This window comes from Acomys russatus, chromosome 9, assembly GCF_903995435.1.
Source record: "Acomys russatus chromosome 9, mAcoRus1.1, whole genome shotgun sequence".
Taxonomy (NCBI): Eukaryota; Metazoa; Chordata; class Mammalia; order Rodentia; family Muridae; genus Acomys; species Acomys russatus.
This window is the reverse complement of record NC_067145.1, coordinates 5376291-5448379: the sequence shown is the minus strand read 5'-3', so window position 1 is coordinate 5448379 and position 72089 is coordinate 5376291. Positions and strand designations below refer to the sequence as shown.

Below are 72089 nucleotides of genomic sequence, written 5' to 3'. Positions count from 1 at the left end.
GGTGTTTAATTTCTTGAGTTCTTTATATATTTTGGATATTAGACCTTTGTCAGATGTAGGGTTGGTGAAGATTTTTTCCCAGTCTGTAGGCTGTCGCTTTGTTCTCTTGACAGTGTCTCCTGCCTTACAGAAGCTTCTCAGCCTCATGAGGTCCCATTTATTAATGGTTGACATTAAGGCCTGGGCCATTGGTGTTCTGTTCAGGAAGTTGTCTCCTGTGCCAATATGTTCCAGGCTCTTTCCCACTTTTTCTTCTAAGTGGCTTAGTGTCTCTGGTTTTATGTTGAGGTCTTTAATCCACTTGGATTTGAGTTTTGTGCAAGGTGACAAATATGGGTCCAGTTTCATTTTTTTACACATAGACCTCCAGTTAGACCAGCACCATTTGTTGAAGATGCTATCCTTTTTCCATTGAATGGATTTGGCTTCTTTGTCAAAAATCAAGTGACCATATGTGTGTGGATTCATATCTGGGTTTTCGATTCGATTCCACTGATCAATCAGCCTGTTGCTGTGCCAGTACCATGCTGTTTTAATTACTATTGCTTTATAGTACAGTTTGAGATCAGGTATGGAGATTCCTCCGGAGCACCTTTTATTGTACAAGATTGTTTTAGCTATTCTGGGTTTTTTGTTTTTCCATATGAAGTTCAGAATTGAACTTTCAATGTCTTTAAAAAAATGTGTAGTTATTTTGATAGGGATTGCATTGAATCTGTAGATTGCTTTTGGTAGGATGACCATTTTTACTATGTTAATTCTCCGGATCCATGAGCAAGGAAGATCATGCCATCTTCTCAGGTTATCTTCAATCTCTTTCTTCAGAGTTTTGAAATTTTTTTTATACAAGTCCTTCACTTGCTTAGTTAGGGTAACTCCTAGATATTTTATATTGCTTGTGGCTAATGTGAAGGGTGTGGTTTTCCTAATTTCTTCCTCTGCAAGCTTGTCATTTGTGTATAGGAAGGCTACAGACTTTTTTGAGTTAATTTTGTATCCAGCCAATTTGCTGAAGGTGTTTATCAGCTTTAGGAGTTCTCTGGTGGAGTTTTGAGGGTCACTTATGTACACTATCATATCATCTGCAAAGAGGGATAATTTGACTTCCTCCTTTCCCATTTGGATACCCTTGATCTCCTTTTGTTGTCTTATTGCTCTGGCTAGAACTTCGAGTACTATATTGAAGAGATATGTAGAGAGTGGGCCACCTTGCCTTATTCTCGATTTTAGAGGAATTTCCTTGAGTATCTCACCATTTACTTTGATTTTGGCTATTGGCTTGCTGTATATAGCCTTTATTATGTTGAAGAAAGTGCCTTGTATCCCCGATATCTCTAAAACTTTAAACATGAATGGGTGTTGAATTTTATCAAATGCTTTCTCTGCATCCAAGGAGATGATCATGTGGTTTTTTATTTTCAGTTTGTTTATATGGTGGGTTACATTGATGGATTTCCATATATTAAACCATCCCTGCATGCCTGGAATGAAGCCTACTTGGTCATGATGAATGATATCTTTGATGTGCTCCTGTATTCGTTTTGCAAGTATTTTATTTAGTATTTTTGCATCGATTTTCATAAGAGAAATTGGTCTGAAATTCTCTTTCTTTGTTGAGTCTTTGTGAGGTTTAGGTATCAATGAGACTATGGCCTCATAGAATGAATTTGGTAATTTTCCATCCATTTCTATCTTTTGGAGTAGCTTGAAGAGTATCGGTATTAGCTCGCCCTTAAAGGTCTGGTAGAATTCTGCACTGAAACCATCTGGCCCTGGGCTTTTTTTGGTTGGGAGACCATCGATGATTGCTTCTATTTCTGTAGGGGAAATGGGACTATTTAGCTTGTTTATCTGTTCTTCATTCAACTTTGGCAAGTGAAATTGTTCAAGAAAATCGTCCATTTCCCTTAGATTTTCAAATTTTGTGGCGTATATGCCTTCAAAGTAGGATCTTATGATTCTTTGAATTTCTTCAGTGTCTGTGGTTATGTCTCCCTTTTCATTTCTGATTTTGTTGATTTCAATACTGTCTCTCTGCCTTTTAGTTAGTTTGGCTAATGGTCTGTCTATCTTGTTGATTTTCTCAAAGAACCAGCTTTTGGTTTTGTTGATTCTTTGGACTGTTTTCTTAGTTTCTAATTTGTTAATTTCAGCCCTGAGTTTGATTATTTCCAGGCGTCTACTCCTCTTGGGTGTTTCTGCTTCTTTTTTTTCTAGGGCTTCCAGTTGTGTTGTTAAGATGCTTATGTGCGATGTTTCCAATTTCTTTTTAAAGGCACTTAGTGCTATGAATTTTCCTCTTAGCACTGCTTTCAATGTATCCCACAAATTTGGGTATGTTGTTTCTTCATTTTCATTGAATTTCAGAAACTCCTTGATTTCTTTCTTTATTTCTTCCCTGACCCAGGTGTCATTTAGCAGAGAGTTGTTTAGTTTCCACGTACGTGTAGGCTTTTTGTTATTTCTGTTGTTGTTGAATTGCAGCCTAAGAGCATGGTGATCTGATAGGATACAAGGTATTATTTCAATCCTCTTGTATCTATTGAGGCTTGCTTTGTGACCTACGATGTGATCAATTTTAGAGAAGGTTCCATGGGGTGCAGAGAAGAAGGTGTATTCTTTTTTGTTTGGGTGAAAGGTTCTATAGATATCTATTAGATCCATTTGACCCATGGCATTGGTTAATGATGTTATTTCTCGGCTTAGTTTCTGTTTCAATGACTTATCCTTCAGTGAGAGTGGGGTATTGAAGTCTCCCACTATTATTGTGTGGGGATCGATGTGTGGTTTAAGCTTTTTTAGGAGATCTTTTACAAATGTGGGTGCCCTTGTATTGGGAGCATAGATGTTCAGAATTGTGATGTCATCTTGGTTGACTTTACCTTTGATGAGTATGAAGTGTCCTTCCTCATCCCTTTTGGTTAATTTTGGTTGAAAGTCTATTTTGTTCGATAATAAAATGGCTACGCCTGCTTGCTTCTTGTGACCATTTGCTTGGAATATTTTTTTCCAACCTTTTACCCTGAGGTAATGCCTTTCATTATGGGTGAGATGTGTTTCTTGGATGCAGAAGAATGTTGGATCTTGTTTATGTACCCATTCAGTTAGTCTGTGTCTTTTTATTGGAGAATTGAGGCCATTGATGTTGAGAGATATTAATGACCAGTGACTGTTAAGAGTCTTAATTTTGATGTTGTTTCCAGTCGAGCATTTGTGTAGTTGTGTTTTTGCCATGGGATAGTTATATATTTCCTGGGTAGTTTTGGTTGTAGCTTGACCCTTTGGGATGGAGTTTTCCTTCTAGTACCTTCTGTAAAGCTGGGTTTGTGGATAGGTACTTTTTGAATTTGTTTTTGTCATGGAATATTTTGTTTTCTCCATCAATGGTTATTGATAATTTGGCTGGGTAAAGCAGTCTGGCCTGGCATCTGTGTTCTCTTAGGGTTTGCAGGATCTCTGTCCAGGCCCTTCTGGCTTTTATGGTCTCTGCTGAGAAGTCGGGTGTAATTCTGATAGGTTTACCATTAAATGTTATTTGGCCCTTTGCCCTTGCAGCTTTTAATATTTTTTCTTTGTTCTGCATGTTTTGTGTTTTGATTATTATGTGGCGGGCAGTTTTTCTTTTCTGGTCAATTCTATTTGGTGTTCTGTAGGCCTCTTGTATGTTTATAGGTGTCTCTTTCTTTAGATTGGGGAAATTTTCTTGTATGATTTTGTTGAGAATAGTTTCTGGGCCCTGGAGTCTGATGTCTTCTCTTTCTTCAATGCCTATTATCCGCAGATTTCTTCTTTTCATGGTGTCCTTAATTTCTTGGATGTTTTGTGTCAGGAGTTTTCCAGATTTGGCATTTTCTTTAATGGTTGATTCAATATCTGTGATTGTATCTTCTAGCCCTGAGATTCGTTCTTCCATCTCTTGGATTCTGTTAGAAAAGCTCACCTCTGTGTTGCTCGCCTTCTTCTCTGAGGTCTCAAGTTCTCGTTTTTCTTCTGTCTGTGTGTTTATCATTGAATCCATTTTCATTTTCAGATCTTGAACTGATTTTTTGATTTCTTTCATCTGATTTTTTGTATATTCCTGAGTTTCTTCCATTGCCTCTTTATAGGTCTTCAGAGCTTGAACCGTTTTAGCTATTTCTTTCATCTGGTTGTTTGCATTTTCCTGCAATTTTTCCAGTTCCACTCTATGTGCTTCTTTTATGTCTCTCACCTGTTTGTCTGCGTCTTCCTGCATTTGATTACGAGTTTTATTTGTTTCCTCCATTATCATCCTCATTACTAAGGATTTGAGGTCATTTTCTTGTATTTCCGTTGTATTTGAGTTCTCTGGGTTGTTTTCTTTGGGATAGCTGGAAACTGGAGACGCCATGTTGTTTTGGGGTTTTTTGCGTATGCTTTTTTGCTGTCCTTTAGACATCTAGCCGTCTTTGTTTTTGTTTGGTAGCTCCCAGAGTTGAATGGAGGGTGTCTGACGATAGATTCACTTGTTTTCTCACGATTTCCCTAGGCTGCGAGCTCAAAGCTTCACTGGTGTGGATGTTAGGAGGTTAGCCCTGTTGTTCTGGTCTCTCACAGCCAGTAATCCTCAGCCCCCCTCTGCTGTGGATCCTGCAATTGTTCTGGGTCTCTGAATGAGCGTTGGGTCAGGCCAAGGTATCCACAGCCTTCTGTGTTCCCTGCCAAGTCCAGCCAGGAGCACTGGGACCGAACCACGGGCAGAACTCAGCTAGATTCTCAGGGCCTGAACCGTCTGCCAAGCTCAGCTAGGGATTTTGGGCCCAAAATGCACACAGGGTCCAACCAGAATTTTTGGGCTGGGACTACGCACCAAGCTCCGCTAGGGCCTTTTAGCCCAAAGTGTGTGCTGTGGTCAGTTATTGACTCAGGGCCTGAACTGACCACCAATCTCAGCCAGGAATTCTGGATTCAAACTGCACACTGTGTCCAACCAGAGTCTTAGAGCTGGTGGAACCGAGCGCTCTGTCCAGCCTGCGCCACAGCAGGAGAACTGCGGCTGCTCTGAGTTAGCGCCAGTGGTGGAACAAGTGCTCTGCCCAGACTGTGTCACCGCAGGGGAGCTGCCGCTGAGCTGAGGTGGTGCCTAGGATGGAACTGAGCAGGTCACCAAGCCTGCGCCACAGCAGGAGAACTGCAGCTGCTCTGAGTTAGCGCCTGTGGTGAAACCAAGTGCTCCGCCCAGACTGTGTCACCGCAGGGGAGCTGCCGCTGAGCTGAGGTGGTGCCTAGTGTGGAGCTGCGAGTTCAACTAAGCCTGCGCCACAGCAGGGGAGCTGTGGCCACGCTGAGTTAGTGCCTCAGGCAGAATTGCTTGCTGGGCCGGGCCAGTACCCGGGACTCTGGGGCCGAACTGTCTGCCGAGTCCAGTCTGGGTCCAAAGGCTCCACGCGACCCAAATCCTGCCCCGAGTCCCCTCTCCAGCAGCAATTCCCACCAGCCACCACACCAATCGCCTCCACCGGAAGGCTATGAGCTGCAAACCTCAGCCGCCGCTGCTGGTGCCGCTGGTGCTGCTGCCTCTGCCGCTGCCACTCCGATCAGAGAAAAACCACGCTCCTCCCGTGTGCAGGGGCACGCAGGTCCTCCGCACTCTGGTCCCTCCGAACCGTGGAGCACTCCCGCTGCCGTGATGTTCGGACCTCGGTGTTCCTGGCTCAGAAATCTGTGCAATTCCCTGAATTGTTCACTGGAGCCTCCAAACGCGGTCCACACTGCTCGCCGCCATCTTGGATGATCCCTAAAATAATTCTTATCATATTATTTATAGCTTGTTACATAGTTGATATATAGTTCCTCTTTTATGAAAACGCTTTTGTAGAATCAGATTTTCTTCCTTAAGTAGTTGCTGTAGCTTCTAGCAAAGTCTCCTGACCTAATGTTATCTTCATTGAAAACGTTTTAGCTATGAATTAATTTAGTAACTATTAGATCATTAAGCTTACCTTCTTCCACTTGAGTGATCTTTGGTGTCTTCCAAGGAATAGTTTAATTACATCTTAGTTTTTAGGATTTTTAAAAAACATTTTATACTGTTCCTTTGTATTTGTTTATTTTCAGGAGCATGTGCATGTGTGTCAAGAAAATAACTTGTGGTGTTATTTCTCAGGAGCTGCCTTCTTTGTTCATCTAGACAGTCTCTCACTGGCCTAGAGCTTGTCCAGAAGAATAGACTATACTGCTGCCTGGACATTGAACCCTAGATCTGCCCCTTACCAGTCTTCAGTGTTAGGATTAGCAGTGTGAAACACACACACACACACACACACACACACACACACACACACACACACGGGAAAGGAGGGTGGTAGGAAGGGAGAGGAGAGAGAGGGAGAGAAAGACGCAGAGAGAGAGAGAGAGAGAGAGAGAGAGAGAGAGAGAGAGAAGAGAGAGAAGGGGGCTTTGGGCATAGTATTCAGGTCCTCACGCTTGCAATCACTGAACCAACAAGGCTATAGTAACAGCTTCCGGACTGGTGATTATATTTTTATTTCTTATATTTATCACTTCTCTTTACTTTTTCTAGCTAAATATTTATCAATTCCACCCAATGTTTCATATAAACAACTCTTTATTGCTTAGATTTTTCTATTATTTACTTGTTTTGCACCTGAATTTTAACCACTGAGGTATGTAGCCTTGTTACATCAATAAATAAAAACTGTATCTGTTGGTACATTTTATACATTTATGCTATTAACCACTCCCTTGTTCTTGAAATTATTTTCTTTTATTTTATGACAGTGAACCCTACTTTTACTTCTGTCATTATTCTTTATCATTCTATTTCAGTTCATTTATTTTTCATTTTTGTTATACTTCAGACAAGTCTTTTTATTTACAATTTTGGTTACTATAACCACATATCTTTAACTCTCATCTTCATGTAAATGAAGCAAATAATTTTTCTTCATCTTTGGCTTTCATAACGTTCAGTAATTCATATTCACATGCCTGGAACTTGAAGATCCCAGCATTCCTTAGTTATATGGAACTTCAGTCCTGAAGTTGTGTTATTGCCGATCTCTTCCTAGATATGGGACATTTGGGCGTCAATTAGGCATTTTGCGAAATTATTCATGATATCCTGCTCTAAAGGATATGACTATGGTTAAGCAAAAAAAGATATGACAAGATATAACAAGAACCAAATTTTCAAATACTATAGGAAATTTAGCAAAGATGTAATGCTCTTTTTGTGAGTTAAGCATTAATGGCTCTCTTTTGTGGACCTCTAGTTGTGTGAGATATTCTCCATATATGTCTTGCTCACCATTATAATCCAGCTCATCACTGTAGACATTCAGAGAGATATCAGGTCCACATCAATTATAATTATTATTGCCACTATGGTGGAAGAGCTTTGAAGTAAATGACATTCAATAAGTGAAAAAGACCCAGTGTCTTCCTGAAAAATGAGTTTTATATAACAAAATGGAGATAGTCTTACCATACAACAATAGCCAATAGTAGATAACACTATTGAGGAGCCAGAAAGGTATTAAGAGCTCCTTCTCTTCACACCTTTATTCCCAACACTCAGAAAGACTCAGAAGGCAGAGGCAGACAGTTCTCTGATCTCTGAACTCAGATCCCTGAGTTCAAGGTCAGCCTGATCAACAGAGTGAGTTCCAAGAAGCCAGGACTACACAGAGAAACCCTGCCTTGAAAGCAAACAAACAAAAAGGGCTCCTTGTTTCATTTACTTTCACTGATTTGTGACACCTGTATTGGTAAGATTGTCAGTAATAAATGATGCAGATCCAACCAAGGACAGTACACGCAGTAAACATCCAACCCCTACTCAGATCTAACCAATGGACATGACATTCTCCACAGTTGAGTGGAGAGTGGGGACTGACACTGCCATAAACTCTGGTGCCCCATATTTGATGACTTCCCCTTGGTGGGGAGGCCTGGTGGCACTCAGAGAAAGGATAAGCAGGCTACCAAGATGAGACTTGATAGCCTATGACCGTATAGTGGGGGAGGAAGCCCGCCCTCGCAGTCACAGACATAGGGTAGGGGAATAGGGTGAAAGTGGGATGGAGGGAGAATCGGGAGGATACAAGGGATGGGATAATAATTTAGATGTAATCTGAATAAATTAACTAAATTTTAAAAAATGATGCAGATGAGGGCTGGGCAGGTTATGTAACCTGCTCAAAGTGACATAACTATAAATAATAGATGGAAACTAGAAGCCAGTTTCTAAACCCCAAAGCCACCCACTTGCCTCATTTTCTATGCTTGTGTACAAAACACCAACTGTACAAGCATATGGTAGAGGAAGTATGGCTTAAAAGAGCTTAAAACCAAAAGTTGTTTTTTAAACAAAACTAAGTTGAACCTAGCATGATGTGTCATGTGACCCTTAGGAAGCAAATATCCTCAGAATACTTGTGACAATGTTGACAGTTAAAATAATAATAAGCTAACAATAATAAGCTAATTTTTCTGTGATCTACTGTGGCAGGTCTCAACAGCAACTGTCTACATGGTTCCTGGCCACACAGTTGTATGTATTCATGTGCTATATATACAGATGCATGGAATATATATTACATATAATTATAGCTTATTAGTCATATGAATTACGTGTGTTACATGTATGCATTTTGTTTTAATGCTATATTATATTTCCATATTTTATGTCAGATAAAATATGATTTAATATACTTAAATATAGACACTATACTACGGCTATAAATGACTGTACTTATATGTTATTTATTCATAAATAACCACAGTATGTTTGCAAAGGAACCCAAAAGTCCTTAGCTTTGAGAAATGAAACTTCAGATTTAGAAAGGATGTAAACAATAATCAAACAGCAATAAGATTAGATGAGAGTAAGGGTAGAGGGTCATGTTGTGATTACCAAGTGCTAAAAGAAGTAAAGGTGTAAGCCACATGAAGCTACTCAGATGAAGTAGCATTTCTGCGTTCCCTAAGCATAGGCCAACTTCACTGATAGAGGTGACTGATAAAAGACAATGAAGTTCAACACGAGGCCCCCCTTGCCAGAAGTGTAGATGTATTCTAATTGGCCTGTGTGTAAGGACAGAGACCCAGTACTTAACCATTGCCTTGCTCCTTCTAAGATTTCATCTCTATAAGCCATTGCATCCACTCTCTCCTTAGATGCTCTCTACTCAATGGGCCATTTCTGACTTGGTCTTCACCAAGGGTGGACCTGTCCTGCCTCTGGGAATCCTTGCCAGTGTTTGGATAACACTTTCTTAAGAATGAAAATAGCAACCATTAGGCTGTTTCTCTGCCTAGACCTAATGTTCTATATGGGAATATTACAGGGAAAGTAAAGTGGGTGCAGGTGTTGAGCACTTGCCTGGACCACTGTGGCCCCAACCATCTCTAATATCCTCTTGACCTCCTGTTCTGTATTAATGGCAGTGTCCCAGATTCACCTGGTCTCCCATATTCAAAACTTCAATGCTAACTCTGCCTCCTTCACACCCAAATCTTACTCACTATTTCTGTTAGTGACCCTCACAAGGGTCACGCCTGCCTCAAAGGCTCACAGAATCTTTCTTCTAGACTCTGGTTGGTACCGTTGTTCTTGTGATCATCTTCTCACAAATCCCTTTTCTCCCTAAGTCTAGCCTCTGGGTTCATTTATACAGCATCATTTTCCTGAAGTTATCTTAAAGTGCTGTGTCACATTTTTGTTTAAAAGCCTTTGCCTTGCCCTCCAGTTTAATTTCCAAATCTCCTACAATGTTGTTCAGAATCTGACTTCAATTCTTAGTCATGTTTTTCTCACACTCGATACCTAAGCAGCTCCGCCCAATAATGTTTCTGTCTTCTACACTGAGTAAATGTGGAAAAACTTAGTGAGCCAAGGACATCACCCATCAACATGATTTCAGTACATGGAAACTAACTTACCAGACAGGAGACTTACCCCTTGCCTTATGCTCTGCCTCTACTAAATCTATACAGAGAACCAAACTAGAATATATATTACTAGAAAGCAAGGATTCATGAAAGCTGGTGAAAACAATCATCTGTTCCAATTAGCCCTTTTTAGGATCTTGAGCCTGGTGTTACCCTAAACAGGTCAGCTATGAAGCCACCATCAGAATCAGCCTCTCTAGCCACTCTCCTCCTTGTCTCCTTTCTAAACAAAGCTTCCATGACTCACCCTTGACACGCTCTGTAAGTTATTCCATCTCTTTGCACATTTCACTAGATTTGGCCCAATAAAACATCATGTTCCCTGCAGGCACAACTCCTTACTTTCCAATAGTTTTCATGGCAATTCCACAACAAAGCCTTAAGGCGTAAAGGCATCTCTTGGCACCATGTTGAGCCAGAGGCAAGCAAGACTACTCGCAGATCTGCCCTAAGATTCTAAGCATAAGTACAAAGTAAATTTTGTTTTTAAGCTTGCTTCAAAACAAATCTGGAAAGAGATACCGACCCAGACTTGTGGCTGCAGTTCAAAGGCCCAGAGGGGACCAGGGGGCTCAAAGATGTGCCTTGAGCACTTCAGCTCAAACATTTGCTGTATCTTTGCTAACTTAAGACTAACCACAGAGAGACAGCTACTCTGTTCACCATCTCTGAAACAGCCTCACCTTGCTGTGCCCCCACAAACCAGGCAGAAACCACAACATCCTTCTTGTGTACAGCAGACATCACCATGTACTCTGGAGGCGGAGAACTTCTTCTTCTCCCCTCCACTTTCACTGTCTGAGCCCATTTCGTAGCAAAGTCCCTGCAAATTGAAGCCTTTGCCACCGTGCTCCCTCCATGGACTTGTAGGCATCACTAGCTTCCCGATGCCACAGGAACCTCTTACATTTTTCCTTCTGAGTTTCTGCCTTTGAGAGTTTGATCTATTCTGCCAGGAGCAAGGCTTAGAAACTCTCTTCAAAACGCCAAGGCACGACTGTGAGTTATGCCACTGATATATCTAAACTGGCAACTTCCTCCAAGCTGATGACCATGGTTTTAATATATGGCATTGTCTTAAACAGGTAGAAGTAGCTATCACAGAATAATTGTTTTTTGGGTTTTGTTTTTGTTTTTGTTTTTTGTTGTTTTGTTTTGTTTTAGTCTTGATACAGATTCACTCGCTTATTCCTGGCCTACAGGTAGTTAAGAAATGGCTATTTCATTGTCCTCAGGATATAACAAAGGGAGGTGAGGCATGAGCAATTAGGAAGAATCTGAGATTGTTATCCCGGAAGAAACCCGGCCTCCACAGTCCTGCTGGACTCCAGCGCTTCCCTGCTCTGGCTCTCTGATCTTGAACTCATAACCATTGGAAGTATGAATCAAGTAAACGTCTTTTCTTTATAAATCACTTTGTGTATTTTCCGATAGAACCAGAAATCACACTATCCTAGAGTCTAAGGACATTTATCAGGGCATTCCTTTGCCCTGATAAACACTTTAGGTAATAAGCCTTGGAAAAGCTGAGTTCTGAGACTACACATCCCAAGCAAAGCCTCCACAATGCAGGAGTCATAATAAGTAAGGCTTTTTTTTTTTTTTAGCACATCTAAGTTTGATTTAATGGCCAAATGAAGGTGTACGCAGTGGGCAAAATTTCTACTCTCAGGTCTCTCCTATTGCATGATTATGAGACTATTTGGAGCATGGGCTGCAAGTACAAATAGGCCAGAAATTTTTAAAAACAATTTCCTACACCCATAAAGTCTCACCCACATGATCTCCCAAATGTGAGCTGAGCAAGTACTACACCAATGGATGTGTCAAAGTGGACAGGTAAAAGCTCACGAGGCCTCAACCCTGCAATGAAGGCAGGATGGGAGCAGGAGAGTTTATCTTCCCCAGGGATGAGCACACCAACTGATTGTCTGGTGCCAAACTGTCAGCCCTCAAGACATGGATACAAGTAGCATTACACCAGCTTAACAGCTTATGTATGTGTGTATGCACATACATATATTAGTGCAATAACAATTAGAGAAAAAAAGTCCATGAACTTGAAGAAGAGCAGGAGGGATATATAGGAGGAGTTTGGAGAGAAGAAAGAGAAGGGGAAAATATTGCAATTATACAATAATCCCCCAAAGATAATTTTTAAAGTAATTTCCTAGTCTTTTTTTTTTTTTAATGCTTCCATATTTTAAATGGCCACAGGATAAATTTCCCTTTTCCTTTAAATTCTTTTAAATGAAAATGGAGGACAAGCACTGTGATAAACAGCAATTAACCTCATCCTCGGGGCTAGCTAGGGAGGCCACAGGGCACAACAAGGGCTACGTCACACATCAATATGACATTATGTACTACCAAATGTTACCTGAAAATAAACTCAGACCATTTTACAAAGTCCCATGAGCTTTATATGTTGATAATTAATTAAAATGTCTTATAATACGTGGCCCCACTTTGTGGGTAATAAATAAATACTGTATATAACACTTTTATATGGCCTGTGAATTATCTCTTTCCCAGTGCCAGACTTTCCAAACGGCATCGTTTTAGGTAAGATGATAACTATTGGTCTCGATGCTGAGAATCTCAACAACCCATCACTGATAACCCCTCCTGTGCCCTGTGCCTCTTACAAGTCATCTTCTGCGAGGCTGAATTACGAAAGATGGTCTCTACCTTCTTCAGGGTACTGCAGCGCCATGGCAGAGGCGGAGCTCAGCAGATTGACAGGTACACCCTAGCCCCTGTTCTCCGCTCCACTGGCTGCGCATGCGCACTACTCAAAGTATCCCTGCGGGAATGTCAGACTCGATGGACACTCATACAGCATATATGAAGACAGAATAGAATTAGTTTCTGTCCTCTCTGGATGATGCCTGACAAGCCTGCAGCTGCCAGGCATTTGAAGCCAGGAGGCCTAGGGGCGTACAGCTAGAACAGTGAAAGAGCTAAAACCCTTGCTACAACCGGCTTCCCCATTGCCGGCACCCACTGCCCAAGCTAGACACAAAGTGGTAGAAGAGAGACACTGAACCTCTGCGTGGGGTGAGGTTGAGTCTTGAAGAAACCTGGAAGTGGTAAAGTAGGACAGGCCACGAGAATAAGGACATAAACAAGTGTCACAATCTCTTGATGCATCATGCAATTGCCTGCAAGTTTGGTAGCAAACAGAGGATGCTCAGCACTGCACTTTTACCTACCCATCAATTTTAACCGCAAGAGTAAATTGAAATGGAAAAGTCAGCTTGGCTTTTTTTTTTTTTTTTTCAGCTACCTCTCTCTCTCTATGATGAGAGATAGAGTAAGGTAATTGAGGAGGCAATGAATAACTATTTACATATTAATTCTGAGCAGACTGTTGATCTGGAAACCATAGCTAATAGATCTTTCCAAATAGGTCTATTTGGCCCCACATCATATAGAATTCTCTTTCTCTTACAGAAATCCTTAGAGGCCAGAAAGCAAGGTCAGAGAGTATGACCATCCCCCATACCCAACAATCACCTTGTTTTCAGACACTGTTAGATCCTCTCAATTTTTGCAAAATAAAATATGACTCGCAAAGTTAAAATGCATTTCCTGAAACCCTTCATTACCATGCTTAGTGGAACACAGGTGCGTAGACTACCCTTTGCTCTCCTTCTGTCTGCTTGTCCTCAACCTGTCTCCCAGCCCAGCCTCCAGCCTCCCGCACCAAACATTGTTACAGCTGACTTTCACAAGGACACTAACGACCCTGAAAAAGGAACAGCTCTTTTTCCTTGACCTACCTGTGACCTGATAACTGCTGCTGTTTCTTACACAGCACAGTTCTTCATTCTATTTTCAACTCCCAAGACAGGAGGAGGAAGTGGCCAAAGCAGAGCCAAGACTGGCTTTGTCCCTAGCTTTCTGGTCCTAGAATGTCCTTCAGAAATGACCAGATTGTTAGTCATGATGTTTAGTCACAGATGTTCCATGGTGCAGAGCAATCCAGACTACAAGCTATCGTTTCTCACCAACCTGGATTTGCCACCGTAGATGGAACACAGCTCAGCATAGCTTTAGAACTCAGCAGCTGACAGGCAGGAGTCAAGCATCCTATATAAACTGGATCCTGAGCCCAGAGTGAAGCAGGCAGAGGCCAGAAGTAAGGTTCCTCAGTAAAGTCACAGCCACTGTGTTGTTCTGCTCAGATTTGTCTCCTCTCACAAGCTTCTTGCACTCATGAACTCAGGAAAGAGAAATCCAACACAAAAAACTACAGACAACTAAGAAATGCACAGAAGGGGAGAGAGAGTCCTCCCATGGAAGAGAATAGCAGTTCTTGACCCAGAACCTATATAGATGAGAAACATTATACAGACTAAGGGGTATTGTACTTACATATATATGCATGTAACAAAAATCAATGAAAAAGAGGTCATGAATTTTAAAGAGAGCAAGAAGGGAAATATGGGAGGACTTAGAGAGAGGAAAGGGTAAGGAAAATTATGTAATTGTGTTATAATGCTAAAGCCTGTTTCCCTAACATCTGGTGCTTGCTGATTCTATAAAAGAACAGAAGATAAAGAAAAGAGACTGGGTCCTTTCCCTCCACCTCCATATTTAACCCCCAGCCATCTACACATTCTAGTCGAATCTACAGACAGACACCTGCTAAAGGAAAGTCGGGCAGATTTGACCAACAAGAATAAGGATACCCAGAGGAAGAACAAATCTGATTAAAGTAAGGGGTGGTCGATTCTCTCATGACAATAAAACTTGCTTGTGATAAAAGTAAGGACAATTCTCTTACTCCAAAATACTTGGGTAACACTTATAGGTGGCTGTTGCCTCTGAGCAAGGGAGTACATGCAACACCTCCAGAAATATGCAAGTCTGATTTTAAGATTAAAACCCATTCATAGTCTTAAAGTGGTGGTACTTGGAGCAACCAGGTTTAAAATACCTAAGAAGCTTAACCATAAGAGGCCACTTAGATTTCTGTCTATTTTCATCTGGGCCTCATAAAATGCTGACAAAGAAGAAATCATATATACAATGCATTCATGATGCAGAGACGAGACTTGTTAAGATTTATTTTTAAGTCTGTGTGTGTGTGTGTGTGTGAGAGAGAGAGAGAGAGACAGACAGACAGACAGACAGAGACAGAGACAGAGAGAGAGAGAGAGAGACAGAGAGAGACAGAGAGAGAGAGAGAGAGAGAGAGAGAGAGAGAGAGAGAGAGAGAGAGAGATCCATTGAAGCAGTAGGTGCAAGCAATTCTGAGACCCGAGATTGGCATTGGGCACTGACACTTATCTTCTGAGTCGTGCTTTCGGTCCCAGCAAGGGAGATTTCTAGGAACCAGCATTATGATGAGGAGATTCCATAGCCAATTCAAAGTGGCAGAGATGTTTATTTGTGTCTTCAAACCTCACCCCTCTCAACAAACTTAATTTTATGCTCTAGAGTCAAGATGTCTCAAATCTATTTGTTAGCTCTCTGCACCTCAGGAGATGTAGTAACTTTTACTTTTCTAGATGGCTCATTTCTACAAATTTAACAATAGGTTGGTGATTATGAATCAAACCATGGGACGGTGTAGCAAAAGTTTGAAACTTTCCTATGACACTGACTCACTCTCTGCTTCCCCAAGCATCCCTGGTCAAATAAAGCCCCACTGACATCACTACATTTTCATATCCTCAAAAACCAAGATCTATGGCTTGGAAATGTTCCCCTAGCACCACAACTCTTACACTGATGTACAACCGTGTGACACCACTGATAGCAGCACGCAGGAGTACCACGCTCCCCACGAGTCCTGAGGAGCCAAAAGCTTCTCTTGAAGCAGAAAAAATGTGTGCATGGCAGGATTCCATTTCACATAAATACATGGCCAGAAGGTAAGTGTTTGTCCTAGGGTTGTCTGCAAGCTCTCATACTTCCTACCAAAGAACTGACCCCTATTGCTGTGTTCTTCAACTAATCTTCTAGGCATGAATGGCAGAGGATAGCATCTCCAGTTTGACCTGAGTGACTGAAAACAGGAATTTCATCTGAATAGTGCATCTGAGTCACTGGGGGTCATATTAACAGCAAATTCCAGTTCCAGTTCCAGAGAAGAGTCTGTCTTCGGCCTGTTCGTCTGCTTCTCTAGCCCATAAACTACACTTAGAACAGTATTTGGAACATTGTATTCACTCTCAAATATGATGAAGCAAGAGAAAAGCAACGTAAGCTGGAGAAAAGTAGAAAATAACAAAATTAATTAAAACCAAATATTTGAAGCATACTTGGAAGTTTTCTTCAGTATTGCTCTGTAGGGGGAGATTTAAAAGCAAAGATACTGACACTGATAGTTTTGTATTTAAACCATGAACCACTTTCTTGTGTGTGTGTGTGTGTGTGTGTGTGTGTGTGTGTGTGTGTGTGTGTGTAGTGGCACACACCTTTAGCCAGAGCCCAGAAATTTTCAAATTTGAGGACATCCTATGCTACACAGAAAACCTTCTCCAAATAAATATATTTTTAAAAATTAAAGTAGTAGGAAATAAAAGCTCACTTAAAGAAAATAATTGAATCAGCTGCAAAGCATTTGTAGTGTAGGACATTGCCGGTGTTTTAATATAAGGGCTGTAGGGGTAATTAACTTACTAAGAAAAATGTCCACAGAATATTGTTGAGTGCACACTAAGGTCAGGCTTAGGGAATCATGAATTACTGAGCTTACTTTAGCAAGATGAAGAAATAACACTACCTGCATATTTGTGTTTATGTATATAGAATCTGTATCTTATTCTACGTTCATTTATACAAATATGGATGAGGGCTGTACGATCGCTCAGTAGCTAAGAATGTGCTTTTGCAGAGCACAGGACTGCGATTCTCAGCATGCACACCAGGCAACTCACAATCACCTGTAACTCCAGGGAATCTGACATCATCCTCTGCCCTCCTTGAGTACTCACACTCACATGTACATAAACACACACACACACATATTTAACTATGGAACATATACACTAAATAATTATAATAAATTTAAGGAGCAAATTGAGAGTGCTAGGGCAAAGACACACACAAAAAGGAAAAATTTATTGAAAATAGCATTTACTGTTATAGTGATATAAAATTACACATGTGCACAAAATCATGTTTACACATACTACACTGGAACAACACTTATTGACATCAAAAGTAAAATACGCACAAGAGCTTCACAACATCAACCCAGCCAAATCCAACACGGGTAGGAATGGGACCCTCAGCATCCCATCCCTCCTAGCGAAGGAATTATTGGCAATCAGTGGATGCCGGGGAACAGATGATCAGTTTTCTTTGGATGTGGCTCCAATAGGCTGTCCAGGTTGCAATATGTATCTCCACAGCCATCAACAAACAAACTGACAGTGCTGAGCAGACTCAGTACATTTAAAAAAGAGTACATTAAGTTGGGTGGGAAATGTGCTGAGAGGAAGGGGGCACAGTTAAGAAAGAATGGAAGGGTAGGTTTGATCAAAACATACTATATTCATGTATAAAATTATCAAATAATAAAATTTTAAGAAAACAAAATATCTATATACTTTATGTTTAAATAACAGTGCTTCAATACTGGCAAGGCATGGCCTTTCTTAAGTTATTAAAATAGCATTAGTATTATTTGTTTAAGAGTCTTGCTTAGCTGGTAAGCTCCTACAGAGCTTTCAGATTGATTGCTCTGACAAAAAATGCAATGATGGTGAAAAATGGCCCCTTAAAAATGACCAAGGATGATGTGACATGACCCCACCCCCTTAGAATTAGCCTCCTTGACATCTTACCTGATTCTATGTCAGGTAGTTCATAAACCTGCTGTCTCTTGGCGGAACCTTATTCAGAATTTAGTCTCCCCCACGCTCCCCCACCCATTTCTGAAGAAGCACACAGCAGCCCAGCACTACCTATCTGTCCCACATTGTGGTGCAGAATGTGGGGCAGAGGACCAAAGTGCAGGAGATGCACACACGGTTTGAAAGGCTTTTTTTATCCTCTGAGTTAAGAAGTATTATTTCTTCCTCCTCACTACTTACCCACATCTGAACACAATCAGACCCACACCTAAAATACACATATAGCAGATCAACAACAAAAAAAAATGGCTATGCTTGCATTTTGTCTTGAAGATTTTCTGATAATATCAAAGATTGTTTCCAAAACCACAGTCCTAGTTTCACAGTCCAGGGAAATTCTTTAACCATTTCAGGAATATAACTAAATGCAAGTTTCTCGAGCTTTCTGAGCACTACATTAGGCACAGATTTTTTTCTGGGTTTCAGTGCAGAAACTATTGCGTCTAAATACATATGGTATATAACTCAAAAGGCTCACTTCTTTGGCCAAGTCAGAGGGTACAATGACATCCAGACATTCAAAACATCTGCTTTGTGCTGCTTTCTTTTCGCTGTTTTTGGTTTTGTTTTGGTTGTTGCTATCATCATTATCATTTTTATTACTGTTATTATTATTATTGTTATGTAAAAGAATATTCTGACCATAAATTAGGACAAGATAGTCCTCTGTCTCATTGCCTTGTTACAATAGAATAGATAGACAACTACTGGTTATTTGTTAGAGGGGTCTTAATTCTTCAAAGAGTTTCAAGTGCCAAGTGAGTATAAATATTTAATCTCCTTAGGCAAATATAACTGTATGAACTGTGCATATGTGTGTGTGTGCGTGTGCATGTATGTGTGTGTCTGTGTTCTCATTGTCTATGGAAAGCATGTTTCATATACCAGGTAGACCAGACCTAAAGCCTAATTCCTTGGTTGAAGTGCTAAGGGCCATCACAAAGCACAAGCAGCCTCTAGTTTGTCACTTATTCTTCCAGACAAATACTAGCCCACAACTAGGCAGCAGGCCCACTCCTCCCTACAAGACATCAGCATGGCTGGAGACTCACCAAGTTGATACAGCCTGAAGCTGCTGTCTTTCTCCTTAGCATCTCCAGAATAGTAATGTCACCTGAAAAGTCTAGGCTCCAGACTTGCTGATTGCTGAAAATTCACCCAAATAATATTGAAAGAGGGAGAGTCATACACGGGGAGAGCATTTCATGAGGAGATGAGAGTGTGCCACACACATGTAATGTGCTGAGCAGCACAAGTGATCCCTGATGGCAAAGGAATGGTGTGATGTTAACGATTTAACACGGAACCTATTCTAAGTTAAAGAAAAATATAACATTCTATAATCCTATTATTTCTAAGCATCAAACATATGTTTGCAAAACTAGCATGACAAAGGGCTTCCTTCTCAAGACATTTTTCTATACTTTCTCTTAAAATTGTCACCAAATATCATTCTTGAAATTGGAATGAATGAAAAAATTGTAAAATATTTGGTGAATTTTCTTAAGAATGGTATCAAATTCACATGTCAGTGCTATCCATGCTACAGCAACTAAAAGGCTTTCAAAAAAAGCTTTTCTCTTAATCCTGCTTTATGAGATTGGTTGGTTGGTTTGACTCTTTGGTTTTTAAATTATTTCTTAGTCCAGGAAGTATTTCTTTTATTGCTATCCCATAACTCATCCTTTTTTATGGTTACTTTACTGAAATCTGGAGATATTTGATATCACAGTTACAGGCATTTTGTTCTAAAGACTGCTTTCATCATTGACACTGTTTTTATCCAAGCTGGGAGCTTGTCTGGCTGTCGTGTAGTCAGATCCAATTCTGTTTTGATGCATTGAGAAACACAGTTCAGCATTCTGGAGCTCAGAATGTACAGCTCTGATTTCTTTCTTGCACATTATCAAATGTAGCACAGCTCTTCCTTGCTAGAACTAGACTTCCTCTTGAACAAGTAAAACTGTTGTTAGCAGGACAGTGCCTTGGCCCACTTTGGTGGGAATGTTTTGCACAATTGCAAATCATTCATCATTCTGGCTGGGCTGACCTGTTTCTAGTTCTAAAAACTTCAGCCAAGTACTTGTTGAGATGGGACATAAATTAAAATCATTATGAAATTGCTTCTTCAATCAGACTGAAATATAGGGACAGAAAAATACTGTTATAAAGCATATTCTCTGCTCTTCAGACAAAGACATCTTTTTCCACAATCTTCTACATTTGTACTTGAGTGTCTCTAATGATGTAGTATTCTTAAAAACTACAATTTCCACCCTGAAGTAGGCAATGACAGGTCATGTAATAATCTCAGTATTCAGAACGCTGAGGGAAAAGGATTGCAGTGAACTTGAGACCATCCTGGTATACATAACAAGACCCTGTCTAAGAAAAGCAAAAGAAAAATAAAACAGGCAACAAAAAGCCTGCTTTCATTAACTCCTATCTCCTAATGAATGATTATTCACATTTCCATGAGCTGTTTAAATTCTCTGAATTCAAACCTTATTTGTAATGCTTGGCTAATTGGCACTGTGGCACTTGAAGTACCATGTAGCCCATTGCACATTTGTGATGCTGAACACCACTACACCCGAAGTGTCTTCTACTTAGTGCACATCTCAAAAGGAGACAAGAAGAAGCTTTAAGAGAATTGAGATGTTTAAAAGCTTGAAAATTATCCCCCTACCCAAATCCGTCGATTTTTTTTAATTACATAACTTGCCAAAGCACTGATTATATGTATTTTGAGCATTTCCTTATTGGGAAAGGGTTTTTTAACACCTAGAAACCACAAGTGGAGTGGTGTCAGAATAAACAAAGCTCTTTGTTCCCACATTTGTTCATGAACAGTTTGTATCTGTAAGCAAAAGTTGAAAGCAACACCGTTCTAAGACAAAGTGCTGACTTAGACTATGTGTCGACTCATAGCTCAAAGGGTGACAAGAGCTGTAGGAAGAAAGAGCCGAGCACAGACCAGACTTTAGAAACCTTTCAGGACATTTCAGCTAAAATTTTGCTGGAAGTTTTTCTGTATTTGTGGTGCATGAAGAGCAAGAGTCAACCCCACTCATTTGAAAACTCGGTTTTGCAATGTGCCACTACCTCAAAGTGGCTACGGCCAAAGAAACTTCTGGTGTGTGACAAGAAGAAAGCCTGTGCATCCCTCGAGACAGAAGTGTTGTCTACACTGTGTGAATAGGAAGAGTTCACCTCTGTGAGTTTCCAATCTGCTCATCTTGTCTTGGTGCTCAGCAAGCATGTTTGTACGTTACTGGGGAATGGTTAGAGGCCACCGGAACTGGTTAAAATCCTGACCCTTTGACATGATCACTCACTGGAAGAGAGCCAAAGAGTGGATGTTTGCAGGAAACCAGAAGTGAACGAGTTACCTGTAGTCTCCACTAAAGAGAGAGAAGAGGAGAAAATAAAGACAAAAATAAATTCCAGATTATTAGTTTCCCTTGGAACCAAAATAAGACTGTGGGGCAAGGGTAGTGAGCACAGTCTTCTTCAACTCAAAGCCCACTCCTCTCATTAACCCTCTCACTAACCTTGAAGTAACCTTTTTTTCAGATTACAAAATTTTAAATATGAAAATAGTTTGCTCCTGAACATATTCCTTTGATTTACTTGTTTCACTGAAATGGCATCAACACGTGCATTTGCTTTCCTGGAAGGTACAAGAGTTCAGTTTGGATTGTAGAAGATCAAGGACTCAAGGGAGTCAGTGCAGAAAACAAATTTGCTGCCATTGCAAATCCTGCTATGTGGTCTCAAGAGCTGTACACACTGTATAAAAGCTTGAGAGCCAATCAGAAAGGATGGTGACAGTTGAGGGATGAGGCAGTCATCAAAATTCATGTTGCCTCAGAAACAGAAAGAGTCAAATGGTACATACTCACTTATATCTGCATACTAGCCCAAGGGGCATGTCCCATGAAAGTCTTCACTTAACAGGAAACGGGGACAGAGGGGAGGACATCCTATTGGGACTCTAGATGAGAGAAGCATGGGAGAATGGCAAAATAGAAGGATCCAGAGGGTCCTAGAAACCTACAAGAACATTATGATAGGCAGATTTGGGCCCAGGGGTACCACTCAAACTATGGCACCAGCCAAGGACAATACAGGCTGTAAACTTCAAACCCCTACCCAGATTTAGCCAATGGACAGGACATTCTCCACAGTTGAGTGGAGAGTGGGGTATGACTTTCACATGTACTCTGGTGCCTCATATTTGACCACGTCCCCTGGATGAGGAGACCTGGTGGCACTCAGAGGAAGGGTAGCAGGCTACCAAGAAGAGACTTGATACTCTATGAGCATATACAGGGGGAGGAGGTCCCCCCCAGTCACAGTCATAGGGGAGAGGAGTAAGGGGAAAATGGGAGGGAGGATACAAGGGATGGGATAACCATTGAGATGTAATATGAATAAATTAATAAAAAAATTCATGCTGTGAGGGTGTTCTTGGAAGGGCTGGGACTGTGTTTATAATTTTACAGTGTTCTCAGTGAAAGTGGCACTCACTTGAGAAGCCATGAATGCGAAGAGAATTGGGGATGGGGACAGATGCCAGAAAGGACAGCTAGGAGACAAGAACTGCATGCGTGTTTCCTCACACATCCCTTTAGAAGTGACATCTTCAGGACCATGAGAACTTGCTCTCCTCACAGGGAAGTGCGTAACCTGACAGCGTTGCCTTTGACTTGGGCCTTTCTCATCAGGAGCTCCTCAGTTCTCTCTTCTGCCCAGGATTCTTTCACTCAACACTCAATGCTTCCAGATTTTTCCTTTGCAAGAAACCACCCACGACTGCAGCAAAGGTGATTCTGACTACTGCTGACACTCATAATTCATGGGCACTCTGCATGCTAATCATGCCTTCAGTGGCTTCATAAACAAACATTTCTTGTAATGACCAAAGTATCTACCTAGAAAGCTGAGGGGAAAGGGTAACGGCATTGGTTTCTTTTTTCAATGTTAATCAGAGAAAGACCGAAAGTGATGCTTTGTGACTAAATGTTTGAAGAATTGAGACTCTTGAGGTTGATGAGAGCCTGTGGCTACCATCAAATATGGATTCCAGCATTCTTTTATGTTGCTTCAACTCACTTCTGGAAATTCAGTCTTCCAAATGATGAAATTTTAATTCCCAATAACTGTAACTTTAAGCATGATGAAAAATGTATTTGGACCGCATAGCTCAGTTCATTTGCAAACGTGAAAAACAGGAATGAATTATCATGTTGATGACCGAAAAGGAGAATAAGATTCTGAGCAACAGTGGAACAAAACCAATAAGAACCCAAAGGGAAAAAATAAAAACGGCACCAAAGCACCAGGAGAGTGGCAATAAAAACATTCAAAACTCTTATTTTGGCCAAAGAGAGACAAATTAAAAACTCATATAAAAAAAAAGATGGGTGCAAAGGAATATTCATCGCACCCTTGACAAAGCACAGAAATAAGTGAAGAATCTGAGAAAGACATTTCGCCATCCATCTTTTCGATGAGATTTTACATGACTCCACTGAGCTCTGCTCAGTGTCCCCTGCCTGCCATCTCTCCCAGCCTCCAGGGACCAGCAGATCAGCAGAGGAAAATATAAGAAGATAAACTCAGGGTGTTTGACCTCCAAAATAAATCACTGATCTGATGGATTTAGTTTGAAATCATTTATTTGTTAGCCTCAATTTTTAAAAGGCCCAGTCTGCATAAAACCAAAGGGGACAGAGTGGCAGAAGCAGCCTTGCCTTCAGATGCACACAGAGATAGCAGATCTGCGAGCTGAGCCGGAATCAACACTCCCCCACCCCCATTTGCAGAACACCTGATACACCAGGTCCTGCTAAATACATTCACTCAATACTTTTCTTTATAACAGCATTATATGCCTTAAAACTGCATTCTCTGTAATTTCATTTACAGAACAAAAATTCTTAAAAAACTAATCTACAAAAAAAAAAAAAAAGAGAGAGAGAAAAAGAAAAAAGAAAAACATTAGAGGGATGGCTGACACAGCCACATTCTTTATACTGCTGTAACTGCCCTCTGTTAGCTCTGTGGTCCTATAGTCAGAGTCTTTTACAAGTTGGATTATGGTTACTTGATTTAATTGTTTCATCCACTTGTGTTATTTTGTTTTGTTTTGTTTTTGTTTTTGTTTTTTGAGACAGGGTTTCTCTGTGTTAGCCTTGGCTGTCCTGGACTCACTTTGTAGACCAGGCTGGCCTCAAACTCACAGTGATCCACCTGCCTCTGCCTCCTGACGGCTGGGATTAAAGGCGCGCGCCACCACTCCCAGCCCACTTGGGTTACTTTTAAGTGTATGTATTTATTAAAATGTATGTTTTCATTTATTTAGGTATCTAATCACATTACAGCCTGATCTCAGCCTCTTCCCTCCTCTCCTCCCAGTCCCACCCTCTTGCTTCCTTTTCCTTATTCCCTGCTCTCCTTCTTCTCAGAGAAGGGCAGGTCCCCAAGGAGTACCAACTGACTCTGGCATCTCAAGTTGCAGCAGGACCTACAGCATCCTGTCCCACTGAGGCCACACAGGGCAGCCCAGCTAGGGAAAGGGATCCAGTGGCAGGCAACAGAGTCAGAGACAGCTTCTACATCCATTATTAGAGAATCTACATAATGATGACCAAGCTGCATGCCTGATATGTGTATGGCCCTAGGTCCACCTCATGCACGCTCTTTGGTTGGTCTTCGTGTGGTATCCTTGACCTCTCTGGATCCTCCAGTCCTTTCTCTCACTCTTCAATAAAACTCCCTGTGCTCAGCCTACTGTTTGCCTGTGGGTCTCTGCCATCTATTTCCATCAGCTGCTGGATGAAGCCTCTCAGAAGACAGTTATGCTAGGCTTCTGTCTCAAAGCCTAGCAGAATAACATTAGTAGTGTCAGGGCTTGGCTCTCTCCCATGGGGTAGGTCTCAAGTTGGGCCAGTCACTGATTTGCCATTTCCTCAGTCTCTGCTCCATCTTAATCCCTACACTTCTTGTGGGTAAGACAAATTTTGGGTTGAAGATTTTTGGGTGGGTTGGTGCCACCATTGCTTCCGTTGGAAGTCTCACCTGGCTCAGGGGGTGGCAGACTCCATCTACATATCCCCTACTGCTGGGAGTCTCAGCTAGCACCACCCCAATGGACTCCCCAGACCTTCCCCTGTCCCAGGGTTGCAACCCTACTGGATTTCTGTTCTCTCTCCCCATTCTCACCTCACCCCACTTGCTCAATTATGTTCATAGAAGCTTCATTCTTAATAGCCAGAAACTGGAAACCACCTAGATGTCCATCAACCAAAGTATGGATAAAGAAAATGTGGTACATTTACATAATGGAACACTACTCAGCTATTACAAACAAAACTGTCATGCAATTTGCAGGTAAATGAAGGCAGCTAGAACAAATCATCCTGTGTGAGGTAACTGAGACCTCGAAAGACACATGTAGTATATACTCACTTATATGTGTATATTAGCCATAAATTACAGGATAACCATGATACAATCCAGAGACCCAAAGAAACCACGGAGGACCCAAGGGAGGATGCCTGAATCTCACTCAGAAAAGAAAATAAAATAAACATCTGAAGTAGATGGTTGGAGGAGGTAACTGGATGGGAGACAGGGTGGGGCTCAGGTGTGAGAGAAAAACTTTTGATATTCTAGTCCTCAGTTGTATTTTTGTTTGTTTTTAATGAATGGAGATTACAATTTAAGAAATTTGTGTAAAAGAGAACTTTGGTTGTTTAATCTCTTTATTGTTTATTTCTTGCTATAAAGTTCTAACTGTGTGACTTTCAATCCATGCCTTCTAGACATTTAACTTATATAATGGGAATCACATAACCATTTTAATATTATTTTGATGTGGCATCAATAAAACAATCAATCCCTACACAAATAAACAACACAAAAGTGACTGCTTCATAAACTCCTGACCTACAAGGAGGAGGGTTTATCAGTTAACTAAAAATAATAAAATATGCAGATTCACTAAAGAAAATTATAACCTAAATACTTATATTTAAAATATACTAAATGCATTAATCTCTAATCTTTTTTATTAAGAATGATGAGGTTTCCCTGATTATAGAGAGCTTGATATATATTTTCCCCATCTGTTAAAAAGTCTCACGTGATAACTTCCTGATTGTTTCTTTAAAGTGGAATAATTAACTAACAATGCCTATGAAACTGAGTGCTAACACATTATATATATATATATATATATATATATATATATATATTATATATTTAGTGTATAGTATATATAAAACTCATTTTTGCTTTACTAACCTAGTCATTGTGTCACACCTACTTATTACAGTGTTGCCATGTCGTAAGTTAATCAATTTTATTTTTAATTCAAGCACATCTTATTGAATAATTTTTTTTGCATTGAGAGTTCATCTAGTTTGTCTAATATTTAACATGGTTAACTGTATTGCAATTCCACCTGACATGGAAACGTTTGTAGAGTAACACAATTTGTCTTGGCAAATAACAATCCCACTGGTTAGAACACAGTTCCTGGGGAAGTCAAATTCCTGCAGAGTTTCGTTTATTCCAGAACACTGCAAGAACTATATCAGAAACTACATGAGCTCTTCATTTGCTGACAAAAGCTCTTCAGAGTGAAATTTTCAAAGCAAAATTGTGAAAACAATTGCAAAATATTTTTTTTCAAAACCTAACAAGGGTTATATGTTAGAAACCCGAGGGAAAAGCGAGTCGATAGCAACAAGTTGAAATTTACAGTGATTGGCTGGAGAGCTCGCAAAATACAGGTATATCACCTGCATTACACTAATCATCATGAATAGAGTTTGGACAATTGAAAAGATTAACAAGATACCCAAACTGACTGTAAAGGGAGCAGTTCGTGCAATTGCACCCACTCTCAGTATCTCAAGAGGCATTTTCCAGAAGCCTAAAACTCTATGAAAACCAGAACATACATTTTGTAGCCTTGTTTGTGCCACCTAGCTGATCTAAGATCAATCACGTTTCCTACACTAATTCATTCATTCATATTCTCTCTCTCTCTCTCTCTCTCTCTCTCTCTCTCTCTCTCTCTCTCTCTCTCTCTCTCTTCCTCCCTCCCTCCCTCCCTCCCTCTTTCCTGCACTGGTTTTGCTGCATGAAAACACACAGTAAGGTAGCCCAAGACTCAGTTTGCTCACAGGTCTGTACAGCATGGCAGTGTCACATCAGTTCACTGTCCTTCATCCTTGTTCAAGACCTCTAAACCCATGCCCACATTCTCTTCATATAAGGCCGTCTTTTTCTTAAATAAAACAAATGAAGTCAATTCTAAAACCTGGTCACTTGCCGCCACACACGGAGAGAGCTAGTCACCACTCACTCAGCTACAAGGTAACATTGCCAAAGCCCTAGCATCCAAACAGAAAATTGCAGTGTGCTCCTGGTCAGACGTGCTCTCTATCATGCTTGCAGCTTTAAAGATGAATTATCTTGGCCTCATATGTGCGTCTATGATCATATCACCATGTGACATATAAGATCTTGGTCAACTTCGCTGGAATCCCATGAAGCATGTGTAATTCTTACACCGCCTCGTCTGAACTCCGATTCATGTTTTCCTATAGTCATGCTGTGATTTCAGTCATTCATAATAGGATGATAAAGTGTTGTGTCTTTGTCTGTAATTCTCTTTTTAGTCAGATATCAGACTGACACTTTAACAAAGCATTACTCTCTCTTCTTCTCTCTCAGCATAGTTGTATAAGTAACATTTCTGAATATCCATATTTATATCATATTATAGAGTCCCCTGGATGGGGAGGCCTGGCGGCACTCAGGGGAAGGACAGCAGGCTACCAAGAAGAGACTTGATACCCTATGAGCATATACAGGGGGAGGTAATCCCCCTCAGGAACAGTCATAGGGGAGGGGAGTAAGGGGAAAATAGGAGGAAGGGAGGAATGGGAGGATACAAGGGATGGGATAACAATTGTGATATAATATGAATAAAATAATAAAATATATTTAAAAAATAAAACAAAGGAGGCAAGTGGAAAAATTGACACACATTTTTATGAGACTAATCAATTAAAAGGACAAAGAACAATGGGCAACTAATGACTATGGGAGAGAATTAGCCCTGCCAGGGATGAGCACCCTAATGGGTTATCTAATATAAAGTGCCCAGACCTGAATTTATACACACACGCCACACTAAACAACTCAGCAGGTTGTATTTATCTATTGATGTGTGTGTGTGTGTGTGTGTGTGTGTGTGTGTGTGTAACAATAATATCGAAAATAAAGGCCATCAGTTTGAAAGGGAGTGAAGGGAAAGTAGATGGGCGTGGTTAGCAAGGGAAAAGGCACAGGAAGGGAGTGTTATCATTATATTTTAATTTAGAGTTTTAATTGTAAAAAGAGAAAGGAGATGTTCAAGTCACTAAAATCAGTAACGCACTACTGACGCTGTAATTCTTAAACACATACTAGTTACATAATAAACTAACCATAAAATTACTAACAAACTGTCTATCAACATGTTTGGTCATTTTAATGATAGAAAACTCCCAGAAAAAAAAACAACTCACTTTGGAGCCAATAGATCTCAGTAACCCTCACCTGTTAAGCAGATTGAGTTCTAATTTTTAAAAATGTTCCCACAAGGAAAGATCAAGTCTAAGTGACTTTGTTGGTAAGCTATATTAAATATTTAAGAAAGAATTTATGTAAATACTTGATAAATTCTTCCAGAAAAAAATAGAAAAAGTTATAATATTGCCAATCTTATCCAATGATGCCAGAATAACCAAATAAATTTATTCTACAAAAACATTTCAATTTCCTATAATTGATACACAACTCCTCTATGAAATATAACAGTCTTTGAATCATAGAGCATGCTAAGCATTGCAGAAATGGAAGGTTGGTTTGACATGTGAAAGTAGATAAAATTAAGGTACTATATTAGTAGAATAAAGTCCACACAATCATCTCAGTAGATACACACAAAGCATTTGACAAAAATCCAAATGCTGATCACAATTAAAATATCAAACAAAGCAAGGACAATCCCTTAGCCAGAAAAAGGAAATCTATGAAAAGTTCATAGCTAGCATCATGTTTGTAGGTAAAATACTGAATGCCCTTCACGCCCAGTATTCAGGAATATAGGGATGCCAAGTCCCACGCTGTCTGTTCAGCACAGGACTGTAGATTCTACCCAAGGCAGTCATCTAACTAAGGAAAGTAAATGGCTTCAGAATGGAAAGACAGAAATAAGTATTTGAAAATGATGTCATCTTATACACATAAAATTCTCTGTTTGCATAAGAAAAGCATTAGAACAAGTGAAGAAATTCATAAATACTACAGAAAATAAAACTAAACATACCTAAAGAAAGTACAATTTTGCATATAACCAACTAACATCATGAAGGAAATATCAAAATAGTTTTATTTAAAACAGCACCAGGGACCAAAAATTACTTAGGAAAATATTGAACAATAGAGCGTATGACCAGTTCCCTGAAAACTACAAAATAATATTGAGAGAGGCCTTTAAGCAAAGACTCTTTTCTGAAGGTAAAGAGAGGAGGAGTGGCTCTGGGGGAAGACTGATGGTATGCTGCAGAGCTGGGAAGGGGAGGGGTGCTGTCAGGGTGGAATGCATGTGAGAAGAATAAATAAAAAGAAAACTTTGAAAAAGAAAATCAAGAGGATGAACAATCATTCTTTTGTTGGACTGAAATATATGGGGGTGGCTGTGACTTCTAAATTCATCTTCTGATAAATCACAGCAGCCTGATTTTCAGAAATTAGCACCTGACGTTAAAGTACATATGGAAATGAAAAAGAATTAAGCAAAACAAAAACTCAATCAAAACTAATCCAGATACTAACTCATCCCAACCTCAAAGGTTACTGCAAAGTTAAGCAATAGGACTGTGCTGGCATAAGGATATAGACCTAGATGTTAACTGAATAGATATGAGGCTCAAAAGGGAGATGTAGGGCTGATTTCCAAACAGTGACAGAACAGTGGAAAGAAAGGAGCATGGTCTCTCACTTACAACCTTTCTGCCAAGTAAATGAGCTCACAAAACAGAAGGCAGTTAGTTATCTTCTGCTTTATGGCAGATGTTTTGGCTCTAGAAATGTGGGGAGGACAGCCTTGAGACTGCTAATTTTCTCTGTGTTTCCCAAAATGTGAGGGGTCAGCAAGACAGGCAAAGGCTACTAGCCAAGCTTTGAGGCAGGGTAAAGGTGGGACAATCATGGAAGTGAACTGAGAAAGTTCACATGCCAGATGGAGCAGAAAGAAAGAAAATCCCCAAGATCCAGAAAGTCAAATATTCTCTATTCTTTCTCATTTGCAGTTCGTAGGTCCAAATCTTCAGATGTGAGCATAAAACCTGGAGTAACTGAAGAAATCAGGAAATCAAAATGGACTTCGGCGGGTAGAGAGAAAGAGGCAATGGGCAGAGAAATTGCAAGGTACAAGTGATTTGAAGGTGGAAATGGGGAAAAAACTGGAAGTAGCTTTAACTAGAGAGAGAAGAGGGGAATAAATATAGAATAAGGAATAAGTAGAGTAAGATAACACTAAGGATGTCTGAAAATGTAATAAATTCATATTATTACCTATTTACATAAAATTAGATAGTGTGTGTAATATATGCTATATAAATGTACATACATAGTAAGTAAAATTTCCCTGTCTTAGGTGACAATACTATTCCCAGGAACCATGGACTAGCTAAAAACCCCAATAATACCAAGCATGTGAAGTTAGACAGGGTTGTCCAAAAGACTCCAAAAATATTATAAATTATTTTTATTGTTCTTGAAGGTTGCTTTCTGGAGGTTCCAGATAAATTCCTATTATTAAAACACTACATTGTGGCCTTTGATATTTTAAAAGCTACTTTATTTGGGGTTCCTCAATGCCTCTACCTCCCTTCCAACCCACTGACCCTAGGTAGGAGAGATAGAAGGTTAGTAAAGACAGAGGATGTAGACCATTTTTTAGACTCAGTTCCTTGGGGTGATTTCACTCTTCATTGTCAGGATTCCGGCAGTCCAGCTAAACTGCAAACAACAGTAGCAAACGTCAAGCAGCAGCAGCAAACAGTGAACAGTGGCAACAAATGACAAACAACAAACAGCAACAGCAGAACAAATCAGCAGCAGCCTTCTCAAAGTGTTCTCTCTCTCTCTCTCTCTCTCTCTCTCTCTCTCTCTCTCTCTCTCTCTCTCTCTCTCTCTCTCTCTCTCTCTCTGCTCCTATTTATACCCTTTCAGAGTCTGCACAAGGATATTTTCCAGCTGGCAAAGACCATGCTCCCCCAGAAAACGGTTTCCAACTGACAAAGATCATGCACCCTCTAATGAGGCTGTTGTCAGATGTGGATAAACTAAAGGCAGCTTCACATCCAACACTTGGGATCAAAACAAAAACATATTTATATAGCATAACCAAAACTTATCACTACACCACATACTTCAAACAGAGCCAGAGGACTTGCAAGCCTTCTCCCTGAGAACTATCTTCTATGGTACCAGATACAAGCTTCCAAAAGAGAGAAGCAGCCAACAGTTTTATCCGGCTATGATGCTTGTAAGCTACAAGAATGACGGACATGGCACAATATCCCCAAATGTACAATGTGACACATGCACCTTGACAGCAACCACTAACTCTAAATTCTGCTCAAAAAGGAGGAAATTACACCTGGTATTGTAAAGCCAGCCAATTTTGTGGAACTAGAGAATTCACTGATATTCCCATGAAGTCTCCTCATCATAGACACTTAAAAAGACCTGAACAAGAATGACACTAATAGACACGCAAACATGGAATGAGAAAAATAAATCTCATGAGGTCTCAATCCTAGCTTCTGCCTAGAGTTGTATGCCTAGTCTAGGAGGGCATGTCCTCAGGGTGCTAAGAAGAAGACAAAACCAATCAAAACAGCCTATAGATGAATGCGTCGGATGCAGTGTGAGGACATTTGAGCACCACCAGAGGCAGTAAAAAACAGATTGGAGGAACAAGTATGGAAGGTAGATTCAGGATGAGGTGAAAGTAGATTGCCAGTTGGGTCTGAGGTCAGCAAAGGATCTGAGATGAGTGGCAGCAGCTCAGTAAGTGGCTGCGGGACTTCCTCGGGTCATCTAAACATGGGTTCTCACTAGGCTCTGTAGGCAGCTTTGTTTCTATGCTAGTCTAGTTTATTTTCATTCTCAAGGTAGGTAAGTCTACCTTGGAAAAAATTCAAATTCCCTAAATCAAGAGAACGGAGTTTTTAATAGCTGGTGTGGACAGGTAAGGAGAGAGGAGAGGAGCTTTAGGACTCCGAGCTGATGAAGGAGGATGCACTTCTAACTCAGCTTCCTGGTGGGAGCATTTGGTGCAGTAGCAGAAAGAAATAAGCATTAATTCTCCATATCCCCTATATGCAAAATATCCAGGGGATACCCCCGACCCCGTCCCCATGCTAACACAGTCTCAAACTGCCAAAGGCAAAGCTGGCCATCCTAAACTTTCCATATACTGTAATGATTCAGGGGGCCGGTCAGAGCCGAAAACCAGTCAAAATCGGGGATTTGGGGTCAGATGTGGAGCAGTAAGTATTCTGAGTTCTTTGTGTCTGTATTTGTTAACACTGTTGAGACCATAGTCATTTGGAAATAGATCTCCTTCCTACAAAAGTAAACAGCAAATTTTTACACATTGCAAATTTTGTCCATGGCGCCTCATCTTAATGTATCTATGGGCTCTACATTAAAGCACAATTAAACATAGCAATCTTCTCCCCATCTGCCCATTAGAATTGAGCCAACTTTGTGCAAAAACATCTCATAAACTCATATGCCTGGCCCCTTTTCTCTCAAACTAGTTCATCTTTGCACCCCTTATGTCGGTGGAAAACTAAACTAACATTCTTTTCATTTACCCACATTTTAAAGGAACTTGCTTCAAGAGTCAACATTAAGATTCATACTCATCTCCTGAGGCCAAGACCACAGCTAGACATGGACCCCAACTGCGTTTTAAACACAGGTATAGGATTCTCCGCTTGTTGGGTGGAAGCATCTGGATATATTATTATTTGATAGATGCTAAGACATATTTTGTACTCCCTAAGAAATCTATGTCATATAAAAAAGATAAATTTTAGAACACTGGACCCAATTTCTTTTTCCTCTGTTAAAAACAGCCTCAGGCATCCTCGCTATTTGAATGACTCCTTGCTACAGAAAAATGCAATGAGCCATAGGGTCACTGAAAGCCCAGCTCACAGAATGAACCTGGAAAGGCACGGTTCTGCAGATGCAGGTCCTCTAACTGCTTAGGGCAGATCAGTTGCAATGCTGCCTAAAACTGGTTTTGTTAGGTAAGAGTATCTGTGAAATAAGAGATTTTCACAGAGTTGTTGAACACTTGGGCTCAGTCCTTCTGAGCCTTGTCTCATTCTGAATTTGCCAAGGAAGTGTATGTACTGGGTTTCTAGCTGCAGGGAGCACTGTGATATGTTAAGCTAGATGGCCCCTTATTTCTATAAATCAGAAACTCAGTTTTACTTCAGTCCTCCTTTCTGGCCTCAACGAAAAGGTTGACTCTTCTCATTCAGGATGGAATTCGTATTTTAGTTTGCTTAAATAAGTTTTTTTCTACTTTCCTCAGTCTTCTGGGTGTGGTCGGGATTTCATTTTGATACCCCTTCTACCCTTTGTATCTCCACATGGCATCTGCTGGGGTACTCAGAGTTTAACATTATCCCCAAGGGTGCCATCATGGTCACAAATCCTCCTAATTTTAGAACTGAATAAAAAGTAGGGAGAGTTTTCTTGAGAGGGGGCCCAAGAAGTCTCTTTCCTGTTCTCTATGGCATAGTGAAGTATCAAGTTGCAGGTCCATCAGCATTCACCCTGCTCTCCATTCTGACTTAATTCATCTATTTTTCCCAGTTCAGAAGTAGAAGTTAATACACACTCTGTCTCTCTGACTCTCTGTCTCTCTCTGTCTTTCTGTCTCTGTCTCTGTCTCTCTGTCTCTCTCTTTCTCTCTCTGTCTCTCTCTGTCTCTCTGTCTCTCTCTCTGTCTCTCTCTGTCTCTCTCTGTCTCTCTCTCTCTCTGTCTGTCTCTGTCTCTGTCTCTCTCTCTGTCTCTCTCTGTCTCTCTCTCTCTCTCTCTCTCTCTCTCTCTCTCTCTCTCTCTCTCTCTCTCTCTCCCAGTCTCTATCTCTTTGTCTGTTTCTCTGTCTGTCTCTGTCTCTGTGTCTCTCTCCTCCTCTTTCTGTCTCTGTCTCTCTCTCTGTCTATCTCTCTCTGTGTCTCTATGTGTGTTTGTGTGTGTGTGTGTCTGTCTGTCTCTCTCTCTTTCTCTCTCTCCCCCCTTTATCTCCACACGCACACGTGCGTGTGTGAGTGTGTGTGTGTGTAGTAAATTAGTTTAGAATGATGTAGGAAGGAGAAGTGTGCCTTGCTTGACAGTTGATCTCTTTCCTGTCTTCTAGAATGTGGCTTTAGAAGTTGAAAGTGAAATTTAAGGGGTACATTTGCTAGCATAACAATTTTCTCTTGGCACAATGAAAACCTAGTGGGAGGGAGCCATGGAGTGAAAACAGGGGCATATGGGCTTTATATTTTATAGTATAGTTTGCTGCATTTGTTACCCTCATGACTAAAGTAGGCAGGGAAGAAAATTGTTTGCACTAAGTGACATGTGACAAAATACACTCTGAATAGCCTATTTTGGTATCAGAATGGCCTCTATTTTGCAGATTAGAGAAGTATGCTTCAAAGACTCTGCCAGAGGAAGACTTGAACTGGCATGATTCCAAGTCCATGTCTTATCTCTGATAGTTCATCACACTGATGTAGTTGAAATCATTTTGAAAACAACATTATACATAGAGAACTGCAATGTGAAACCTATTTTACCAAGAAGTTCTACTATCTTAGCTCAGAGTCATTTCCCTTTAAGGGCATGGTCATGGCATGAAAAGAAAGAAACAGTATTGGGATATTGTCTTCTCCTCTGTATCCAAATGAGAAAATGGTGAGTCTGTTGAAGTGAAATCTTTGTTAGGACCCACGGAACCTGTCAGTATCAATATTTAGTGCACTGCAGAATGGAAGGGGGCAGGGGCTCCAACTAACTTCCAAGAATATCAACATGCTGGTGTGTGATTGGAATTTTGAACTCCATTACTTCCAATTTGAATCCTCCATTGCCCTTTAGCAATTGAATGTACTCATCTTTTTCTTTTCTTTTTTTATTAATTCATTCATATTGCGTCTCAATTGTTATCCCATCTCTTGTACCCTCCCATCCTCCCTCCCTCCCACTTTCACCCTATCCCCTCCCCTATGACTGTGACTGAGGGGGACCTCCTCCCCCTGAACATAATCCTAGGCTATCAAGTCTCTTCTTGGTAGCCTGCTATCCTTCCTCTGAGTGCCACCGGGTCTCCCCATCAAGGGGACGTGGTCAAATATCAGGCAGCAGACTTCGTGTAAAAGTCAGTCCCCACTCTCCACTTAAGTGTGGTGAATGCCCTGTCCATTAGCTAGATCTGGGTTGGGATTTGATGCTTACTGCACGTATTATCCTTGGTTGGTACCATAGTTTGAGCAGAACCCCTGGATCCAGAGCTGAGTCACAGGCCATGGGCCTTCTACATCTTTTGGTGACCTTTGGCCTTTCCAGAGAACCTTCTGCTTAGTGGACTAAATAATAATGGTCTCCCTTAGCCTCAAATATTTCAATGCTTAGTCACCAGCGGGTGGCAGCATTTGAAAGAATTAGAAGGATTAAGAGGTGTAACTTTGTTGGATGAAGTAAATCACTGGGGATAAGTTTTGTATTTTCGCATTTTCTTCCTTTTTTTTTCTGCTTAGCTCACTTTTTTTCATTTATTCAATATGGGAATCCAGCCTATAGGATAGTGCCTCCTGCATTCAGGGTAGCTTTTTCTCTTTGGTTAAACCTTCAGGCAAGATTAACTTTAACAACCAATGTCACTCCATGTGAACATGCCTCCCAGCTTCCCACCATGGTGTTAATGAACTAAAATTCTGAAACCATAAGCAATCCCCAATTAAACACTTTCTCTTATAAGCATTTTTATGGTCATGGTGTCTCTTCACAGCAAGGGGACACTGATTAAGACACTCTGAAAACTCATCATAGAATACTGTACAATTTCTTCTAAAATTTTACTTAAAATAAGAATTTGCCTTTGGCAATATGAAATGGTAAAATGAACAGTTGATATGTTGATATTCAGCCCTGTGTATAAATTGGAAAAGGTGAATCTGTTCATTGAAAAACGACAATAGAAAGTACAAGATGGGCACGAGATGAACACAAATTTAAAGTCTAAAGCTCCCTGCTTTTCCAAGAGATCATGAGTACATTTGATGACTATCTTCTCCTTGCTGTTAGTTTCCAGTAGTGGACAGAACAGTTAGAAAAAGAAGCAGATATGTAATATTTTGTTGTTGTTGTTGTTGTTGTTGAAAAAAAAAAGAGGGCTGCTTTAGAACATAGACAGCAAATCTCAGAAAGCAGGCAGTGTTGGGAAACCTGTTTAGGAAAGGCAGAACTTTGTTCCAGCCACTGGGAGTAGATTATAAGTAGCCAGTCACCTCCCATCTGCTTCTGAGGAGGGAAAAGAGGGAACTACACATATGCCAAGGCCGGAGTTGGACTGTTGCACATTACACTACCCAGCTGCCAAGATGGAGGTGAATGACCTGCCAAGCATCCTGTACCATTCCAAGACCTATAAACTCAAATCCAGTCTTAGACAAAACTTCATGGTTTTCTCATAGTCAGTGCTCTTACAGTGATTATTTAATGGCTGTGTTGTACAGTTAACTCCTAGGTGCATTGATATTAAAACTTTGAGGTTTCAACAATACATACTTTGCTGATATGTATTACTCGGAAGGTCAAGAAACCTGAGATCAGAGGCTATGCATATGAGTTAATAATACCCAGATCGCCCAGATGGAGAGACGCCCCCTAAAAGACCACCAGGGCTAGATACTGAAGCAACATACACAGGGTCCTGTACCATGGGCTCAAGCTTGGACCTCACCCTTCCTGATGTAACAGGATAGGAGCGTGGCATCGACCTTCAAGGGCAATGGGTTGATAAAGGGGAAAGCCATAAGCAGGGCTGTGGGTCACAAGGATGTTGACCTTTAGACTGGTTGGGTGGAGGCTGGATCTCAAGGGGAAGTTGTAGGTCACAGGGATGTTGACCTTCAGGCAGAGTAAGTAGAGGCTGAGTCTCAAGGGGAAGTTTTTTCACCTCAGAGGAGCATTGGGAGCTGATTATATCTGATCTCTCTGGTGGAGTTTCTGGGACTGCTGGCAGGTGCAGTTTACAGCAGTACGTGGTCATTCCCAGAACGCAGGGTTAAAGGTCACCTGGAGGGCAAGTTCTCACAGAAAATATAGACCACGGCATTTAGTTACAGGACATACAGAACATGGCGTTAGTTTGGTCCTTTACAAGGTAATTAAGAATTTCACATTCTAGTTGGCCAAGTGCAAAATCTCATTCTTTAATTTCTAGATCAAATGCCCCCTTTTCCCTACAGGTGGAGAAAGTGATGGCTACCTGTATGCTTCATGACCAGTATAGTCACATTGCTACTAAATGTATAACACTTACAGAGGCCTTGCTTTCCCACAATATTTCCCATTATTTTTCTCATTTTCTTCCTTTCATTAATAGAACTCTAGCTTTAGTTGGACACAGAGAAAACCTCTTTCAGACTATATTTTCCTTCTTCCCTTGAAACTAAAAGTGATCACAGCAACTACTTTTTTCTGACTGATAGGTTTTAAGAGAGAAGTAACTTCCAGATGACATCTGAAAAGTGTCTTGTAGAAGTAAGGTCAAGAGATGGAGGCAGAACACAGGCTCATCCGGCACCAGTCTCTTAGCCCAGACTCTTTTTCAAACTACTGTGGGGTGGTTTTCCTGAAAAAAGCATCATCACTAGCCTGAAAGAGAAACTGTGGTTGGGGGGATGTCCATGGCCTGCTTCTGATCCCTACATGAACACTATGAGTGGCCTTCTAAAAAGCATCTTACTTACTTTCAGTAAGAGCCAGCTCTCCTGTCAGCATTTTAATCAAAATTTGACCTTAACCTGAAGTTAAGATATTCACTTGCTTATAGAAATGTCTTTGGTAAGGAGTAAACCACCAGTATTCACAGACTCTATGTTTGCTTCGCCCAAAAATATAGCCTGAAATCTTAGGAAGGCATAACAACTATGCCATTTCATAACAAAAAGAAAAGAAGAGACAAAAGAGAAAAAAAAAAAAGAAACAGAAAGAACAAAACACAGGCCTGAAGATATGAGGTAAGGAGAAAAGAGAAATGTAAGAAGAGCCACAAAAGGAAAAAGCTGTGCTCCTAGAAATGAAACTTCAAGATGCTGGGACTCCCCCTCAAGCCCTAGGGACTGAGTCAGCACAAAAGACAACCTGCTAAAACAATTGTATTCGGTCAGAGCACATGGGCTCCCTGCAACCACCCTCACCTACTTGATACCCTTGAGTGCTTTCATTTCATTTACTGTTTATTTCACTATGCAGACGTCATAATCGTCTCCAGAAGAAATCAGATGCCCAAGATTGCATCATACCTTAAATACAAAATCTGCTCATTAAGGAAGGTAAATAGTAAGATGGGATGTTAGTGTGGAACTGACGGAATGTGTTTGAAAGTGTTTTTAGGTATCCCTCAAACATCTGATTTGGACCCAGGATTGACATTCCCAGCTATTTTTGAGGCTGCTGTTTCATTTTGCTGTCTGTCCTTCAGTACTCAGGTACAAGGTAAGTGCCTTCTGATTCATTTTCATTTGGGGAATATTACTCAATGTTTAAGGGCTATTTGATAGCCTTCAAGTGAAAACATTCAGACAAGTACTTTTTCACTAACAGCAGGTGGATAGGTGAAGAATATGTGACGCCTCATTCAGCCATAGTGAAAAAATGAAATGTTGTTATTTGGAGAAAGATGGATGAAGTTTCAGATATGGTTAATTGAAGCAAATCAAACTCAGAAAACAAACAAAAAGCACAATGTATCTCATTCATGGACTTGTAAGTATCTCTCTCTCTCTCTCTCTCTCTCTCTCTCTCTCTCGCTAAGTTTTGTAAATGGAGGAAAGACTATGAGAGCAGGAGGAAGGGAAGTAATGGCAGAAGAAGGAAGAAAAAGATAGTACAGTTATGATTTTAAAAAGGAAAAATGAATCCCCCTTTTTCTCATTTGTAGAGCATGGTAGTGAGAGGGCCAAGAAAGTAATTAGGGTGAGTACCACCATAAGATGGTATACACAAAAATGTCATCATGAGATCCAATCTTTTATAGACTGACTGAAAACAATAAAATTCATTTTTAAGAGCTGCTCGGTCTGAACTCTTTGTAGCAGATGCTTTATCTCTGCTAAGTGGCAGAGAATGAGAAATGTGATTCTCCCTGGGTGGACTCGGAGTCAGCAAACAAGGAGCACAAACGAAGAGTTCACACAACCCTCCGCCCAACTCTAGCATCCTGGAGTCTGAAATCTCACAGAAAGTTCAGCTTTCTCGGATCTCAGTGCTTCTGTTTGTATATGAAGTCTTGAGCTTACAATACAAAAATAAGAACCTTCCCCATCTACAGGGCCTGTTTCATAGACACCCTGAATGATTACAAAAGCAGAGAAGATTCCAGATGTTTGAATAAGTGGTATTGGAAGTTCAGTGAAATGCTTAGACTCTGTTTGCATGCAAGATATGATAAATAGTTTCCCTTTCTAGTGATTCACAGCATCTTAAGAAATGATGAGACTAAATAGAGAGTAAGAAAAGGGAGTGATGGCTGAAGAGAGAAGCTTGATGGTCTGAGCAAACAGCCACACCCAGGGACCATCTGTGCTTGGGTCCTGACTTCTCAGATCTCCAGAGAGTTTTTCCTCGTCATCCTGTCTTCTTTCTGTCCGTGTTTTTCTTGCAAACAACATTGACAAAGCAATGTAATATACACTTGTCATGTGGAAGACCCAGAGGATAGATTAAGAAAAAGGAAGTTCTTCGCCTTTTGTCAGCTTCAAAGATCCACATAAAGAAACAGAATTACCATTGCTCACCCACAATCTCTAGAAGGATTAGTGATGCTTCTCAGTTTTCTTTGAGCTCCCCACACTTTATTTAGATTTCTCTCTGATGTCCTCTCAGCATCTCCTGCCCCACCCAAAAGGAGTAAGCACAGCAGTGGAAATCCCCTGAGCAAATTAGCACATGCCGTACCAAAATATTATGTCTTGACTTTGTTCTTTTACATCTTCACAACTAAAGGAAAGAGATACAATCAAAATGATAGTCCACTTAAATGATAAACAAGAGAATTTAAAGAGACATGACCCAATTACTCACCATGGGGTGGAACTGCATAAGAAGCTTATGAGATCTGGGTTGGTGGAGATACATACATATATATTTCTCCTTAAGTATTTTTACATAGTTTTGAGACTTTATCATTGTAGGTTTCTAGAAATCACATTTAACTTAGTATGAAGAACACACTGATTTTGTGAATGAAATATTTTTTTTCTAATGAAGCAAGATTAGAAACAAGAGCATAGATTCCCAAAATCATCTATTTTAGTTAGGAGAATTTTTTAAATTTCAAAAGGAGAACCAAATGCATAGCAGAGATAGAATATGCTACCTTCAATTGCATTATTGCCCTAACATTCTCCAAGGCTTAGAGTCAAGAACATGACATTACAACAGGTGCAAATCACATCAGTCTCCAAGATCCCCTCAAACCCAAGGAGGACCTTTCAGAGAACGGTACAAATAACCCATATCCTCTTTCCTATTTATTAGGTCATCTCAATAAGTCATGCCTAGAGAAGCAAAGTCATTTAGCTTCCAAGAATTAATTGTATTAAAACTCTGGAGCTCCAGGAGACTAATGGTATTTAAACTCTGAATTATGATTGCCTCAGACTCCTGTCCTACATGCCCTGGAGCCAAAAAAGTTTATACAGAGTCTATGTTCCTGAGAAGTTGATAACCAGTGTGATGAAACTCTGCTTAATATTCCAAGATTGTAATTATGTAGTTGATTAGAGATCAGAAGGTGTTTTCTAAAGTCAGATGGCAAAAATTTTACTATTTTTACATCATAAAATTTTGTCCACTCATCTCTGCTGTTGTTGGATGACAGCAGCTGTAGACAGTACACAAAAATGGGTAGCATTGAACTCCAACAGTGAATTACTTACAAACGAAGATAAAGGATCACGTTTTGTCCTGGGTCATAATTTTCCATTTGCATTTAATAATTCCTGCTCCTCTCTACTGAGCAGTTAGGTGCAGATGCCTACTAGGACTGTGCAGAGCACAAAGGAGAAAATTGGCTGCTTGGTACACTGGAAGACTGAGTGTAACCAATTTTAAATGAACTCTTAATAATTTGTGAAGTATGAAATCTTCATTTTATTCATTTGTCTGTTTTTTAGACGTTGCACATATGTATATAATGTATTTAAAACATAACTCCCCTCCACCCTCCCATCCCTACCCTGGAACACATACTCTCCTTGCCCATGCCATGTCATCTCCTTAATAAACCACAGGGTCCAGTGAGTACTGCTCCTGTGCTCATGAGTGTGGGGCTGTCCACTAGCACTTGGGCAACCTACCATGGGCCACACTTTCCGAGAAAACTATCACCGCCTCCCACAGGTATTTATCAAGCTGCCAGGAGGAATGGGGCCTCACAAGTCCCCACCCTGCCCATGATGGATGTTGACCTGGCCTGATCTTGTGCCAGTCTTGTGTAGGCAACCACAGCTACTATGAAAGTATGAGCCTCAGCCAAGAGTGGCGACTCATGCCTTTAATCCCAGCACTCAGGAAGGCTGAGGCAGGAGGATCACTGTGAATTGAGGTCAGCCTGATCTATAAAGTGAGTCCAACAGGGCCAAGGCTACATAGAGAAACCCTGTCTCAAAAAAACAAAATATTCAACCAATCAATTATAAATGCAAAGATCTTCTCATTTTTATTTTATTTTATTATTATTTTTTTTTAAAGATCTGAAGTGATTTTACTTTTATTTCCTTCACTTTAAGCCAATCATGAAATTTCACAGTGATTTCTGGGGTGGGGCAGAAAGTAGGCGCCATTCAGAAAGCTCGAGGCTGTGGCCTGGTTGGCTTGAGGAGTCGAAGCAGGGGAGGCCTCACTGGGGAAGCTTCAGGAGCACGGACTGCCCGGCTGGCAGGTAGGTGATGTTGCGCAAGCGGGAGAGCTGGTTTGCAATGTCCTCAGCCGCTTCCAGCTTTCGCAGCTCAATCAGGCCATCACCGGCTGTGGCTAGCGAGTTGGCGATCAGCTCAGCTGCCTTGGAGTCGCCCTCAGCAGAGATAATGGCTGCCTTCTTCTGCTGCTCAGCCTTTTCCACCACAAATCTGGCCCTCTCCGCTTCCTGCTGAGCCACCTGTTTGGCTTCCACTGCTTCTGTGAACTCCTTCCCGAAGGTCAGATGTGTCAGGGACACGTCATCCAGGATGAGCCCAAATGTCGCCGCTCTCTCTGTGAGGTCATCGCTCACCTGCCTGGAGACCAGCTCTCGCTGGGTAATCAATTCTCCAGCGTCAAAGCGAGCCACCACCGACTTGAGGATCTCTGTGGTGATAGAAGGCAGCACCCGTTCATCGTAGTCCTCGCCGATGCTGGTGTAGATACGAGGAAGCTGGCTGGCCACCGGCCGGAAGAGGATGCGTAGTGTGATGTTGACGTTCTGCAGGTCTTTGCTGCCAGTGATGACTGGTACATTCCATGGTCGAGAGCGGCAGTCGAAGATAATTGGTTTCTGTACCCAAGGGATGAGAAAGTGAGTCCCTTCTCCTACCACAATGTCCTGTACTCCTCGGAATCGGTCGAAGATGACAGCTCTGTGCCCAGCATCCACGTTATACAAGGCAGAGTTCACCACGCCTCCTGCAACTGCTAAAGGCAGGCCGAACTTTCCGATGGACTCAAACACCTTGGCAGCCATGACGCCTTCTGTTGCATCCACTCACACCTGCTTTCACTCTGACCTCCACATGAATTCTTCTCGTTTTTAGAATAGATGATTTCACAGTATTTCTCTTGCCCTTGGCCTTTTCAGTCTTTCCTCTTCTCTTCCATGATAGTCCCTGAGCCTTTGAAGGGAGTGATTCTCGGCTAGTACTATAAACCTGGCCAAGAACTTATGCCTTGCAGGGGGTGGGAGGATGGCATAGGCCATAAAGAAAAACATACTAGGTTTATTTTGTTAAAAAGACACAGTATCAGCTGGGTGTGGTGGCACATTCCCTTTTTCCCACAGATGCAGAAGCAGGTGGACCTCTGTGATGCAAGGCCAGACTGGTGTACAAAGTGTGTCCAGGACAGCCAAGGCTGTGCACACATACACACACACACACACACACAGAGAGAGAGAGAGAGAGAGAGAGAGAGAGAGAGAGAGAGAGAGAGAGAGAGAGAGAGAGAGTATCAAATTGTCATCTAGATACTTGTCCTTACACCCTTGGAACAGTGCAACCTCATGCCTCATCAGAGAGGCTCCTTTCACCCTCCATGGCAGTTAATGTAGACCTGCAACTGCTCAGAGAGCAGAGAACTGAGCATTGTGATCTTTGAGGATTCAGCCCTAAGTCAGGCAAATCTATCGTAGCATCATTTTCCTAAAACAAAAGTCTACTCAAAAACCACCTGATGAGCACTGCAAACTTAGACTTTTGCCTTGTGATCCTCTTACATTGGGCCCTGAGGTCACTTAAACCATCACTTGACCTCTACCCCCTTGCTCAAAAGTAACCAATTAACTTTGGGTGCTGCAAGGAATACTAAGATGCAGGAAAAAAAATGTTAGACTCTATCTCTCTCTCCGTTTCCTCTACCTCTGCTTGCAACAGCAATCCTTTTGCTCAGACTTCCTGTTTCTGAAGTGCGCCTTCTTCTGTGATGTGCTCATAGTTCCCTGTCTGTGGTCAAGTAGGCACAGAGCTGGGTTTGGTGTTCCCCTCGCTCATTCACTTGCACACACAAGTGCACTGCTTCTTGCTTCTCGCTCTCAGAATGATGGTTCCAGGTAGAGCGTTTGCAATGGTTTTCTGTTTACTTCAAGCTGTTTCTGGAGAAAGTGGCAATGCACAGGACGGTGAGTCATTTCTAACTTCTTGTTTGAAGGATTTCAGGTTGTCTCTCGCATAGATGGCCAGGTTACTTGGTTCTTTAACAGGCTGGAGCACATGTTCAGTTATTTTGTGGGGGCTGATCTCCAGGACTGAGGGAATGAGGACAACACTGCAGATGCCTTGTAGCGCCCAGGAACTGTGAGGGAGCAAAGTGTTTCCTTCAAAATCTAGCACATAAATGTGGATGGATTCTGGTGCTGTCAGAAAAAAATATATAAATTCTCTGTGCTTGTTAGAGAATCTCTTCCAAAACTGTTCCAGCCAGAAAACCAAACCATCTTTGCTTTGTTTAACTATTTATGGAGCTCTAAAACCATAGACATCCATGATAAATTAATGGCCGGGAGCAACAGGGTTGTATATTTACCAGAACTGTATTTCTCATGTCTAGAACATAAGAGTTACTTGTTAATGCATTTCTTCGAAATGCTCTAGCTTTTAACAGATTCGTTTTAGACTGCTAGTGAATAATTCAGTTCAGTGTTGAGTAAAGTGTCTTATTTGAAATGCATGAGATTGCTTTTATATTCAGCAAATTCATCATATGGTCATCATAATTTTCTTCAGGATGCATAAAATACTTAGATTCTGACTCTTTAAAAATATGTACCTTAATTGCAAGACTGTGCTCAAAAGTCTCTGGCAGCCACATGAGCCACATGGAATGCCAATTTCCAATTTGTTTCTACAAATTATGCTGTTTTCATACACACACAAAACATAAAGATGGTATGTGTATGTATATATATTTTTTTTCCTGCCTTCTGAGTGATGAGATTAAAGGCAGGCACCACCATGCCTGGCCTATATGTGCATGCCTAAACTGGATGTAGTGGCATATACCTGTAATCCTGAGGCATGGGGCTGAGACAGGAAGATCATGAGTCCCAGGACAACCCTAAGCTGCATAGTAAAACCTTGTCTCCAAATACGTGTGTATTTCCTTTATAGACAATATCAGTATACATCACCTTAATAGCTCAGCTTAGGCCTTTTATGTCAAGTTCCCTTAGTAATGCCTCCTAAGCTGAGATATTTATGCCACTTAGTTATTACTAAGAATGGAAAACCCTTGCATTTTCTTATTAGGAGAATCATCAAAAGAGTAGCATTTTCAGCGTGACTGAGCATGAGTCACTTTGTGAGGGAGAGTCATTATCACATGTTAAACATGTGCAGACGCAGGGCATGAGAGCTTATTGCTGTTTGCTGTAATACTTCACCACTATGTCTTCCTGTTGGCCATACTATTTCCTAAAAAGAAGTCAAAATTCTTGCTAAAAAGTGGACTTTCACTTTGGCTTTTTCAATTCTGGAAATTTTTCAGATTCTTAAGAATGGGTGCAATCGCATAACCATATCAAAATGCTTTCCACTCTGTGCTTGAAGGAATTTGCAAGCAATCTGCCATTGTTGGTTGAAAAATAAAGTTACTCTTCTAGTAACTACAAGGCTGATCAAAACAAGCAAAGGAAAGGAAACTTCAAAAGCCCAAACACGCCAAGCTCTTAATCACGTAATCATTCTGTGAGAAGTCTTCTAAATGACACTGTCTTGCTTATAATGTGTATTCCAAATGTTTTAAATTTCTAGATTTTATAATTTTTATTCAATGCTTAGATATTCACTTAAATATTAATGAAATTTATTATGCATTAACTCATCACTCCACGTAGTATCAAAAGCAAAGTAGGAACAAAAGCTTCCGTTGAAGGCTGTAATCACCTTCAAAAGAACTCCAAATATTGCATGCATATTTGCATAATAATAACTCATATCTTCTCTTTCATACTGATTTCCCAAAGACTCATGAGAGAGCTCTCACCCCTACTGAGAACTTGCTGTGGATCTGCCTGTTGGCTTCTATAATGTGCATGTATGCATCAGAGGGTGAGCATTGGGCATCTGCAATAACAGGGCACAGCTACAAACTCTACAAACAGCTACAAACACTGAGGATTCGCACACATTTCCACTGCGTACACTACTCTTAGTTAATAGTTCCTCAACTCACAACAGGTAGATTATTCTCCTACAGTGGCATATGATTTTCCCCAATTTTACAGGAATGTTTTTGGTCACAGAGCAACTGTGCCCCATAACGATACCTGTTACAGAGCCAATGAATTGCTAGTTCAAACACAACTGTTTTGATTGAAGAAAAAAATTGCATGCTCAGCTATTGGCACATTTGCCAGACTGGATGGTTGGAGCCTGTGGAAGTCCTCTCATCAACACAAAAATACCTGTTTAATCATGGGCCTTAAAATTAAGCTTAGGAAATCAAATAATATCTTCGGCAAATTGCAGTTTCCAAAAATGATAACATATACAAAAACTCCATTTCCCACTTTCTTCCAGCATATCACTAATATGTATAGAATACAATAGCTGAAAAAAATCTAACCTTGTAAACACAAGCTTCAGCATCCTCAGAGTTTACTATGTTATAGTTACAGATGCCTCAGTAGACCATGTGAGATAAGATGCCTTCAATCACCACACAGTGGGAGGCATCAATATCACTGTCAGTCATGATGCCCTTTTAAGGGACAATAGCAATCCCATAAAAATGTGAACCTGGAGCTGAAATTGTTATATTATCATCTTTCATTTGCAAAGAAACTTAAAGGGAAAACTTGAAGACCAGCAGTGAAAACCAAGGTTGGATTAGGTTGATAGGGAACAAATATAAGATCTCTTATTTGAAATGTGTAAACACTTCAGTGTCAAAACAGATAGTTTCAACATTGTAAAGTCTCATTCAAGATAGATTCATTAACATTTATCATCTTCTACATGTGCCGAGCATAGTCTTCTCTGCCCATGTTACATCACCTGGCTGACGTGGAGAATATAACCTCAAATAAATACCTACTAAATACAGTTTCAAAGTGTACCAAAGAAATCCTTATATAAACAAGGAAAGGTTTGTCCATGCCCATTCTAATTTTCCTACATACTAGTCCAGTGGTAGAACTGTTAGATGCACCTGGAACTTATGTCTTGACTACAGTAAAAGTTTTTCAGTTAGAACACTCTGTACTCTGTACCTACATATTGGGTTTCTGGGGTGTGTGTGGGGGGGGGGTCTGTGTGTGTGTGTGTGTGTGTGTGTGTGTGTGTGTGTGTGTGTGTGTGTGCATTGAAACTTTTTTACTGTCTGTGTCCTTGGAATTTCTTCCTTGAGATAAACTATGTAATCCCTTCTTCATGTCTGCCACGCAGGTGACATCTTCAGATTTTCAGATTTTCAACTGACGCCTTCAGTTGCCTCCCTAACAGCTATGTGTTGTTCTTCCCAGGAGACCTAGAAGATGCAGAAACTGACAATTACTCCTTCTGGTGCTACAGCCAGCTGGAAGTGGAGGGAAGCCATCATTTACTGACATGTGGTTTTGATGACCCAGACACCAACAGCACCAATCTGGAATTTCAAATATGGTGAGGAAGATGGCTTCCATCTCCTGTCTGACTTTACCCATGCTCCTTTCAGCATCTGCAAAGAGAGGAGTGTCTGCCCTAAGTATCAAATGCTAAAATTTTCCAAATTCTCAACACATCTTGAAATAGCTTTGTCCGTTTGCCAGAAGTTAAAGTCAAGCAACGCTCACTTTATCTGTTAGTTCCCAAGGAAACACACAACGGGTGCTTTACATCTTGGAGATTTTACATCCCTCCATATTCACAGTAATTTACATAAATGCTGTTTCTCCTAGCATAGTCCCTTAAGGCGGTGTACTATTTTCACATTCCATTATGCAGTGTTATTGCCTGGCTTCTAGTCCCAATGCCAATGCTTAATACCTTTTTGATTTGCAGCAACTTATATAACTTATATATTCCTCAGTTTCTTCGTCTAAAAAATGAGAGACTAGATTTCACAGGAAGGTTGTGGTGATCAGAAAATGCAATATATGTAAAGAGTTCAAATAAACATCAAATGTTTAATTAGCAATGGAGGAAAACATTAAATTATAATTGTATAAGTATATATCTAAAATACTCACCCTCTTGAAACAGTTTAATTCCAAACAATCTAGGCAATAGAAATTTTCTAATAACCCATAGGACAACATTGATAGTTGGGTGGATATGGCCTTAGAGGAAACCAAAGTGCACAGAAAAATTTTGGTCTGAACATTAGTAAAGAGCTCAAGGAGTTTTATCCTCTCCCTCCCTTACCAGTCATTGCTGTTGTCAAGGGTTATTATCTATAGCAATTTGAAAAAAAATACTCAAATATGAGATTCTGACTTGTGGCTATTTCTATATTCATATCAGATGACCTCATTTTTTTGTAAGTTTCCGTACGAGGAAAGTATGTCGAGATCTGCAGTAGTAAAAAGTCTCTTAAGGTCCGTGAGGACTAAGGCAATCCTGTGCCACCTACAACGCAAATAAGCTGTAGATTCTGACTTTCCTGAATTTATAGAAGTTTCCTGAATCTATGTATAACTTTTTCCTGAAGTCATTGGATGAACGACATCTTGGAATTGAACGTCATAGTACAACCTTAGTCTGTCTCTGTTACTGTACTTTCACAGCACACTTTTTATGGAAGACAGGGCCTGGAGACACGCCTCAGGTAAGTGCTTGCTATGTGAGCAGGCAGACCTGAGTTTGGATTCCCAGATCCTGTATAAAAGCTGAGTGTGGTATGTGTAATCCCACCTCTGAGCTGTGTTTGCCATGGGAGGGTTGTGAAGGTAGGTGGATTCCTGAGCCTTACTGGCAAGCTAGCCCAGTCAATAGGCTTCAGGCTCATTGAGAGACTCTGTCTCAAAAGTATAGAGTGGAGTATGATAAAGGAAGACCGAAGACATTGACCACCGTCCTGCACATGTGTGTACATACATGAGCACCCATACACACACACACACACACACACACACACACACACACACACACACACACACACTCATCTCACACTCAAACCAAAACAAAAATAAAGATGATCATAATCATCCCTATAGCTTGATAAATCAGCTAATAAACTTATTCAATCAATGTTCTCAGTGTTTATGAAAGTAAAGACCCCATCACACTTCACTTGACCAGGCTGTGACTGGCTTTTTGTCTACTTTCATTCACATATTTAACCATGTTCTTTCCCACTGTTAATAAACTTCCATTTAGCATTATGATTTTTTTCTGGCATATGTTAGTCTGTCCAGAGCGTCATCTTTGTGTTTTCCATTTGGTCAGATATTTCTGTTTGGAAAAGGCTGCTTTAACATATGTCTTAAAGGATACAAAGTGGGAAACAGAATGTTGACCTCAAACAGATAATAATACCAGAGCACTACCATCTCTACAAGGCACCTACACTTTCAGTAGGACATTCATGTACCTTCTAGGTTGAGAGGATGTAATGAAATAGTTTTGAATTTGCTTGGTTCTTTTGCATAATGGAACTAGCTTTTATAGAACATTTTTTCTTTTAATATAAATATATGAAGCAGAATTTGATATTTTCTGAAGTACTGCATGGGTGAGCATTGGTAGATGCTAGGTCTCTTCTCTCAAAAAATGATACATTTACAACTGCCCTATACTGGCCCTCTCTGAACAAGAAATGGAGAATCTATCTATCTATCTATCTATCTATCTATCTATCTATCATCTATCTATCTCATTATCTATCATCTATCTATCTAATTATCATCTATCTATCTATCATCTATCTATCTATCTGATTATCTATCATCTATCTATCTGTCTATCTACCACCTATCTATTTTTTAGTTAATTGATCCCCAGGGTGTTGTCACCTTAACAAAGATCATAGATATGAATTACTAGTACACCAATGGACCAGTTCACTGTGACAGACACAATTGTGATAGTCATTATGGGCTCTGCTCCTGTAGGGATTAGTGGGGAAAGGGTAAAGAGGATGGAAAGGTCCTGCAGATTACATACCAGAATAACACATAATTACCTGAGGGAACATTTTACTTTTTCATCACTGAAATTCTAGTCAGAGTTCAGGTGCCTTGAACAACAAAGCCAAAGCCCTGGAAAGAGGTAACTTGGATGGAATCCCAATAGCAAAGCTTAGATAACCCATGACCAGGGAGATACTGAGCCCACCATCAGAGCAATTGCCTCCAACTGGGCTGCATCTGATGAATGTCCAGCATATGGTAGGCATCTGTACTTCGTTCTCTCATTATGAACATTTTCATATGAAAATAAATATAGAAAAGGTCAAGGGTGATTATTTGTCACTTTTAGAACTATCACCGTGTGGTTCATCTCTCAGTGAAATTCACATAAAAATATTCCCTGTTGGTATTTAAAAAGTGACCTACATCTTAAAGATCTGGATGTCAGAGCACTGCACTTAGAGAGCACAAAACATTTCTAATAGGATTCCGACTACTTTTTTAAAATTAGGAACTTTAGTCTGTCTTGATGTTAAGCCATCTCTTTTATTTTCAATTACGTAGGTAGATCCGAAAGATATAATAATTCCACAAAAGCAATCACACTTTGTTTCCACATTTTCTGGGCCCTGGTATTATTCATACACACCACCTACAGAAACAACTTTAAATGTGTCACTGTTTCCCCCATGACTGTCACTTTTATAGACTAACTGATGTGATAGTCCTTATCAGCAATACCCATCAAGTATTGTTAATTATTCAGTCCTCTGGACAGTAAGTTGTACTCTCTCTCTCTAAATGGTTCAGTGCTTTCAAGCTGTCCTGCTGTTTGTTTGCTTTTCCTGTGTTTTCTTTTTCTGCCATTTCCCCCTTCTATCTAGACATCTGTTTATACTGATAAGACAAATGTATTTCCCATATTAAACTGCACAAGACTGAAGAAAGAAAAGGAAATGAAATTAAAAGTTAATGATCCTTAACAGTCACTAACTACATTCACAACCAGATTTGTGAATGTGGCTTAGGGCCAGTGTCCCATGGAACGGCACACAAGATCAGTACCATGAAGCATGTACAGACTGCTTAAATAATAACCATGATATTCTTGCCCCACATACCCTAGAATAGTTCTGGCGAATGTAAGTATAGTGCAATTCGTAAAGCTATGAGCACATAGGTAATTTTGAATTTTCTACTTGAATATTTTGAATTATATTTTATTATAATTAGTATCCGCATGTATGTGTATGTATGTGTGTGTGTGTGTGTATATATATATATATATATATATATATATATATATATACATGTATGTATATTGAGAGAGAGAGAGGAGGGAACACAGGTGCCACAGTGCCCATGTAGAGGTCAGAAACAACCTCCAAGAATCCTCAGTCCTCTCTCCCACTTTACGGGTTCTGCAGATTAAACCAGAGTCTTACTCACTGGGTCATCTTATCGATCACTTCTAGCAGCCCATTTTTTTTTTCAAAAATAAAATAAAAAGGAAGGTAATTACAACATGTTACTTAATTTGATATAGTCAGAAATCATTGTTTCAACCTGTAATTAATGTACATAACATACTGAGACATTTATGCTTTTTTATAGAAAATGTTCGAAATGTAGAGTACATTTTATATTGAGACCATATTGTAATTTGAAACAGGAAAATTTTAACTCTTTACAAACACATATAGGAGCGTAGCTATTGTGATGGATGATAGATCCCAAACCATCCCTAAGTCAGCCAATACACAGAAACCAAATAAATTTTTGGAACTGAACACATGCTACCATTGGCGGTGATAAGTTTTCTCCCATTATGTGAAGCAAAGTCATTGGCACAAACCAAAGCTGGTGATTGTAATCGGCTTGTTTTATTGTAGTCTCCCAGCATGGCTTCCCTTCCACACAGCCAGTTCTGGGATCTTAGAAGCGCACTGCACCCTCCACCCACACAGACAAACACACAGAACCCCTTATTTATTATTCATCACGTATTAATTTCGTCATTTAAGAACTGGGCTGATATCATTTGTAATCTACCTTAGAGCCCTAAAACTCCATAAAGCTGCTGCAGGCTCAAGACCAACAACTGAATATTTCACTCAGATGTTACTTAAAAGATGTCTTCAGTATTGGCCTGAAGGCATTTAGCCTCTGTTTTCTCTACATTTCCTGGGATTCCCAAGCTCAGAAACTGTTGGTTCTCCCAATTCTTGCCCTACTACTCCACAGCAAACCACAGCACTGTTTTGATGAGAAGGCCATCATTGGCAGACTGCTGAGCTTACCACTCAGTTCACACTTGTTGCCTTGTATTTAGTTTACTTTGTTGCCTTTTAATTTTTACTCTTTACTCTTTTACTACTTCTTTAACCCTACACACATGTATACAGAGAGCCTTGGGGTGTGGGCTTTGAAACACTGTCCTCTCCTGATACACAGCAGTTCACCAAAACTAAAGATGTGGCAGGGGGGACGTTTAAGGAATATTCTGTAATTCGTAAACATGTATCAAGAAATAAGTTTACAATTTCTCCACCTATCTGTCTTCCTGTGCAAAGGCCAGGAGCCATCTAATAAGGATTTAAATTCTGTAGCATATTCATTCAGGGACTCGCTACTCAGTAATTATAAAGATGAGGTATCCGATAAACACCATCTAGAATAAAATTCCTAAGCACGTGACTGAGTGATATAAATCAAATACGAAAGAATAGTAATGTTTTTCATTGATGAGAACTACTTCCAGCTGGAAAACTGAGGTGTGGTAGAAGTGAGAACTCTGGTTGCCCCTTAGGCATCCGGTTAGCTATGACACATGTGAAATGCAATCTTTCAGGGTGAAAGAAATATCCTATACCTGGAACTTGACTTATGGGTGCATACCATACACGTTTCTCAAAAACCAATGACAATTGACATCATTTGCTGGTTACAGTGCCCCGTCCCCGACCCTGCAGTGAACTGTCAGCAAAGTAGAAAGTAGGCAAGGTTTAATGAGTAACAGGGAAAAAATAAAGACATAATGAAGTCATACACTTTCACCATAAAAATGGATGATACAGAATCAAAGGAAAATTACTAGTTTTCTTCTCTTTTCACAAGCTTCAAGTTTATTTTCCCTCTTTTTGAAAAGTGTCCTTATGGGCTTGTTTCACCAAAGACTCTTGGTTCTTGAAGCCCAGCTAAGTCATTCTGAAGAGAGGAAAAGCTGACTTCAGTTGGGAATAAATCTTGGCAGAATGCCTCTACACTAGTAGCTTACACAAAATAAATTCTTCCTATTATCAGATACATGTGAGTGTGTGTGCGAATGTGTGTGTGCATTGTGTGTGTATATGTGTGTGTTGTGTCTGTGTCTGGAAGAGAAATTGTGTATCCGTATCTCTGTCTCTGTCCTCCCCGTATGTGTGTATGTGTGTGTGCGTGTCAGTGTATATGTATGTGTGCATGTGTATGTCTGTATGTGTGTTTTGTGTGTGTGCCAGTGTATATGGATGTGCGAGTGTGTGTGAGTTTGTATGAATGTTTGTGTAAGTGTGAGTGTGGGTCTGTGTGTGTTTCAGCATATGTGTGAGCTGTGTGTGTGTGTGTGTGTGTGTATGTCAATGTATGTATGTCTGTGCGTGTATGATAAGGAACGTGTAATAAGACTTGGAAACTGAGATTTCTGTGGTGAACTGCATAAGTGTGCTCTTTTTTGGAAATTGGAAAGATTTTTTTTACACTTTTTATAGTTTAAACTTTATATTTATATTTTAAAATGTATAAAATTGTTTGTATTAGAGTTCATAGTTCTACACTAATGTATTCTGAGTCATTTGTATTTATCTCACTTTTTTCAGTGATGCTTTAGTTTTCTATATGTTTAAAATATTGCTAAGATTTTTGATTGCTAGTATGTAAACATGTTAGGGGAAAAGATCTAATTAATCCACAGTAAATTTTCCAGCACATGAACATAGCTTCCACTTATTTAGATTTCTTAAAATATCTCTATGGTGTTTTGTAATTTCTAGTACAAGGGCCTTGAATATCCTTTATAACTTTTATTTCTAAGTCTTTTATCATTCTATTACTATCAGAAATGAACCACCATTTTTAAACTTCATTTTCTATTTTTTATGTTAACCGTAGAAATACAGCTGACTGTTTTCTCATGGCCTTGATGAATTCAATTATTTCCTATAATTATATTGGAAATCTTTATAAATGTCCATGTAAACTGATAGTTTTTTTCTGAAAATAAAATGTGATTTCTTCTTCTCAAATCTGCACATACTTACGTTAGTTTCTCTTCTCTTATGAATTGAGGAGGAGCTCCAGTGTGCAGCTGAGCGTGAGTGTGTAAGGAGAAATGTCCCCTCGTGCTGATCTTTCACTACTATGCGTTATATTAACTTTTTAGATTGCATTTCATTGATTCGAACAAGTGTCTTTATTCTATTTCTTATTGGTTGGAGAGTTTTTAATCATGAATAAATATGTGATCCTATCCAAAAGCATGTTCTGCTTCTATTAAATAAAACCTTTAATGTTTTGTTGTTAATATGATAAATTGTGACAATTGATGATTGAATATAGAGGCTGTTTTGTTTTGTCGTGCTCATCCAACCTGACAGAATGCAGTATTATTTTTTTAAATGACATTATGTAGACATTTTAAGACACTGTCTTATATTTCCTATGCTGGCTCAACCTCACTAAGTAGATGAGGATGATCTTGAACGTCGAGTATTCCTCCCTCCACGGTTTGAGTGTTGTGGTTATGGGTATATTCCACCACACCAAGTTTATGTAGAACTTTGAGCAAATTAGGTAAGTACTCTACCAAGTGAGTCATTTCTCCAAACCTATGTATGTGCTTTGGAGGGATGGTTTTCTTTCCTATATTTTGCTAGGTTTGGGCACCAAGTTTAAGCTGGCTTTACAGAACATCATAGATCATCTCTATTTGAGGAAAGAATTTTGGTAATATTGGTGCTGTGTCTTTCTTAACCATTTGATAGAGCTCAGAAGCCTATAGCCGTTAAGCACATAGTTTTATTTGTGAGGGTGTGTGCTAATACGAATGTGATTTCTATTAAGATATTTAGTTTGTATGGGGAGTCAGCTTTACTAACTTGTAATTTTAAAAATGTCTTCATTTCAAAAACTACATTTACTCTCACAAATCATTAGCGTTTTCTATAGTTTTAATATCTGCGTAATATGCAATTGTGTCTCCTCTAACATTTGACGATGGTAACTTCTCATTTTTATACCCATAGTTCCGTAGAAGTTACTATGTAGACCATGCTGGGCTCAAACCCACAGCAATCTTCCCACTTCGGTCTCTCAAATGTTAAGGTTATTGTCATGAGCCGTCCCACTCAATTCAGCTTTCTTTTGTTGACCTGCCTTGTTGAGTTTTATTAGCCAAAGTCCCTATGACAATGAGCATGGTGATGCATGCCTTCAGCACTGCAGAGGATCTCTGTGAGTTTGAGACCAGTCTGGTCTACATAATGAGTTTGGGGCTAGTCATGGCTGCATAGAAAGGTCCTGTCTCAAACAATAAGACAAAACATAAAATCTCTACAAAATATATGTGATTTGTGTATATAAACCTGTTCAACTGGTTTAGCATTTCCTTTAATCCTATTTGAAGGAATGGTTTCAACGGTTCTTAGAGTTCTAATAGTTTTCATTTCTCCCCCAGGAAACACCAATTACTTTACTACCTAAACAAAATATTTGCTTCTCAATGATCAATTCTGAAAACTATAGATCTTCCTCCCAATTTCCACAAGCATGCTTCCACTATTTCAAACTCATTTGCATATAATAATTTTAATAGAACAGAAGACTATGTTATTTAAATTCATGCTCTTTTTCCCCCTCAGCATTACCTCACCAAGTTATATACCTGTAGAAACTAAAGTGGAATTCATACAACTAAAGTGTGCAATAAAAATGTTATTTTATTGTATACAGAAACTCCTACCTGAATAAAGACTTGTAACTTTTTGTTTCTACAGTGGAGCTCTTATAGCCAAAAAATGTCTGCCTTTTGAAAAGCTGCAAGAGATATATTTTATAAAGACTCTGAATTTTTTACTGATTGGTAACAGCATTATATGTGTGAAGCTTGGAAAAAGGAATTTAACTTGCCAAACTGTAAATGTAGCCACAATAGGTAAGAAATTGTGTATAAAGGTATGGTTTCCATGGCTTCGATAGCTGTCTCGACTTTCAGATTGTTAAAAATAAGCAAATCATGAAAACACTTTCTTATAAACAATAGCAACTTTTCTAACTCATTTCTAATAAAAGAAAATTTTACCTTTGAATTATAAATTGCTACTGTGAGAAAATTCTCTAATATTGAAACCCAGCTATGAAAGAGGTGTTTGTCATCAATACGAGGAGTGTAACGGAAGCAGGCCTATCGATCATCTTCCCATGCGTCTTTTCTTTTCTGAATTCACTTCTGAAGGCCTTGTAGTATTTTCTCCACATGTATATCATATTCTAAATGTCTATAGCTAAATTAACAAACCATTTAATTTTCCATATTTGCCCAAGTTCTACAGGTGAAAGACAACTTATGGGTGAGAGATAAATGGGTGGATGAATACATAAATGATAAATAGATGATAGGTAGATAGATGGATGATAGGTAATGAGAGAGAAAGAGAGAGGGAGAGAGGGGAGGGGGAGAGAGAGAGGGAGTGAGGGAAGGAGCATAGATAAGAGACATAATGAATTTTAGAACTGACTCATGCGACTGTGGCAGGGGTAAGTTCAAAATCTTTAGGATAAGCCACAGGGTATAAATGCAGGTTAAGTGTGGATGTTGAAGAATTGAGTCCTAATTTTTATGACAGGAAATATTACATTTTTGGCTCAGACTTTTTCTTAAAGAAACTTCTACCTTTGATTTTAAGGTCTTTTACTGATTAGATGATGCCTACTGGTTATGGAAGGTAATCTGTGTCACCCAAAATCTACTGAGTTAAATTTTAGTCATGTTTTTAAAATGCTATTAGATTGTTATTTAGCTAAAAAACAAGTAAATCTCATATGATCTCTAATATAATTATATTTCCAAAGAGATTAAATGAGGAATGAAGCATAGCCAAATTGATTTGACCTAGAAAACACATAATTGCATTTTGTCAAACATAAAAAGTAAAAGCAGTTACATTTCAAGGTAAAGTATAATTTGAATTAATGCAATGATATGTTAACTATTTTCATTTTTTCTACCCATGGAGATTTACAAGTGAAATGTATATGGGAAAATTTTCAGAATGAATCACATAAAGGGAATGTTTGCTGGTTTTAAAGGCTATGAATACACCTATTCTAAATATCCCTTTCACTACTCTAAAAGAAAAGACAACAGACGTGCCCCTACAAATGAGATAAAGTGAGAAAGTTCCCTCAGCTTTGCTTAATGGTGATAAAGAATAAAAATAGAAGTCCCATGTCTGAACAATATTTCAGGGAAAGAGCAGATGTCACAGAAAGGAAATATTCAACAGATGGCTTTCATGTTGACCACGCAATACCATGAGCTAGCCCCACATGGGTGGCAGGTAAGGCTAGGATCCCAACTAACAATATCTTTGAGTTTTTAGCACAAGCAAGCTGGTTTTAACTCATTTGGAGATGAGGTTTCTATACATCAGTGTTAAATCTGTGCACTGCACAAAGGCACTGTATTTATAGGTTCATCATTTATATTGCAAAGGTATTTCTTTTGGAGAGTAAGCAAACCAGCTTTTGATCCTCTGAGAAAATGCTGCAATGTCAGGTGAAAGTCTCGTCTCGTTCTTGTGTAAGCCCGTCTAAGCACACAGGCTTCTGCAGTCATGGGAGCGCTCCCAGCTCGCCTGCACCATCTGGGGTCACCTGCATCACCCATAGCCCCAGCTTCAAAATGCCTAGTGCTCATCTAAGACCATGTTTCCTCTCGCACAGCAGGCTGCAAGACTAACCTCCTATGGGAAGGGTAATGAGTGGAGCACAGCTCCCTGTGAAAGGGGTGGTGTGGGTCTCTGGGGCGGGGGGGATCCTAGAAAGTACCCCCACTCCTGGGCAAGTAGAATCAAAGGTGATAAGAATGGTTCTCATAGGCTTATTTTCTCCTAGCTCCTCGGAAGACACCTCATTCACTGAATTACCATTTCCATGACTTTAAACTAAATGTTCTTGATTAAATTCTAGAACCAAATCTCTGACCACCTACAACTTTCTCTCCCACTTCCCTCTCTCCAGGGATCCCTAGCCTCAAAAACTGGAGGGCTTTGTTTCCAGCACATTGATAAAATTGTCTCAGGCTAACGATGGACATATAGCCTGGTACAGATGGTTTGCTAGAAAAGCAATATTTTTCTCTGAGTTCGTGCTGAATGATACAGTAACTTTCTCCTTTCCATACTGTATCTTATGTGGCACATTGTGTCCTAACAACAACTCTATGAGGTAGGCAGGCAGCAGCCAGAGGCTATGAAGCAATAGGTTAATTTAGCAGAAACAGACAGAAGAGAAAGTCTGGAGGCCCCTCTGGAATTTGTTAGTGCGAGCCAGGATGCAGACACTACAGTTATATGTATCTGAGGCGAGGGCCAGAGGTCTCAGAAATATCTCTGCAACTCTTTTACTTTGGGTCTCAGTAGTAACACATTCTCTAGGATCATGATATGGATAGATAAATGGATGGATGGATAGATAGATAGATAGATAGATAGATAGATAGATAGGATAGATAAATGATAGCTATGGATATCTACACACACACACACACACACACCACAACACACACACACACCACTCTAGGTTTGTTTCTCACACACATTATTGCTACCCTATGCAGCACGTAGGACTTCCTCCACACTGACCCAATTATGTTTCCCATAGGACTTCAGTATATTGAAAGGGACCAAGATGGGAAATGTACATGGAGGATTTGGGGACTAAGACTGGAACTGGTCCAGTTTCGTATCCCCACAACAATCAGGAGGCCACGCCGGCCACAGAAAGGCTGGCAATGCCAGCTGGGTGTAGGTGAAGGAGAAGGAAGATCTGGCTTTGTAAAAGACCAGCTCCTGAAGTAGAAAGCTCTGGGGTGGGCATTAGAGCAGAGGGGTTTTTTAAAAAGGGTAGTTACCAACAATTAATGAAAAAGAGGTTATGAGTTGGCAAGAAGGGAAGGAGAGCATGTGGGCAGATTTGAGGGGATAGGAAAGGGGGAAACAATGTAACTGCATTTTAATGTCAAAAAATACAAGAAAGACTTTCAAATGTACCTATGTCCTTTTTAGCTCCATGCACAGATTTTACTTCTTTTTCTTTCCAGTTAAACCTGAGGCTCCTTTTGACCTAGAAACCGTTTATCGAGAAGAAGCAAATGACTTTTTGGTGACATTTAAAACATCTCACTCGAAAAAGAAGTATGCCTATCAATTAATGCATGACGTGGCCTACCGCCCAGAAAAGGGAGAAAGTAACTGGACGGTAATGTAGATCAATCATGTTCATAAAATAAATATTATCGCGTTTTCTTTTCAGAACTTGCTTTTTACTGAGAGAGGCCCCCAGAATCCTACACACTACAGCTGGTGTATGTCTTTTGGCCCACCCTCATCTAACTAGTTCCATCGTGTCTCTATGGGTTGGACGCAGACAAGAATGCAGGTCTGGACAAGCCCACTTCTCACTACACAAAGCCTCCAGTTCATGGGATAATCAGGAAAAATAATGGCTCTGCATAGCATAACCAAGAAGTTGCCATGATTTTTTTTTTGTCTGAGACTTTGGGGCCAGCAGGATGTCAGAAGAAGGAGCAAAAGGTTTATCTGCAGCTTTGTTTTTATGTTAATGTCTAAGGTTTTAGTCACAGGAGGAACAATTTGTTATTCAGTCTTCATTTGCTTCATTTAGGCGCCTTCTTCATGGTCCTCTGAGGGTAAAGTCATCTGGATGTTCCGACAGTCTAGGTCTGTTTGGGAGATGAGCTGGGAGAGAAACAACATGTCCCCAGGGCTTCTCTTAACCTCAGTTGTCCCTGTGCCAACAGATAACTTTTCCCCCAAAAGATGGCTCCTCTTTCTCGAAAATAATAGAATGTTTCTTTATGCCGGATGCCCCTTTACTCAAGCCAGGTCATCTGCATAACTTGGCTGTGTGCTGAGGCATGCAGCTTTCAGAAATACGCTCCTGGCCAAGACATCAGTTACTCCTCTCTACTTTCTACACAAACACGCACATACACACACATATACACACACACACACACACACACACACACACACATGAATGCACACACATACACACACACATATATACACACACACTCGCACACACACGCACGCACATGCACACGCACACACATACATACACACATACACACACACACATACACGCACACACACACAAACTGGATGACCTTTATCCTACTTTCTCCCATTATTCACCTAACAATGGGAAAGCAACATTAGTAGAAGACAGAAGGGTTATGAATAGATGAACCCAAGACAATCAGCTTACTGCCTCTGAAAGAAAAAAAGTAAATTAAATGTTTAACCTCCACTGGAGACTTATTTATGTCAATACACACAAACACAATTGTAAGTCAAATAAAAATTAGTATTAAATTATACATTACTGCTAACAGATGGCCTGTCTGCATAAAATTGTTAGTAAACCATTCACATTACAAGAGATAGATGAGCAGAGAGCTTAGAAAATTGTCATAAACAAGAAATATATAGATTCAACTAATATAGTCAAAAATATAAATAACAATGGGGTACTGCCTTTTTCTATAAAACTGATTTAACATCTTTTTTAAAAAATAATACATTGTTGGAAAATATTATTATTATGCATGGTGTAAAACATTGTCTTTCTGGATGACAATGACTATTGTTTATTGGCTTACCTTTCGTTTTCCCTTGGTGCTTGGAAGGAGATAGAAAGAAAAAGAAGATAGTGGAACAGGAGAGATAGCTATGAGCCTGGTGGGGGAGAGTTATGCCCTCCAAAGTGAGAGACACTAATTCAGCTGAGTGCACACCCATGCAATCAGTGCTCTCTTTAACCTGATGTCATTTAGAGTCTGCTCCTCATTCTGCCACTGAACCTTTGCATAGTTGAGCTGTGGAAGAATCTCAAGAGAGAACCAACAGGACTGAAGGAGTTTGTATTAACAGGAGTTGAGTGATCTAGTCAACACATCTCTTTCTATCCCGTAATCTAACTTACGTTTTCACCCTAGCATGTGCATCTATTCAACACAAGAACAACCCTCCTACAGAGAAAGCTCCAACCAAAAGCCCTGTATGAAATCAAAGTCCGATCCATCCCCAATGATTCATACTTCAAAGGCTTCTGGAGCGACTGGAGTCAAACTTCAAACTTTGAAACTCGGGAGTCCAGGAATGCAGGTAGGCAAAGGCAGTAGGATTCCTGTCCCCTACACAAGACTTCATATAGCAAAGTGTAGCAAAGAAGAGTGGTGTAAGTACCCCACAGGTCAGGACACTGCAAGCCCTCTCATACATATTCCTGGTAAGAGAAACAGAATGTCCCCATGCCATTGCCTCCAGTGCTCATGGATCTACTAATGTCTGTGGAAATTCCCTGCCCACCATTTCCCCCTCTGTCAGGCATCCTGGCTGATCTTTTTGTGACCCCTCTAGGTAATAAATATCTTTGCTGATAGAAAGTGAGCAGGCCCATATGGCTTATCTGTTACATCTAGTTTTCCAGAATAATAAAGATGCTATGGGGTATGGGGAATACCAACAGGCAGAAAATAATGTGTCTCAGGAAGGAGCACAAAGCCCATTACATCTATTTGATGGATGGAGGTTATCCCTGCTGTGCTACCTTCACACTCTCATTCTGGAATTTGCTACAGCAACAGGTGAACAATTATCTCTACAACTCTTATTTAGCAAGGGGCTGGGGTGGTTATTGGCAGTTGGCTAGAGGTTTGTAGGCCATCACCCAAGTTCATTTTTACACTTCAAGTAGCTCATGTTCTTGCCGTGGTCGCCCAGATCAGCACGACTCTTGCTGTCCATCAAAGAAATGTTTCTAAGAAACAATAAACAAGACTGTGTTACTAAGTAAACTCAAATCACCCTGAATACATACCCCCAGTTTACGCTTACTAAATGCTAACCATGGTCTTTCTTTATATTCCAGGGGGATGGGATCCTGTTTTGGGAAGTATCAGCATTCTGAGTTTTTTCTCCACGGTTTTGTTGGTCATCTTAGCCTATGTGCTATGGGAAAAAAGGTGATTTTTGTTAATGATCAAGAGGGTGATTTGTGGATCTCCAGAAAAGCAGACTCAGGCTGCACTTACTGATCTAGAAAAATGTAAAGGGAGACTCTGTGTGTGTGTGTGTGTGTGTGTGTGTGTGTGTGTGTGTGTGTGTGTGGCTGGCTGGCTGGCTGTCATCTGTGTATGTGTTCTTATGTACACACATGGACACTTGTGCTGGCCTACAGGCAGCCAACACTCAATATTGATGGCTTTATTCAATCATTTTCCACTTTGTGTTTTGAGACAGGGTCTTTCACTAAACCTGGAAGTCAATGACTGAGACTAACTTGTCAGTAAACTCTGAGTACCTGTCCATCTCCACCACTCCACACATCGTCAAGTTACAGATATATGCTAACATACCTGAAATTCATGTAAAGTATCCAAATGCAGGTCTTCATTCTTGTATGACAGAGAGTTTATTTACTGAGTTAACTCCCTAAGCTCTTGCTGCCCCAAATAAGAATTCTATAAGAAGTATTTTCCAAATGCTTTCCCACAGCCTCCCCTCCTAAAGGACACAGAAGTGATTAGCCACCCTAATGTGGGGAAAATTTGACCTTGTGACTTTCTGTACACAAATTCACAAAAGTTTTTGTCTTCTATTCTGTAATAGAACAATGCACTGTGAAATTACACAGGGTTCTAGGAAGATGCCCTCAGCACAGGGCCACATATTCCTAGGACAAAAAGTCCTCTAATTTGAAAAATGCTATCATAAAATAAATTCCTTGAATATTTAGAACATACTCTCTACTCCCACTAGAATTAAAACAGAACAGCTACTTCCACCAAAGACAGTGAATAAGATGACAATACCAACATTGAGCATAAAAGACTAGGTCACATTTTAGCTCTGTATCAACACCAATACTACCTCCTTGCAAACTTCACTCTTTACTTTAGGGCACTTTCTGACATAATTACAGTGTCTTGTTCATAGCAGATCAATAACAATGATCTCTTTTCTATGCCTTCCTTCAATCAAGAGCTTGATACTGGCCAGAGAATATAAGACATTTGTGCAGTGTGGCTACTTGGCAGCAGTGGAGCCACTACTTTTTACGATCTCCCTCAAATAAGAAGAAAGACATATTTATGTGCCTTCTCCTTCTGCCATTTGTTTCATCTGTGAATGCTCTCTGGTTTTAGGATTAAACCTATTGTATGGCCCAGTCTCCCTGATCATAAGAAAACTCTGGAGCAACTATGTAAGAAACCAAAAAAGGTATGTTCTTGTGGTAGAGAAACAAACACAGTACTTATAACATTTTAGTCTAAGAGCATTCAAGACAAGAGGAAACAGAAGCTCAGCTTTTGGTATTTTATGTATCACATAACTGAGGCTCCTTATAAAACGAAGATACACAGGGCTGGGGTTAGGTGCACAATCAGTGTTTACTTCAAACCTGGAGTATCACAGCTCAGGCCAAAGTAAAGCCAACTGGAAAGCAATCAGGCAATTTTCTAGCATTGCTTAGTAAATTTTTGTGAAAAAGTCCCTTAACTTCTTAATTTTCCTGAACCAGTTGTAGAGTTGCATAGTAACACCTTTTTCCAGTGCCACTAATGCTTCTCCCTTTCTCTGCAGAATTTGAATGTGAGTTTCAATCCTGAAAGTCTGTTAGACTGCCAGATTCATGAAGTGAATGGCATTCAAGCCAGAGATGAAGTGGAAAGCTTTCTGCAGAATGCTCTTCCTCCACAGCCTGAGCCTCCACAGCCTGAGGAGCTAGACAAGCAGGGACACGGAATGGCTGGACATAGCTCAAACTGGCCATCTGAGACTTCAGTCAGCACACCAGAAACTTGCAGAAGAGAGGCACCTCTACGATGCCTTGCTAGAAATCTGAGTACATGCAATACCCCTACATCTCTTTCCTCTAGGTCCCCTGACTACAGTGATGGTGACAAGAATGGGCGTCATGTGTATCAAGACTTGCTACCAAGCTCTGGAAACACAAATGGCACCCTCCCTCAACCGTGTCCTCTCCCATCTGGAATCCTGATGCCAGTTTCTCTGAGACAACCCATCACCACTCCCTCGGTACTGAATCAGGAGGAAGCATATGTCACTATGTCCAGTTTTTACCAAAACAAATGACTTATGAGACACCTAAGACCCCCTTCCCTCACAAACAGAATGATCACTGGGATGGAAGACTTAGTATGTCTCCCCTCCCTCAGAGCTCATGGAAGATAAAGTCAATTGTGCCCCCGCTTCACATCAGAGCTTTCTGAGATATCATTTTGATCCCCTAGCTCAGAAGCATTTACACAAAACAGGAAGACTCTATTTTCTCCCTTGGTTTTTGCTTTTTTGTTTTGTTTTGTCATTAGAGTTCATATGACCCAATTAAAATTACAAAACTCAAATTAAATAAAGAATAAAGGGAAAGATAGAAAAATGTGATGAATACAAGAAGAAAAGAGAAAAGGAAAGAAGGCCAACAGCAGCAGTTCTACAATAAGGACTCACTATATATCCTGTACTCTACACAACTGCTTTTATTTCCTCCACACAATAGCACTATAATGTGGGTTCATCCAGTATGATTGTCATGTTCTTTGTCATAGATGCTAAAGTTGAAAATAGAGGTTTAAGTAGCTTGCCTACGTTTTTCCTTTCAGCAACAGGTAAGGCATACATTCCAACTTCGGCCTTCTCTTGCCATGAGCCTGTCTTATTGTTAAGTGCCAAACATCACCACTAAGTGAGTAGTTACATAGTCATTATACAAATTGGGCCATTTTGGAAAGGGAAAGTTACAGATAACTAACATGAAGCATAAACTATGTCTGTCTCAGAGAGATGTGGATGTGTGATCATTTTACTTAAAGTGCCTATGAAGAAGAACATAGAGGACAAAATACACGTATGGATGTGAAGGGCCGTGACCATGTGTCAAAGGAAATGGGGGAAAGAGAAGAGCCACCAGGCTTATTTGATTTTGTTTTGTTTCATTTGAAAACAAACTCAAGAAGCAATAAGTTAGAAGCCAAGAAGTTCCAATGTCAGATATCAAGGCCACGACGCTCCTGCTGCTGCTATCCGTCAACCTCCATGTGAAGTCATAGAAGGAGCTATTGCCAACCTACAACAGTGCCACATTAACCAGCAAGTGGAGGAATAGCCCTTCTATGTGTGGAGGCACCATTGTAAATGACCCCAACTTCTATAGCCTTGGATGCTGCCAGGAGAAGGCTGTGCACACTTCAATGTCTACCCCAGCTGAGACTATACTCATGGAAACACAAAGAAGATAGGTAAGCTACTCAAATTCAAATGTTAACTCATGACTGCTAGCCACAATTTTGTATCTCTGCTGTGTATGGCCAGTCTCCTGAAGAACAGGAAATAGCTGAAAGACACCATTAGGATCCCTATAAAAATCCCCTGTTTCAATGTTGACATTGGTTATTTGAACTTGGTGTGTCTGTCTGGTCATGTACTATACCCATGTATTATATTCCAATAACCACAACTGCTGCTAATGCTTGATTATATACTCAGGAACAGCATGCAATGTAACATTACTGACTGGTTCTGTCAATTTCTCTCTTGGATTTCATGAAGGAAAAGCAAAACTCTTGGTCAGAGACAATATGCAAAGCAGAGATGCCCAGCACTACCTCCAAGTAATATAAAATAAAAACAAGGAGAAATAGGCAACTAATTTGATCAATCAACTATGTCTGTATCCAGGGAATCTGCAGTTATTCAATTTATTTTCTATAAGCACTTATCTCTCTAACCACTGAGGCTTCCTTGGGAATTTGTGCCTTCAAATCCAATATGGGCTATTTTCGATGCATTGTTTTCAGAGCTAAGATTTAGAGCTGTCCAAAAATGCTACAAATATATACAGTTGGGAATCTGGAATTGATACAGCTCTGGTAAAATTGTGTGTGTGTGTGTGTGTGTGTGTGTGTGTGTGTGTGTGTGTGTGTGTGTGTGTGTGTGTGATCTCAGCAGTTTCCCTTTGGCATTCCTTCAGACATCCACCATCCACTACAGAGAAGTTCTCTGAGTTGACTGCACATTTATAATGCATTATTAATATCCTGTAGAGAAATGTATGCTGTGTGGTACCATCTCACATTTAATAAACTGTTAAGGAACTCTATGGCTATAGTGTCTTCTGTGTCTGTGACAACTACACATAAATAAATATGTCCCTACAGTTCATCACAGACCACTCTAGGTACTGAAAGCATTCTTAAGCCATTTAATGGCTTAGGGTTTCCAGAGAGGTATTTTGTATTAAGTCAATAATTAACTAATAGCAGTTCATTGAGACACTGTGCTGCATTACTTTTACACTATGCTAACCACTAAACAGTGGAATGAAATACTCCAAGCTCACAGTCATATGGAAGCAAATACAGACTAGTATTAGACTATCACACTAATGTTTTATAGCAAAAAAATATGAATCAAAATTCTTAGCATTTAGCAAAATAAGTGAATTTTAAGCAGAAAAAGAGTTTACTAAAAATATTAAATGAGTCACAGAGCATCTGGGAGAGCGAAGAGGCAGTCTTGCAGGCCACAGTGTCTCCCTCTATCTCTGTGATTGACAACTCTAGAAACTGAAAATAGTCACCTTTACTTGAGTCACCTGCCCCGGGGGAGTCTTAACAATGACACCCAGTGACTTCACATCACAGATAGTTGGAGTATGACAGAGCTGGAACCTGTGGCTGACAGCAGCAAACTTTGCCCCTGTGTGGGCTATAGCAGTGGGTAAAAGAACAACTGACATTTAACTATACAGTAAGAGGCAGGCACTGCTGCCGAGGGGGAAACACCAAACCTACAGTGAAGAAAACAGCAAAACCAGGTAAAGAGGGTGGAGAGGTGACGCAGCAGCTAGAATACTGGCTGATCTTCAGTTTCAGAGGACCCAGTACCCATATGGTGGCTCAGCACTGTCTGTAACTGCATTTCCAGAAATCTAACACCCTATTCTGACCTCCCTGGGCATGAGGGATGCAAGTGAAACACAAACATACATGTAAATAAAACACCCACATAAATATAAAGTGATCATCTTTTAAATGTTAAAAAAGGTAACAGGAAAAGGCTATATGGAAAAAGATGCAAACAAAAGCAATATAAAGATCATATTTCATATGGTAATTTCATATGGCACTGGAGTGTGTCAGGAAGCTGAACCTGGAAACCACACAGGGTTTTTTCCTTTTTTATTAAATATTTTTTATTTTTACATATATATTTATATTATTGCACATATATACAGTAAACTACCTATAGCAAGAAAATCCTGACAAAAATAAGAATTATATAAATGTTACATTTTTAGTGTTTGGGGGCTTTTTTCAATATAGGAAAAAGTATAGTGAGCCATGGAGTTGTGAGAAAAAACATTCAGGGGCATGTTTAAGTATAGCAACTAACATAGTCATCACTGACTCGGACTGCAGCAGTAATATGTTAGCAGTTACTTCAGAAAGAAAGAGAAACCAAATTTTTGTAAAAACAACATATTCAACTTCAATGTTTAACTTAAGCATGTATGTATATTCTGCTGTGTCTTGGTCAGTTGAGGCTACTCTAAGAAAACACTGTGCTCTGGATAACTTAGAAACAACAGAAACTCTTTTCTTATAGCTTTAGACCCTCGGAAGGGAGTCAGTGCCTGGGAGGGGTGTCTGTGCCTGGGAGGAGTGTCAGTGCCTGGGAGGGGTGTCAGTGCCTGGGAGGGGTGTCAGTGCCTAGGAAGGGAGTCAGTGCCTGGGAGGAGTGTCAGTGCCTGGGAGGGGTGTCAGTGCCTGGGAGGGGTGTCAGTGCCTGGGAAGGGTGTCAGTGCCTGGGAGGGGTGTCAGTGCCTGGGAGGGGTATCAGTGCCTGGGAAGGGTGTCAGTGCCTGGGATGGGTGTCAGTGCCTGGGAAGGGTATCAGTGCCTAGGGTTCTGAAAAAGGCTCTCAGAGAAATAGCACTGGATGCTCACCTTGCCTTACAGAGTGGCATGCTCCAGAGCACCCCTGGATGTCTTTTACAAGGCCGCACATCCCAGCTCCATCACAGTAGAAGTTAACTTTTCAACATGAATTGTGAGGACACAATCATTCAGTCTAGCACATTACAAGGCCAGGGCAACTCTCCCTAGGCTGTGGTCATAAACTCATCAATAAACTGATCAACATATGACTCTTTTTAATTTTTTTTTATTTCTTTGAAATGATAAATGGCTTCAAGAAAATTGAAGAGACAGAATCACATCTTTTAAAATAATTATTTGCCACTGCCTTTAGAATTTCTGCCATCACTCTGACACCCAAGTTTTTCAGCAATATCCTTGCATTGTATAGTTATTAAGTCCTTTGAACTTTAAGGTAGTTCTCTCAGATCAAGAGCTGCCTTTCTTTGCTTATTCATAATTCATTAGCTCCCTAAATATAATGTTTTATTTATTACATTTTATTATTCAAATTACATCCAAATTGTTACCCCCTTACTTGTATCTTCCCATTCCCCTCTCCCTCCCTCTTTCACCCTATTCCCCTCTCCTAGATCTGTGAATGAAAGGGACCTCCACCCACCATATGATCAGAGCATATCAGGTCTCATCCTGGTAGCCTGCCTCCCTTTCATCTGAGTGCCACCAGGTCTGCCCACCAAGGGGAAGTGGTCAAATAGGGGGCACCAAAGTTCATGTCAGAGTCAGTTCTCACTCTCCACACAACTGTGGAGAATGTGCTGTCCATTGGCTGGATCTGAACAGGGAGTGTAAGTTTACTGCATACATTGTCCTTAGTTGGTACAGCAGTTTGTGCGGGGCCCCCTGGGTCCAGACTGCCAGCCTTGATGGTCTTCTTGTAGGGTTCCTGGACCCTCTGGATCCTTCTATTTCTCTATTCTCCCATATTTCTCTCACCTGGAGTCCCAGTAGCAAGTCCTAGCATCTGTCCCAAACCCCTGCTGAGTGAAGACTCTCAGAGGACATCCATGTTGGGCTAGTATCCAATTATAAGTGACTATATACCATGTGTATCTTTCTGGGTCTGAGTAAACTTCCTCAGGATGACCATTTCAAGTTCCATCCATTTGCCTGAAATTTTCAAGGTTTCCTTGTTTTTAATAGCTAAGTAGTATTCCATAGTGTGAATGTACCACAGTTTCTTTATCCATTCTTCGACTGAGGGACTTCTGGCTATTACAAATAAGGATGGGGGTTGGGCAAGATGGAAGCGATGAAAATGCGTGCTGCATGAACTGCAAGGAAGAGACCACAGAGGCTAACTGGACCTACAGACCATAGGTGTTGTGGATAACTGGTTAAGAGATCCACACAGTACTGACCACGGGTTAGTCAGACATCTAGTCATCCAGCAGCCCAGGAGGGATGACAGACTAGTCCCCCAGCACCCTGACAGGACCCAGATTGTAAGTGATGAGCACGGAGCGGCAGCCTTGCTTGGCAGGCCAACTCAGTATTTGGGACTGAATCTGTGGCAGGGGTGTCTCAAACCTCCTGGACTAGAGAAATCTACAGGGAACAGGTGGGTTGGGGATTCAGACCCCCCCAACCCAGGCAAGCCCATAGAAAGTGTAGGCGCTATTTGGACACCCAGTCGGTGGTGGGTATGGTCCCAACTGCTGCACCCTCTGAGAAAGAAATGCACTGACCTTGCTTGGTGGGAAAACACAGTATTTGGGACCGAATTTGCAGCAGAGTTGCTTGAAACCTCCTGGACTAGGGAAATCTATGGGAAACAAGTGGATTGGGGCTCAGACCCCCACACTCACCCCACGCAAGCCTACAGAAGGCCTAGGCATCACTCAGGCACCCAGTTGGTGGTGAGTACAGTCCCCAGCTGCTGCATGCTCTGAGAAGGAAACTCTACAGAGGGCAGTACAGCCCCCAGATCCTGGACTGGAACCTGCTTGCAAGTTACAAGCTGCTGAAATCAGGGATACACAGCCACAGCAGTGTGATCTGAGAACAGAGATGCTGCCAGGAGTCAAGGACCACAACATCCCTCTGAACAGGGCTGGACAGAAACCAAACAGCTAGTCCCAGAGGACTACCCTGGTGCAACTAGTCACAACTGTCCCAGCCTAGCCAGGTTCCACAGACTAGCTGGAATTCTCACACTCTTGGAAGTGACTAGGCAGGTCAGCGGAGATAGAGCAAATATCTAGCCAACCAACAACAATCAAAAGACAGTGGCTCCTCTCTCCTTGGCAGACAGAACATAGGCCCCACTACCCGGTTGGAGCAGGCAGAAACCTAAACAACTTCTAGAGGCCAACAGGGGTTCAGGCACTCTAGGGCGATCTGAGCCTAGGTCCCAAACCCCCAGGGCCTGAGGGCAGGATATTCAAAGCCCAGCCAAACACAGGAAAGCCTGCTCTCCATACTCTACCTCAAACTGATACTGGAGCTGCAGAGCACCAGCACTTACATCGGCTGACCCAGTGGGAAACCCAGGGAGTGAAGCAAAGTCTTCAGGAGCCAAATCCAGGGTGCCTACCTCTCTCAGGGAATAGTTCCCTGACCATCATGGGCAAAGGACCTTGACCTACAATTAATCACAAAGAAACTGCTCTCAACAATCAGTGAAGGACTCCAGAAGATGCCTCCCAACATCAGACACAGCAAGATGACTAAAGGCCAGTGTAGAAACATGAACAACAAAACCTAAAACAATATGGCATCTCCAGATCCCAACTATCCCAGAGAAATCAGCCTGGAGAACTCAAGCACAATTGAAATACAAGGAAAAGACCTCAGATCTCTAGTAATAAATATGATGATAGAGGAAACAAATAAAATCCATAAATGATTACAGGAAGAGGCAGCCAAACAGGTAGAAGACATAAATGAGGCTTATAGAGAGTCACTGGAAGGAATCCAGGAAAATTCAATCAATTGAAGGAAATCAATACAAAAGTTGAAGATCTGAAGATAAAAATGGAAACATTGATAAAGACGTGGACAGAAGAAAAACGGGAAAAAGAATGCTTAGAGAAGAAAGCAATCAATGCAGAGGTGAGCTTCTCTAACAGAATCCAAGAGATGGAGGAACAAATCTCAAGTCTAGAAGATACAATTGTAAGTCTTCAAGCAACTATCACAGAAAATGGTAAATCTGAAAAATTTGTGACAGAAAACATCCAAGAAATAAAGGACACCATGAAAAGATGAAACCTGAGGATAATAGGCATTAAGGAAAGAGAAGACGCCCGACTCCAAGGCCCAGAAAATATTTCAACAAAATAATAGTAGAAATTTTCCCAAATTTAAAGGAGATATCTCTAAACATACAAGGGGCCTAAAGAACACCAAGTAGAATAGACCAAAAAGGAAAAACCTCCCATCACATAACCAAAACACAAAATATACAGAACAAAGAAAAAATTTTGAAAGTGGCGAGAGAAAAGGGCCAAGTAACATTTAATGGCAAACTTAACAGAATTACACCCGATTTCTCAGCAGAGACCATAAAAGCCAGAAGGGCTGGGACAGAGATCCTGCAAACCCTAAGAGACTACAAATGCCAGGCCAGACTACTACACCCAGCAAAATTTTCAATAACCATTGATGGAGAAAACAAGATATTCCATGACAAAACCAAATTCAAACAATACCTATCCACAAATCTGGCTTTACAGAAATTAATAGAAGGAAAACTCCACCCCAAAGGGACAAGATACAACCAAAATTACACAGAAAATAGATAACTACACCATTACAAAAAACACAGCCACACAAACTCCCTATGGTAACATCAAAATT

At 40.4% G+C, this 72089-nt stretch overlaps 2 protein-coding genes across 2 annotated transcripts; one reads left to right on the top strand and one right to left on the bottom strand.

Moving 5' to 3' along the window:
• Positions 1 to 41933: 41933 nt before the first annotated feature.
• Positions 41934 to 42958, bottom strand: LOC127193738 (prohibitin 1-like). Its single transcript, XM_051150955.1, has one exon. It carries the CDS (start codon positions 42905 to 42907, stop codon positions 42089 to 42091), a length of 819 nt encoding a protein of 272 aa, XP_051006912.1. The 5' UTR covers positions 42908 to 42958; the 3' UTR covers positions 41934 to 42088.
• Positions 42959 to 43861: 903 nt separating this feature from the next.
• On the top strand, positions 43862 to 64525 carry Il7r (interleukin 7 receptor). The gene is made up of 8 exons (XM_051150952.1): positions 43862 to 44056; positions 47399 to 47537; positions 56017 to 56174; positions 59343 to 59500; positions 61263 to 61431; positions 62198 to 62291; positions 63474 to 63549; positions 63913 to 64525. Exons 1-8 carry the CDS (start codon positions 43975 to 43977, stop codon positions 64423 to 64425), a joined length of 1389 nt encoding a protein of 462 aa, XP_051006909.1. The 5' UTR covers positions 43862 to 43974; the 3' UTR covers positions 64426 to 64525.
• The last annotated feature ends 7564 nt before the right edge of the window (positions 64526 to 72089 follow it).

Bases quoted from the DNA above. Each gene is read 5' to 3' on its own strand.
- LOC127193738 (XM_051150955.1), bottom strand. From the start codon at position 42,907: ATGGCTGCCAAGGTGTTTGAGTCCATCGGAAAGTTCGGCCTGCCTTTA.
- Il7r (XM_051150952.1), top strand. From the start codon at position 43,975: ATGATGGTTCCAGGTAGAGCGTTTGCAATGGTTTTCTGTTTACTTCAA. The intron at 47,538-56,016 runs GTGAGGAAGATG...TTGTTTCTACAG, and splicing joins AATCTGGAATTTCAAATATG to TGGAGCTCTTATAGCCAAAA. The intron at 63,550-63,912 runs GTATGTTCTTGT...CTTTCTCTGCAG, and splicing joins TATGTAAGAAACCAAAAAAG to AATTTGAATGTGAGTTTCAA.